A 72,089-nucleotide genomic window follows, 5' to 3' on the forward strand; every position below is an offset into this window, starting at 1 on the left:
CCATTCACTGTTTTCAAAATATCATCATTGCATCATTCACTTTATTCTTTTTTTGGAAAGTTAGTATGGTATCGTCTTTATTTAAAATGGCATCAATCTATATTATTAACAATTTTAATATTAATATTCTATTTTACTTATTGGAAGTTGAGTTTTATCTCCATTCCATTTTTTTTGTTTTTCTGAGAACGGCTAGAGACATATTGCCGAAATATACAATTAGTTGTCTTCTACCTTTCACTGTCTTCAAAATATACTTATTGCATCATTCGCTTTATCCTTTTTCTTGTGGAAACTTAGTGCCTTTATTTAAAAGGCACTAAGTTTAATTTATTTAAAATCGCCTTTATTAACTATTTATTAACTAATAATATATATATTCCTTTACTAACTATCGTCTTTATTTAAAATGGCATCAATCCAGAAAAGCACCATCATCGCTTTCTTCTAGTTTTCAAAACGCTATCTATATTTATCCAGGAATATTTTTGGCAACAGATTTATTGTATTCATATACTACTTATATAGAAAATATTCACTAGGAATTGCTTTTATCTTTAATGGGGAAGGCATCTCAAAGAAAGCATGCCAATTCAGTTTCTGACTACGAGGATCATTTTCATACAATAAATGAAAAGCCAGTAGACGACATATCAATTGACTAATTTTACAAGCCCCATACATTAACGCTTCTTACAGCATGCTTATCTGTACTTATTTAGGTACTCTTCTTTTACTAGGTAAGTTTGGTTGAATGCTCCTATTTTGGTAAAATTGTAGATGAGGGGCCTTAATGAATGCACACATGATTCCATTAATGACAGAAACAAGGTGAACATACTACTTGATGCTGCTTTTTTTTGCAAACTTTTAGTTTTCTATAGGCCTAGTCTATAATTTAGTGAACACAAAAGAAGCATCTAGTGAATGTTATAATTGATGTCTTTTTAATTCTCCATACAGATTCAGGGTAAAATTCTAGTTAATTGACTTCTTGCTATCTCTGAAAGGGTTTAGGTTAGGAAAATGAAACTTTCAGGGATGAATCTACAGACTAAATTAGGTCCTATGTCCTGGGAAGGTATATTGAAGCAACTACCTCCGCTCCTTCTCCCTCTAGAGGGCCCTGACCTTTGTTGACCTCTAAAAATATATGTGTTATAAAAGTAAAACCTTGCAAAATAGATCTTCTGCTTAATTGAAGTACAACAAAATTGTTTTCAGCTTCATAACTTCACTCAATTCCATTTTATAAGGTTTTAAAGATGTGCAAATACATTTCCTGAATTTTGAAAAAAAATATTGATATGGCTCAAAATTCTACTCAAATAACAGGAATTGCATTTTCAGAACTAAATGCAGAGAAAAAGCAACTAGTAACTGAAAATTAAGGTAAAATTTTGTTCTGTCAAAATTTCAATAGGTATAGACCTGTCATGTAGACAAATTTCAGGACCCTCCAGAGGGAGAAGGAATAGAGGGGGGTACTTTAAAATACCTTCTCAGGACATTCTTTAGCCTGTATACCCATCCCTAAAATTTTCATTTTCCTAAACTAAACCCTTTCCAAGATAGCAAGAAGTCAATTAGGCTAACTAGAATTTTACCCAGATTCAGGTAAATATTTAGTTTCATCACAAGTTGTCTAAAGTGCATATTACTGCATTTAGCAAGATTCTAATGATTACATATTGTTTCTTTGTCATTATTAGAGAAGCATATCCATTTCTTGTTGACCCTCCTCTTTCTTGGGGAAAACTAAAAATGTGTAAAGTAAGCTTGCTTACAGCTAACTTTCCTACCTATAGAATAAAACAGATTAGTCCATGAGCCCTGCAGGCAGCAGGGCATGGTCTGTATTCTATATTTATTCAACAAAGAGTGATAAAACTAAAACTAAAATAAAAACAACCTCAAAAAGGGTTTCTTAAATAGCCTAAGTATAGAATACAGACCTCATCCCACTGCCCACAGGGCTCATGGACTAATATGTTTCACTCTCTAGGTAATGTTATCTATAATCAAGCCCACTTTATGCATTTTTAGCTTACCCCATAGAGGAGGGGGGTCAACCAGAAATGGATGCACTCCTAGAATTAGCATTTCTAAGTACTACAATATGAAACCTATCCTGCTTTGCAGCATAGTCTATCCTGCTTTGCAGCATAGTTTCCAGTTTAGACAGCTTGTGATGAAACTAAACTTTTACCTAGATTCAATAATTTATTTCAAAGGGAATTTTGCAAAATTCTAGTTTAGCTATCTTGGAAAGGGATTAGGTTAAGGAAATGAAACTTTCAGGGATGTGTCTACAGACTAAAGCATGGATAGATATTTTGCTGTTCATATTATTCAATTACAAATAAAGCTAACACACTATTAGATGCCATTCTTTATGCTCTTTCTGGATAGAATAATTGCCTCTTCTGTAAATTCAAATTTAGCCCTTTATGAACCCTTGAAAATGACCAAAAATGTTCTAGCTGTTGGGTGTAAAAAAGCTTTAAGATGTTGGTTTTAAACTTACTATTTGATTATAAAACTATTTGTTTAAAGTTAAATAATTTAAAAGCATCGATTTATCACAATTAAGTTGGATAAAAAGTTCAAAATAATTTCTCTGTTTTTTTAGCTACCTTTTTTCTTGTATTGTCTTTGATATTTTTCAATATATAGGCTTGGTGAAACTACTGTTTTTAAGCTGCCTAACAGAATAAGAAGAAAACATGGCAGATTTGTTTAGATTTTTTTTTTATTCAGCTTAATCTTGACAGGTCAATTTTGATAAATGATACAACTTTCACAAAACAGATTTACAATTAAATAGTAAGCTTAAAACAAATGTTATAACCCATTTTTAGGGCTATATCCAAAAAATATAGTATGATGCAATTATTTTCAAGGGTCCTAAAAGGGAAAGAAAAGTGACTATCAAAGGGCAAGAAAAGTGACTATCATATTCAGAAAGAGCATAAAAAACAGTACAGTGGTATTTCACTTTATCCTTGAGTCAATAATAAAAATAGCAAAATATTTACCAAAGTGTGTCCTTGGAAGGTGTTTTGAAGTGTGTTTGAAGGTTTTAATGGAATATTATCTCCACTCAAATCCTAGTGTACACAATTATTTAGTTTGGGATGGGGGTCAGTGGTGTGACTCTGTAAGCTCAGCGAGAGTCCACCTCTGATGATCTTTTAAAATCTTTGTGTTTGTCCTCAAAAGGACAAACGATCTTTGTGAAAATTACACCAGCTACCTTGATATCTCAAATTGTTTTCAGTCCCCTTGGTAAAACCTGTCTAAGTCGAAGAAAAAACATGCATAAGTCAAGATAATTTTGTGGTTATACTTTACCTCTGTTATTTGAAGTGACTCAAAAATTACCTCTATAACTCAAACTGCAGTAGATAAGTCATCATCTTATTTTCTCTTTACCTCTGTATCTTGACATTTTTCCAACAGACCTCTGTTAGTCAAAACCCCAGTAGCCTATACAGGTTGCATTGTGTAAGCTTTGATATGTATTAATTTTTTTTAACATATTTTTGTATCAAATTCTGTTAAGATTCTGTTCCCTAGCAAAATAAATGTATTATTGTGGTTATATTTTGCCTCTGTACCTTGAGGTGACCCGAAAATTACCAATATAGCTCAAAATTCAGTAGATAAGTCATCATCTACTTTTCTCTTTACCTCTGCAAGTAAAAGTTTGTCTCTGTATCTCTGCAAGTAAAAGTTTGTCTGTATCTTGAAGTTTTTTTTGATCAGACCTCTGATAGTCAGTACCCTGTATGCTGGTTGCAACATGTAAACAACCTTAATATGTAGAATGACCTGTATAATTTGAACTATACATAAGTCAAACTGTACAGAACTCAAAGAATTTTGAGCTAGCAAGAGTCAACTGTATTAGAACACTCTATTCCAGAGGTTTCAAGCCCCATATCTTTAAAATTGTGAAATTTTGCACTGTTCCCAGGAATTATCACAGAGCCCATTTATTTATTTGTCTTTATTGGTTTTATTTGTTTTTATTTTAATCTATATTTGTTTATTGGGTTTTCCCCTGGGGTGATGAACCAGTGATCTTAAAAAAAGGAAAAGGTTGATTTGAGTGAAACTTAAAAAATCTACTGTCCTTTTTCAGTTTTTAAAGAAGATGGTGCCACAGTTAAGTAGAGTTTTGTGCTATTTTATTTTGCAAAGCAACAATTTTGCCTCAAATAGGAAGAACAAGCTATGAGACGAAAATTCTGATACCGCCAATTGATTCAAAACTATTGAAAGATTAAATGTATTAAGCTTCCCTCTTTCAGAGGCAGTCATACTGTTCATGGTAACAAACTGTAATTAAGGAGCCACATGGCTCAATAGTAACCAAAGCTCTTAAAAACGGAATTTTGATACCAATAGATACATGAAAAGAATTGAATTTTGATGCTGATTTCAAATACTTAAGTTTTGTCAAGTCTAGTCTGTAAACCCAAGAAAATTTGTATTATTCTCGAAAAAAGAGGGAAAAAACCCCCTAAAAGTCATAGAATGTTAATGCAAATCACACCGTCAGATTCAACATATTTAATAACCATAACTGTAGAGGTTTCAAGCTCCTATATGCAAAAATGTGGAATTTTGTATTTTTTTGCCAGAAGAAAGATTGCCAGATGCATGTTCATCTGTTTGTAGGGGTACGTGGGAGGACGTTTTCATGGAGAAAGGGAATTTTCCATGAATGGGTGCTGGATTTCCCGGCATTATTTAAAAAACGATCAGAGATTAAATAAAAAACAAGTTTTTTCAACTGAAAGTAAAGAGCAGCATTAAAACTTAAAACGAACAGAAATTATTACGTATATGAAGGGGTTCGCCCCCTCACCAACACCTTGCTCTTTACGCTAAAGTTTTTTTATTACTTTCAAAAGAGCTGCTTATTCTAATTACACGGCCATTGTGATTCAGGGGCTATTCTTAAAGAATCAGAACAAAATTTGAACTTCACCATAAACAGCAGGGTACTGACGGGGGGGGGGGGGGTGAATCCCTCCATACATTATAATTTTGTTTGTTTTAAGTTTTAACGTTGCTCCTTACTTTAAGTTGAAAAAACTTGTTTGTTTTTATGGCACTTGGTATTAACCAAGTGACATAGCAATTGCAAATTCTGTTGGTCTGTCCTGGTTTTGCTACTTTAGGCACTTCCAGGTTAGCTGGGACAATGAAATTTGGCAGGCGTATCATGGACCGGACCAGATTAAATTAAAGATAGTCGTTTTTCCGATTTGACCACCTGGGGGGGGAGTGGGGGAGGCCAGTTAATTTGGAAATAATAGAAAAAATAATGTATTTTTAACTTATGAATGGGTATGGGATCTTAATGAAATTTTATGTTTGTAAGGATATCGTGTCTCTGAGCTCTTATTTTAAATCCCGACCAGATCTGATGACATTGGGGGGAGTTGGATGGGAGAACCTAAAATCTCGGAAAATGCTTAGAGTGGAGGGATTGGGATGAAACTTTGTGGGAAAAATAAGCAGAAGTCCTAGATACATGATTGACATAACCGGAATGGATCTGCTCTGTTTAGGGGAGTTAGGGGGGGGGGGGTTAATTCTGAAAAATTAGAAAAAACGAGGTATTTTTAACTTACAAAGGAGTGGTCAGATCTTAATGAAATTTTAAGTTTGGAAGGATATCGTGTCTCAGAGCTCTTATTTTAAATTCCGACTGGATCTGGTGACATTGAGGGGGGGTGGCTAAAGTCAGAGTGGAGGGATAGGGATGAAACTTGGTGAGAAAAATAAGCACAAGTCCTAGATACATGATTGACATAACCGGAAAGGATCTGCTCTCTTCGGGGGAGTGGGGGGAGAGGAGGGTTAATTTTGAAAAATAAAAAAAGAGGTATTTTTACCTTACGAAGGAGTGATTGGATCTTAATGAAATTTATGTTTGGAAGGATATCATGTCTCATATTGCATATTTTAAATCATGACCGGATGCAGTGAAGGGGAAGTAGGGGCAGAACATAAAATCTTGGAAAACGCTTAGAGTGGAGGGATCAGGATGAAACTTGGTGGAAAATAAGCACAAGTCCTAGATACGGGATTGAAATAACCGGAACGGATCTGCTCTCTTTGGGAGAGTTGGGGGGGAGGGTTAAATCTAAAAAAAATAGAAAAATTAGGTATGTTTAACTTACAAAAGAGTGATCGTATCTTAATGAAATTTCATATTTAGAACGACCTCGAAACTCAGATCTCTTATTTGCAATCCCGACCGGATACAGTGTCATTAGGGCGGTGGGGGGGTGGCTGGAAACCTTTAAAAACGCTTAAAGCGGAGAGATCAGGATGAAACTTGGTGCAAAGAATAAGCACAAGTCCAAGATAGGTGACTGGCATAACCGGAGCGGATCCGCTCGCTTTAGTGGAGTTGGGGGGGAAGTAATTCAGAAAAATTAGAAAAAATGAAGTACTTGTAACTTACGAATGGGTGATCAGATCTTAATGAAATTTGATATTTAGAAGGATCTTGTGCTTTAGAACTTTAATTTTAAATCCCGACCAGATTCGGGGACATCGAAGGGAGTTGGAGGGGAAAACTAGAATTCTTGGAAAATGTGAAAATCGAGGTATCTTACGAATGGGTAATCTGATCTTAATGACGCTCGATATATAGAAGAATCTTATGTCCCAGAAGCTCCACTTTCAATTCGAATCGGATCCGGGGACATAGAGGGTTAGAGGGGGGAAACAAAATCTTGGAAACCGGAAATCTTGGAAAACACTTGGAGTGGAGAAATTGGGATGAAACTTGATGGATAGTATAAGCACAAGTCATAGATACGAAATTGACATAATTGGTGAGGATCCATTCTCTTTGGGGGAACCGGGGGTTGTTAATTTGGAAAAATTGGAAAAATTGAGGTATTTTCAAACAGTTCGTGGTAACAAACTGTAGTAAGGAGCGACCCGGCTCAATAGTAAACGAAACTCTAAAAAACGGATTTTTGATACTAAAATATACATCAAAAGAATCAAATTTTCATGATGATTTTAAATATATAAGTTTCATCAAATTTAGTCTTTGTCATCAAAAGTTACGAGCCTGAAAAAATTTGCCTTATTTTAGAAAATAGGGGCAAACACCCCCTAAAAGTCACAGAATCTTAACGAAAATCACACCATCGCATTTGACGTATCAGAGAACCCTATAGCAAAATTTTCAAGGTCCTATCTACAACAATGTGGAATTTCGTATTTTTTGCAAGAAGACAAATCACGGGTGCGTGTTTATTTGCTTGTTTTTTTTTTTTTCTTTTCCCCTGGGGTCATCGTATCGACCAAGTGGTCCTAGAATGTTGCAAGAGGGCTCATTCTAACGGAAATGAAAATTTCTAGTGCCCTTTTTAAGTGACCAAAAAAATTGGAGGGCACCTAGGCCCCCTCCCACGCTCATTTTTTCTCCAAAGTCAACAGATCAAAATTTTGAGATAGCTATTTTGTTCCGCATAGTCAAAAACCATAATAACTATGTCTTTGGAAATGACTTACTCCCCTACAGTCCCTGGGGGAGGGGCTGCGAGTTACAAACTTCGATCAGTGTTTACATATAATAATGGTTATTGGGAAGTGTACAGTCGTTTTCAGGGGATTTTTTTTGGTTTGGGGGTGGGGTTGAGGAGAGGGGCTATTTGGGAGGATCTTTCCTTGGATAAATATGTCATGGGGGAACAGAAATTCAATGAAAAGGGCGCAGGATTTTCTAAAATTACAAAAAAAAAACAATGAAAAAATTGACATGGAAAAGTTTTTTTCAGTTGAGAGTAAAGAGTAGCATTGAAACTTAAAACGAACAGAGATTATTACGCATATGAGGGGTTCTAAAAATACTTTAGCATAAAGAGCGAGGTATCTAGGAGGAGATAAATACCTCGCTCTTTATACTATGGTATTTTTAGTAATTTTAACTACTTACTCTAAGGCCTTTCTGATTCAGGGGTCATTCTTAAAGAATTGGGACAAAACTTACGATTTAGTGTAAAGAACTTCAGAAATTACTAAAAAAACTAGTTTTTTTAACTGAAAGTAAGGAGCGACATTAAAACTTAAAACGAACAGAAATTATTTCGTATATTAAATGGGTTGTCCCCTCCGCAATCCCTCGCTCTTTACGCTAAAGTTTGACTCTTTGCCACAATTCTGCTTTTTAAAACAATTAAAAGCTTTAGCGTAAAAAGTGAGGGATTGCGGAGGGGACAACTCATTTCATATACAGAGTAATTTCTGTTCGTTTTAAGTTTTAATGTCGCTCCTTACTTTCAGTTAAAAAAACTGTTTTTTTTTTTAGTAATTAATTTAAGAACGGGTGACCGGATCTTAATGAAATTTGATATTTAGAAGGAACTCATGTCTCAGATTTCTTATTTCAAATCACGACCAGATCTGTTGACATTGGGGGGGGGGGTTGAGGGGGAAACCGGAAATCTTGGAAAACGCTCATAAATGTCATAGATACGTGATTGACGTAACCGGACTGGATCCGCTCTCTTTGGGGAGGTTAGGTGGTGGGGTTCAGTGCTTTGGCGAGTTTGGTGCTTCCTGACGTGCTAGGACGATGAAAATTAGTAGGCGTGTCAGAGAGCTGCGCAAATTGACTTGATAAAGTCGTTTGCCCTGATTCGACCATCTGGGGGGCTGAAGGGAGAGGAAAATTAGAAAAATTGAGGTATTTGTAACTTACGAACGGGTGATCAGATCTTAATGAATTTTGATATTTTGAAGGACCTTGTTCTTTAGAACTCTCATTTTAAATCCCGACCAGATTCTGGGACATTGAAGGGAGTTGGAGGGGAAAAGAAGAATTCTTGGAAAACATGAAAATCAAGGTATCTTACGAATGGGTGATCTGATCTTAATGAAGGTCGATATATAGAATAATCTTATGTCCCAGAAACTCCACTTTCAATTCGAATCGACACCCGGGGACATACAGGGTTGGAGAGGGAAAAATCTTGGAAACCGGAAATCTTGGAAAACGCTTGGAGTGTAGAGATCGGGATCAAAGTTGATGGATAGTATAAGCACAAGTCATAGATACGAGATTGACATAATTGGTACGGATCCGTTCTCTTTGGGGGAGCTGGGGGTTGTTAATTTGAAAAAATTGAGGCATTTTTAACTTAAGAACGGGTGACCGGATCTTAATGAGATTTGATATTTAGAAGGAACTTATGTCTTGGATTTCTCATTTCAAATCACGACCAGATCTGTTGACATTGGGGGGAGTTGGAAGGGGAAACCGGAAACCTTGGAAAACGCTCATAAATGTCCTAGATACGTGATTGACGTAATCGGACTGGATCCGCGCTCCTTGGGGGAGTTAGGGGGTGGGGTTCAGTAATTTAGCGGTGTTGGTGCTTCTTGACGTGCTAGGACGATGAAAATTGGTAGGCGTATCAGGGAGCTGCACAGATTGACTTGATAAAGTTGTTTTCCACGATTCGACCATCTGGGGCGCTGAAGGGAGAAGAAAAATTAGAAAAATTGAGGCATTTTTAACATAGAGTGGGGGATCGGATCTTAAAGAATTTTCATATTTTGAAGGACCTTGTGACTCAGAGCTCTTATTTTAAATCCTGGCCGGCATTAAGCCTCTGATTTTCTTTTAAAGCAATGTATTGATTCTTATAATTTTGCTAGAGGTCATACCATATGAGCTCTTGGCTCTCGGCTCTTCTGACCTCGTCACAAGTGCCGTATGAGCTCTTAGCTCTTGTTTTAATTTAATGTCTTACAGTGGTACATTCACTCGAAAAGAATCTTATTACAAAGAATCATCAACAAAATCAATCAACAAAAAGTCATATAAAATCTATATGAAATAAGCGGCTAAAATGGAGTAGCCTATAGACATTTATTTTAAGCTTTATTTTGCTCAGTTGATTCATTTAAGACTTGATAAAAACGTTTATAGTCATGTATAATTGCACATAAACTATTTTGGAGGATTTTCGATGGATCTTGGTGTAGATAGAGGGGTGTTTGTGTGGACCTGAGGACTTACAATGTGTATTTTGATGTTCTATCTTTCCATAAGCCTTCAGATAAATTTATAAGGTGTTTTTTAATTGGTCGTAATTGACACTTTTTCCTTTTACAAAATTGATAGAGAATAAACAAATTTAATTTAAGCAAAGCAGCAGAAGAAGACAAAAGATAAAAAATTAATCAATAAAAAAAGAAAAAAATTTCGACTCCATGTCCAGGAGCCTTTTTCAGCAGAAAAAAATTGAAGGAAAAAGAAACCATAACTCATCCAAAGAAAACAAAGATCAGCACAATAAAAAAAAATTGAACAACAACAAAAACAAATAAATAAATACAATTCACATTTAAACAATTCCAGAATTGTAAATACTGTAATTGTCTGACTAATCACCGAAAAAACAAATGAATGTCACTAGTGCAGCAGACATTTCTCCTCTTTATAGTCAGGCAATTACAGTATTTGCAGTTCTCAAAGTGTTTTAAATATCTCACGTTTGTTTTCCTTTGATTTCTTTTTTCTATTATAAAGGTTCCCGGGCTAGGAGTCGAAATTTCCGTTCTTTATATTGTTTAATTTTTTTTTAGTTTTTTTTTTTCTCGTTCCACTGCTTTATTTAAGTTAAACCCGTTTACTCCCTATCAGTTTTGTAAGAGGAAAAACACTGTGGTCTATAAAATAATTCGTTTTTTCCTCAGGTTATAATTTTGCCCCCGACCAAGAAAAAATCTGGTGGTTCTCTTGAATAGACTTTATCTCTTAGACGGGTGAGCCATATATTAGTAAAGCCAGTCTTTTCAAATAGTTAGTGTTGGTGAAACAGCCTAAACTTTTCAACAAATATTCGTGACCAGAGACCAGAGGAATGCTTCCAGATAAGCTTTAAGACTAAAAGTTTTAGCTGGGCCTGGAAAGTAAACTCAGGCTGCTGTCGCACAGTGTGTCTTGTCTGCTTGTGTTCAAGCAAAACTCAAATTATTATACCCTCGGATTTGCAGCCAAGCATTTCACTGTTTTCTTTTTTATTGAATTATTAGACCTTACAAAAGAACGCATGCAGCCCAATTACTAATGACGGTTTATTAAGACCGATCAATTAGGACAATGGAAGTATGACTAATTTTCAAATAACTTGCTTTTTCCTTTGATATTCGCGATTATTTTCCTTAGGCTGCCCTTTTATTCTTTCAATGGACATTCGTAAATAGACTTTTATACTGCTAAGGTACGATTTGTGGCGGATTACCCACTTTAAATCGCAGAGATGATGTTATAATTACCCTTTAAAGCACAGGCGGATTACCCACTTTAAGTCGCAGAAATGATATTACAATTACCCTTTATATGACAACCTTTACATTAAAACCCTTCAGCAATAAACAGGTTTCTCAAAGAGAATAAATAAGCCCAGTCCTTTCAGAGTATACACCAGATGTATATGCAACAGTCTTTACGGCAAGTATTTTTTCAATGTTTTTATTTTTTTGAACTTTATTTGCTGAAATTTTGTAGATTTCTTTTTAATTTAACTTATTATGTTTTCTCCCTTGATTGCAAATTCCGTAAATCTATAGATACAGTTTGAATTCTAGTTTTCATTGGAGAACAAGATTTTCTACAAGTTTTCTTTCCAGATCAATTATTTAAATTTAACCTATTTTTATCAAATATCAGAGACAACTCTCTAGCATTGTCTATAGTAAACAAGAGCTAAGAGCTCATATGACACTTGTGACGAGGCAAGAAGAGCTAAGAGCCAAGAGATCATATGGTATGAGCTCTAGCAAAATTCTATGAATCAATAGATTGATTTAAAAGGAAAATAAGAGGCTTAATGCCGGTCAGGATTTAAAATAAGAGCTCTGAGCCACGATATCCTTCTAAATACCTCTCCCTTTAGCCCGCCAGATGGTTGAATCTGGGAAAACAACTTTATCAAGTCAATTTGTGCAGCTCCCTGACACGCCATCCATTTTCATCGTCCTAGCACGTCCAGAAGCACCAAACTCGCCAAATCACTGAACACCTCCCCCCCCCCCAGCTCAACCAAAGAGAGTGAATCCAGAACGGTTCCGTCAATAACGTATCAAGGACATTTGCATATTCTATTCACCAAGCTTCATCCCGATTCCAAGTGTTTTCAAAGATTTCCCCCTCCAACTCCCCCCAATGTCAAAAGATCTAGTCGGGATTTGAAATAAAAGCTTTGAGACATGAATTCCTTCTAAATATCAGATTTCATTAAGTTCCGATCTCCTATTCGTGAGATAAAAATACCCCAATTTTCACGTTTTCCAAGAATTCCGGTTTCCCCCTCCAACTCCCATCTAAGTAACAGTATCTGGTCGGAATTTAATATTAGAGCTTTAAAGCGCAAGACCCTTCTAAATATCAAATTTCATTAACATCTGGTCACCCTTTATTAAGTTACAAATACCTCAATTTTCAAAATTAGCCCTCCCCCCCCCCAACTCCACCATGGACAGTAGATCTGGTCTGATTATGTCAGTCACGTGTCTTAGACAGGTTTTTATTCTTCCCATCCAGTTTCATCCTGATGTCACCGCTTTAAGTATTTTCTAAGATTTCCGGTTCCCCTCAACTGCCCCCCCCCCCCAATTACGCTGGATCCAGTTAAGATTTAAAATAAGAGATCTGAGTCACTTCTAAATATGAAGTTTCACGAAGTTCCGATCACTCCTTCGTAAGTTAAAAATACGTCATTTTTCCAATTTTTCAGAATTAACTCCCCCCCCCCCCAATAGAGCGGATCCGTTCCAATTATGTAAATCACGTATCTAAGACTTCTGCTTATTTTTCCCACCAAGTTTCATCCCGATCCCTCCAATCTAAGCGTTTTCCATGATTTTAGGTTCCCCCACTCCAAACTCCCCCCAATGTCACCAGATCCGGTCAGGACTTAAAATAAGAGCTTTGAGACACGATATCCTTCTAAATATTAAATTTCACTGAGATCCGATCACCCGTTCGTAAGTTAAAAATACCTAATTTTTTTCGAATTTTTCAGAATTAACCCCTCCCCCCTCAACTACACCAAAGAGAGCGGATCCATTCCAGTTATGTCAATCATGTATCTAAGACTTTTGCTTCTTCTTCCCACCAAGTTTCATCCTGATCCCTCCACTCTGTCTTCCAAGTTTCAGGTTCCCCCTTCCCAACTCTCCCCCCCCCCCCCGATGTCACCAGATCTGTTCAGGATTTAAAGTAAGAGCTCTGAGACACGATATCCTTCCAAATTTCATTGAGATCCGATCACCCGTTCTTTTGTTATAAATACCTCATTTTATCTAATTTTTCGGAATAATCCTTCTAAATATCAAATTTCATTGAGATCCGATCACCCGTTCGTAAGTTAAAAATACTTCAATTTTTTTTATTTTTTCCGAGTTAACGGGCCCTCCACCCCCCCCCCCAGATGGTCAAATCGGGAAAACGGCTATTTCTAATTTAATCTGGTCCGGTCCCTGATACGCCTGCCAAATGTCATCGGCCTAGCTTACCTGGAAGTGCCTAAAGTATAAAAACCGGGACTGACAGACCGACAGAATTTGCGATTGTTATATGTCACTTGGTTAATACCAAGTGCCATAAAAACCAAAAGGGTTCAAGGTATTATTTGTTTATTTTTCAAGAATCACTTCATACGGAAAACTTGGTCGTAAAAACTTTGGAGGTGACTCATTCGATTAGAAATCAAAAGTTCCCTTCTTAAGAGTCGAAAGGGATCGGAGGGCATCCAGCCCCCATCCCACGCCCTCATTAGCTGCCCTTCCCCTAGAGACATCTGATACAAAATTTGAGTTAGTCATTTTGGTCAAAATAGTTCAAAGCTGAAATAACTATGCCTCTAGGGATAATATGACCCCCCAACATCCCTGGGACAAGGACTGTAAGTTATGCGTTTAATATAGGATTTTTTTAATTGGGAAAAGGGGGGATATTTGATCCTGGGTCTGAAAAAAGGCTTAAGTTATCAAGGGAAAACTCATTAAATTTTAAGGAGGAGGGGGAGTGATGGACAGAATCAAAATGTAATTTGTGCATGCTGGTTCTCAAAAGGGCGTATCAGCAATATCCAATGAACGGCTTTGGATATTAAGTAAAAGTTAGAATTTTGAAAGATGATTAGAGGGCACACAGTCCCCCAGATACTTTTTAGATGTCCCCTCAGCACTTAAAGGAATTTCAAAGTCGTTTTGTTCAAATTAGACCAAATGTCTAATAACTAGACATAACTTCTAATAACTTCCTCCAGGGATGCCATGCCCTGCAGAGCCCCCGGGGCAAGGATTGGAAACTCTGTAATTCGCCCATTGATTACATGAAGGATTTATCACTGGAAAAATGGGGAATGTTTGATCCTTGGTGTGTCAGAAAATGCTTATAGTATTAAGGTAAGACTTCACGGAATGTTAAAGGGGATGTTGAATTAAATCAAATGACACTGGGCATTCATTTGATCAAAGGGGCGCATCTGCAGCATCTTAAGGAACGGCTAAGGATTTGAATTTGGGGATCTGGCCTATTTCCTTAGAAAATCTCGCCTCACTTGGAAAACCCCTCGGAAATTTTCTTTGCAGAAAATCTTACATCACCCCCCAGTTAAAATTAAGCAGCCACAAAGCATGACAAATAAAAATAATGAAGAAAAAAAAGGAATTTTGGAATAACCTACCTATATTAAAAAAAAATAACAAAAAAACAGGCAGAATATGCTGTATAGTATGTGGTGTAAGGGGTAAGCTAGAAACAGCGCACCTAGGATATTATAAGAAGTGACTTGGGATAAATAATCTTACAAATAGTTTGATAGCTAGAGGTGATTCAGGTTTGTTTTCTTTCAGAAGTCGTAGGCTAGCTAATATGGTTAGGCTTTGGGAAAACGGTTTAAGAATGTCTAGGATGTGGGGGATGAAGGTGGCTTATTTAGAAATGTTGAAGTGTGGCCGAGGTAAGGTGTGGCCCTACCGAGTTAAGAGTATATTAGATCACTGTGTATTAAGTCATCTGTGGAGGGAATGGTCTAGAGCTTGAGAATAGGAGGGACCAAGTAAGTGGATTAGTTGAAAGGACTTTACAGGGCCAGGAAATACAGACATGACAGGCCTGGCAATCGGAAGATATTTGAGGTAAAGTTACATTTTTTAAAGATGAGCTTAAACAGTAAGGAAATAAAGTTGCTAATCGAATTGGTGCTGATAGTTTGCCACTGGGTCAAAGAGGAAAGTTTATTGGGAGGGAAAGGTCAATGGATGGTCTTTATTTTTGTACTATGTGTGGAAGTTTGAATGAAAGTGTATATCACTGGATTTGTGATTATGAAGATCTGAATGATTGGAGAATTGAAGTGTTTGGTAGGATGGATTTTTATTTTTAGTGTTTTGCGAGAGTGTGTGCGGCTTACTCTGTCGCGTGATGGATCATGGGCGCTCAACAGTCCCCCTCCTTGATGCGGCCATGCAAATATCTCAGGAACGGTAAGGGTATTAAGTCAAAATTTTTAAGACAGTATTGAGGGGAGTGTCGAAATAAATCAAAATATATTGTATGCATCCAGTTTGTCAAAAGAGCGTATGTTAAATATCTCAAAGGCGGCTAGAATATAAAGTCTAGACTTCTAGGGAATGCTGAAAGGGATGTTGAACTAAATCAAAACAGATCATATTCATCAAGGTTGTTGACATGATACTTTTCCAAACCACTACCTAGCGAACGCCTACGCCAAAGTCACGAATTAAAGAGTTTCAAGAGTCAATAAAGAGAGCAGAGAGATGCATCTAATATTTATTTGCTCTCTTATTCCATTTTTATTCAAATGTAATGTTTTCAACATTCTAACCGAAGGATTCTTTCGATTATACTATCTGCAAATTATTGTTGAATGGGAAATCATAGTTCAAGAACCATTCCAACTAGAACGAATATTTTTTTTAAGCCGAAAACCTGAAAACTGGAGAAATATTTTGTATTTTAGGCCATAGGAAAACTTTGACAATAAACAACAAACATAAATTAGTAAAAAAAAGAACTTTGCGAAAATTAAAAGAAATCAAAGAAAATTAATGAGCCAGATTAAACTTAAGATGAGCACAAATAAAATCCTTCAATAATTGAAACTTAAAATAACTAGAAATTATTATCAAAGAATAAATGAAACGAGCAAAAATTAAGATAAATAATCAAACGTAAAGATAACAGATACTGATATAGATGAATAAATAAATCTTGAAACCAGTAAGAATATAGTTGAATGCTCAAGTCAATCTAAAAAAGAACAAAAATTACTGAAACAGGAGTTTGCTTACTGCCCCTCCCTCCGCTAACTGCAAAACTTCTAAAGCCTATTGGGTCATTTGCACCTTACTGAAAACACAATATACTATAAAAGTATTTTTGTATTTATAATATTGAAAAAAAACCCGTAGTTGAATTAAATCTTGAACTGCCTGGATTTTCAAGAATTAAATATTAATATGTTAAATATTCAGTTTATTTTCATTAGTTCTTTCCAGTTATCTTGATTATTATAGTGACTTGTTTTTATTTTTCGTCGATTTCTTAAAAAATTAAAGCACATTGTTCAAAATACATATAGTTGTATCATTTTTTTTATTTGTTTGTCTCATTATTTGTCTTTTTGTCTCAAATGGGTCAAAAGAAATTCCAGTACTTTTTTAAACCGTGTTTTTTTATGATAAATCTGCTAATTCGAGTAATAAATGTTCATTAAGACTTATGTTCCCTATGTTAGCTACTGGTGTAGCTGTGGGTGTTTTGTTTCTGTAGCTGTGTAGCTGTGTAGCTGTGTGGTGTAGCTGTGGTTTTTTTTCGGTTCTTCTGTGCTTTTACATCAGTGAAAGACGAAAAATTCAAGCTAAACCATAAAATTTGAATTAGAAATGGAATAGTTGTGGGAAAAGTCAAGTCATGGTCAATTGTATAAAAAGCCAAGACAGATAGTCCAATTAAGTGGGCATCAAGTCAAGGTTAACTCCAAAGATAAGATTCATTTCTATCCAGTATTATGATTTTAGTGAATCTTTCTGATGGTTTAATTAATCCATGTATAAATGAAAGTATGAATTAAACGTTAGACAATTATTATTGATTTTTAAGTAATTCTTCCCGAAAGCTTTCTGTCCTCTCCAAGTCTTTTAATATCCATGATTTTCTCTACAATTTCTTTTTTTCCTTTTATTTTGATTTTTTGGGGTGAGGATGAGGATAGGGCTTTTTCTCTCCTGAGAAATTCCTGCACACTTGACTGTTTCCGTTTGCCATTCTTTTTTTGGTTTGGTACTCTCCATACTTCAGGAAGTGGCACGTTTTCTGTCTAAGTACTTTAACTATTGAGGCTTGTTTCTTTTTTTTATATTTCCTTATTTTTTTTTTTTTTTGACATTTTTTTATATATATTTTTTATATTTTCTATATTTTTTTTTCTAGAGATGACGAAGCCGATTTAAGAGATAACATATGGGCTGGTATGAAATGTGTCCTCTTCATATTCTTAATAATATCAGCACTGGCCTTCCCAAATGGGCCGTTTACGTGACCTCACCCTGTCATTTGGAGAATGGTGTTTGCTTAAGTGTTCTCTATCTCCTATCTTTGTGCTTCATTCTATTCCAAAGTTATTCCACTGTCAGAAATATACTTGAGTGGCTTGATCCAGAATTGGAAGGATTCAGGATAGATATGGACAAGGTAGTTTTGTTTCTTTATTGGTGGCTATCAATTATTAGATGTGTCTATTGAGCTTATTTTGATGTTTTCAGCCTATTCATATCTGTGCTGAAAGATTCAGGATAGATCTGGACAAGGAAGTTTTGTTTCTTTATTAGTGGTTGTTAATTATCAGGTGAGCCTGTTGAGCCTATTTTGATATATTTAACCTATTCAGGTCTATTCTGATAGATATGGACAAGGTAATTTTATTTCTTTATGGGCTGTCAATTATCAGAGGAGGCTGTTTTGATATGTTGAGCCTAGTCAGATCTATTCTGAAAGATTCAGAATAGATTTGAATAAGGTGGTTTTGTTTCTTTATTTGCTGGTGTCATTTATAAGGCCAGGATATTCAAACAAATAACATGCTTATTAAGAAGACTTCATCGTACATAATGTGAAAAACCAAATTGATAGGTGATTTAGGGACAGTATATTGCAGAACTGAAAACGGATAGAAAAAAAAGAAGCATGCCATTAGATTGTCTGTTCAATTCTCTGTTCTTACGTAATGGTCATTTAAAAAGAAATACCTTCTTTCATTAATAATTCAAATTTTTCAGTCACTTTAAAATAATAGATGATATAATAATACTAACTGAAAGTTAAAAAATTAAGTAATTAAAAAGAAATTAAAATAATAGACAACAAGAAAAAAAATGTTATACGCAGGAAAAAGCCTCCGGCCTTTTTTTTAGTAGAGACTTGTAAAGAACGATTACGTTCCTATCAAGGGCGTATTCATGGAAGGGGCTAGTGGGTTTGAGTTCTCTCCCCCTGAAATGTTTGTCTGACTCGTAAAAAAGGAATAAAAATCCATACGTAAAAAAATTGATTCCTTTTTTAAGCTTTTTGTACCCCTCCCCCCCCCCCCGAAAAAAAAATCCTGGATATGGCCATGGTTGCCATCACTGTTTCCCAAGACACCCTTCAAAGTATTCTTAATAGATCTTCTCCTCTCCTTGTAAATAAATAAATAACTTTATTCCTCACGCCTCTCAATACAAAATTTCTATACAACTGACACCTTTTTAAAAGAAAAATGTTATGGCAGGGCGAAGAGCGGATCGACTGCGGCATGATTTCCATTTAAAGTCGTCCTACGTTAAAAGTCTCGAGATATGGTATGTTTATGTTTAGGCTATTGGAGAAGGCTTCCAGTGATTTCATCTTTTCGACTGGGAATGGTAGTTTGTTCCAGATCCTGATGACCCGGGGTATGAACGAATGTTGTCCGCCTTTCATGTTGGTGTATGTTGTCTTTGCAACTGACGCCGTTATATAGTTCGTCTATAACATCATTTATGGTTGTAACATATGATTATGACGCCATTCATCATCTTGTATATGAAGGAATGCATTTGGTGAAAGTTACTTCATCTAATCGAATTTATTTATCTCTTTATGGAAAGGTATCTCTCCTCTTAAGAGAGGAGTTCTATCTGATGTCTAGAGACACGCCTATCTTCAAAAGCCTTATCATCTCCTTAGAGATAATCTCTCACCATAGGAGAGCCTCGTCCAAACAGAAGAGACTCTAGAAGTCGAAGACTGCTGAAACCGATGCGGTAACTACGAACGTATGTGTTTCTACCAAACATTTCTTGAATACACTGACTCTTCTTTACAATCAGAGGAATCAGAGACTTCTTTAAAATCTGATATTTTGAAAACAAAAGGAAAAATGTTGGTTCACCCCTCCTTAATGCAATGATTTCGAAAATTTGACAAAATTATCATAAATTTAACGCGTCAATCGTTTTGTCTGCTCCTGTGAAGCCCCTTTTCTCAGTTGAAAGTGCCTGTTTTACCTGCAAGAGAAACAAACTTAGGGATAATAGAATTGGAAGAGGATTAGTGTTGAAAGTGAAACAGGATATTGTATGTTGTTTCATGAGTGAAACGAATTGTTATGGTATGTATGTTCATAATTCTTACTTTTCTATCAAAAAGGTATTGCCTTATTGAAACTCAGATGCTTACCCTAGTCAAAATCGTTTCTATAGTATCTTTTACACGTTTTAGTTCTGGTGTATGTATTTGGGTATTTAAGTGCGTATTTTAGTATTTAAATACAAAAAAATGTTTAGTCGCGTATATGGAAATACTATTTAAGTATATTTACTACCAAGTATTTTGTATTTGTATTTATATACTTTTTAAAAGTAACCTGTTAGCCTACTTCAGAAGGAAAAACCTGCTAATGAACACCTAGTGGATTTTTTTTGATCGCAGGGGGGGGGGGGAACTTGTATCATGTATTATACATATCTTGTACCAGACCTAGTCCAAGGGAAGTTTATTATTTTTACTTCTGAATCTCTGCCTGTTGTCTCTGGCCAACCCTCCTACAGTTGATGCTGGTTTTTATTTTCAAATTATTTTCTTTTACCTTTATCTTACCCTGTTATGATAATTCAACCCCTTAAAAACAAGCAAAAAAGAATCAAAGTGATAAAAATGTAAAAATAAATAGTATAGGCTGTTCTAAATCATATATTCGTCCTGTGTTTTGGAATACGTGTTTAATATTCAAAATCTCCTTTTTTCCTCCTTCTTATTATTTATCATGTTTTCCCCAAGGCTTCTCAATTTTCATGCGGGAAATTTTACAAGGAGGGTGGTATATTATCTGGGGGATCTTTTATGGGGAAGATTTTCCCTCTAGGAAGACATTAGAGACATTAGCCAAAAAAAAGGTCAATAGAATCAAAAATTGAGACATAATTTATTTGAACACGAGCACAGAAAAAAAGAAAAGAATTATAGGACAAAGGAAAAAACTAAAAAAAAAAAAAAACTAAAGTGGGAACTGCAAAGCTTTGTTGTTTGTGGCTAATATTTTAACCTGGACAAACAGTGTAAACCACTACTACTAACAGCTTACTGCAGCACCAAGCCGACTAAGGCCAACGTAGTAATGCACGCTCCTCCAACCCAGTCTAATCAAAGTCTTCCTATTTACACACACCCAAGAAGTTCCAATTTTCCTTAAATCTATCTTTAGGACCTCCTCCCACCCATTCGGGGCCTACCTGCTTTTTGTTTGCCCCTAGACGGTTGCTCGGTAAGGACGATCTTGGGCAATCTGTCATCCTTCATACGCAGAATGTGTAGTAGTCATCTCAACCTTTCTCTCATTATAGTCCTAGAAAACGGTATTGAGCCATGTTTTTTGTACAGCTTACTGTTTGAGATAGGGTCAGTCAGTCAGGTCAGCAATCCGTAGTAATTTCCCTGGGAAACTTTTTGCAAATTTTACTTCGCTTTTTTAAGTGCAAAAATTGAATAAAATAGACCAGATAATGTACTATGCTCATTCCCACTCAGTAAATTTGGTTCTTTGTGTAATTGCTGCTCATTTTCCAGGAATATGGAGTCAATTGTTCTGACATTAATCTATCTAAGCTTTGGGGCCACATGGACGTTTTTGCATTTTCGCATTTCTTTGGATGGCTTATGAAGGCGCTTATAGTCCGTCATTATGGAATACTATGGACTATTAGTGTAATGTGGGAAATCACAGAAGTAAGTATATACTCTATATTGCAGCTTCTATTGATCAACTAATGTTTATTTCTGATCGTGAATTTAAAAACTGCTCACTGTTGTTCTGTTTTTTTTTTTTTTTTTTTCTTTTTATCTTGTTTTTTTTTGTAGTGGCCACTTAATGAGTGTATTAGCTGTTACTTATCCCCCCTTCTGTTCCCAAATGTTCAGTATAAAACAATAACAAGTAAAATAACAGGGAATTTACCTAAAACAGAGAAATTTGTTTAAACCTTAAGAATGTTTTGGCTCTATACACAAGAGCCGTCCTCAACAAACTACATATATAAATAAAATAAAACATATCTCTACAATGTTTGTTTAAAATTGAAAGAAAAAGTATATTAAAACAGTCCCAGAATCATTACTTCAACGAAGCGTAACCAGGACTGATAATAAAACCATACAAAACTAAGTGAATTGAGGTACAAATCAAGAACATGTTTTAATGTTATTCTCGCCTTTTTAGCAGGTAACCTAAAAAGAGTTTTTGGAACAATTTCATCGGTATTGGCTGTTTGGTTTTTAACATTATTTGTTATTTATCATTTTTAATTAAATTCGTGCATAAAGCATTGAGTGAATACTCCCACATATACTTATTTAAAAGAATATCATTGTTTAGCTAAGTTTAATGTCAATGGCCTCTCACGCAACTTATTTCATTCCCAAGTAATTTCTAATGAGGGAGGTGTCATCAAAAAGTATTTCATGGCTGGGGTTTTCAAAATAAAGGCTGCTTAGAGCAGAATTAAAAGAATTATGAGTAACGTTAGAATTTAAAGCCATGGTTTTATCATCTTTATGCTGTTGCAGGCGTTTCCCTAAATTTTGATGGGTTCTACCCATATAGTAATCGCCACAGTCACATGGTATTTGATAAACCTCTTTCCAGCGATTAACTAAAGTTTTATCTTTGTCAGAGTTTTGGAAGTTTTGCAGAGTTTTATTTTATTTATATACGTAGCTGTAGCCCTTCCCTTGGGACTTTCGGGGGTCATTTCACCCCCTGAGGCATGTTTATTGGGCCTTTCAATAAGGATGAACCAAACGGTTATCTCAAAATTTCATTTGGATCTCTTTGGAGGAAAAAGGGCATTGGAAGGGGGCTTGTTGCCCTTCACTCTGTTTGGTCATGTAAAGGCCGCCTAAACTATTAATTTTTGTTCGAATCACCCTCCCCCCCCCCCTGCGATCTTCTAAAACCATTGGTTCGACCGGATCATTCTTGAGCGAAACAAAAAACAAACAACACACATCCGTGATATTTAAATAGTGACAAAGACTGCGCTACCGAAGACCAAAGGCCACCACGAACACCAAACTGACCAGTGACAAAAAGTAAGAACCGTGTAAGCAACAAGGTATGCTTTGCGCAAACACTCTGATTTTAAAAGAAAATATAGTAAATAAAATAAATGTAATATATATAAAATTAAACATAGCAAATGTATAGTAAATATAAAATATATAGCAAATATAGTAAAATATAGTAAATATAAAATTAAATAAATCTAGTAAAAAAAATACAAAAGACTAGAACTGGAAAGACAAAAAACTTTAAACAATGTACACATAAAAAGTAAAAAAAAAAATCCCAAACACCAGAGAAATAAAAGAGAATAAAAGTGAAACATACGAAATACAAGCATTCCATTGGGTTATGTTATACAAAATAAGAGATTAAGTAATCTCAATTGCCACATTACGTTTCTGTCTTGCAAGAACAAAATAAATTATTTTTTCTAACTAAGGCAGTGTCAAGCAAATCAACTAATGCAAAGGTTTCGGCTTCAATTACTATCCTCTGTACAGTAAAAAAAAGAGGCTAAACGGAAACCGTAAAAAATGACTTACAATTGCTTTTTATAATTACTCACGGGAAAAAAAGAAGTCATTTGTCATGAAATAAAATTTTTCGTGCTTTTTTTCTAGATTTCATTCAATGTAAAACATGCGTTATTCCTTAGAAAGTTAAGGAGACATCATTTTTACCACTTTATTTTAATTATAGAATATACTACTGATAAACTCCTTGTTTTTCCAGCCAAAAGTCAGTCAACCAGTAGTTTTTCTATGAAAGTAACATATATTTTCAAATGTTGTTTTGCTGTGTGGGCTAGATAACCCAATTTTGAAATAAAATAGTTTCAATGGACACTTTTAGTGATTTTGCCTCCTTAATGACGCCAATTTTAATGATTTGGATGAGGATAAAGGATACTTTCAGGTTTTTTGGCAAAAAAATAAAATGAGATTTTACGAATTTTTCCTTAGAATGAAGTTTCAACAAAATCATAAAATCTAATCAGGAATGGCTCTGCCAAAGATGTTTTTCCATGACATTTGGCTAAAAAAATGGGATTCAGGAAAAAAAACAAATTAATAAGAAGCAGAAACACATTTTAAATCACAATTATTGCTTACAGTTCTTACAGTATAGTATGCCCTATTTTCATTAATAATAGAGGGGAAAACTAAAACCAAAGCAATGTTTGTAGAATATTTGCCGAAGTTACAAGAGACCCTTCGACATTGCACACTACAGGTCTGTTTTAAAAGGTGGCCTACGTTTAAACCCCCAAAAATCCCCCGTGGAGAATAGCTCATGCGGAAAATAACCCTGCGGAAAATACTCCCTTGGAAATACCACCTGGAGAATACCTCTACCCACCACGGAAAATAACTCTTGCGGAAAATACCCCACTAATCTGGGAAACACCCCCGCGGAAACCAGCCCTCCCCCTCGAAAAATAACCCTAGAAAATATCACCCGTGGAAAATACAGCCTGTGAAAAATAACCCCTCAGAAAGATCCCTTGGTAAAATATCCCCCAGAAAATACCATCCCCACGCGGCGGGTTGGTCTCCAATCCCTTTGATTGAAAAAGGATTAGGACTCTCAATTTCTGTTCTAATGAGAACACTCCCTAGTTTCTATGACCATGAGGTGGAGGTATAGATAAGGAAGGGCAGTCCCCCTCCTATACGAAATAAATTCTGCTTATTTTGGGGCTTACTGTTACTCTTTTGCTTTCATAATAACAGCATAGAACAGAAACTTCCCCGGTGGGGGTGTTTTAAGTGAAACGAACTTTCCACGGAGAAATATTTCCGTAGGAGGAAAGAATTTTTCATGGAGGTGGGGGAATGGAATTCCCAGTATTATTTGAAAACGATCAGAAACTAAATCTAAAAACAAGCTTTTTCAACTGAGAGTAGGGAGCAATATCAAAATTTAAAACGAATAGAAATTATTATGTAGAGAAAAGGGGTTGCCCCCTCCTCAAGACTCCTCTTTACGCTATAGTTTTACCTTGTTGTCTTAGTTCTTTAAGAATAGAGCGAGGTCTTGAGGAGGAGGCAAACCTTTCGTACACGTAATATTTTCTATTCGTCTTAAGTTTTGATGTTGCTCCTAACTTTCAGTTGAAAAACTTGTTTTTGTTTTTTTACTTGATTGCTTACAGATAGTATTTGTTAATGAGTTTGATGCTTTTTTTTTTTTTTTTTTTTTTTTTTTTTTTTTTTTTTTTTTTTTTTTTTTTTTTTGTGCTGTTGCATTGGTGATTTCTCTTTTCATGATATGGAACAAATTTTTAAAAAAAGAGGAAAAAGCTCCACCTACTCAAAAATGAGTAGAAATAAATTCAAATAATTTTCCAAGCGAAAAACTACCACGAAATCACTATCAATAAACAAATAAAACCCAAAACTAACAGAAATTACAATAAATAAATGAGTCAGACTCAAAACAAGCAAAAATTAACAGTAGTAGGGCTGACAACCCCCAAGGTGTCTCAAGACCGGAACATAATTTACACTTTACTGAAAACAAAACATATTTTAAATGTTTTCACTTTTTTTAATTTTAATAAATAAAGAAGTGTTAAGACTATAAGGAATAAATACCAGAATGTATATATTAAACTTACAATACATGGTCATTTTTTTATTTTTATTTTTTTAGTAAAGTAAAAATTATGTTCTAGTCTTGAGAAGGCGTGGTGTTGTCAGCCATAATCCTTTTAATTTTTGCTTGTTTTGAGTTTTACTAGGTTATCTGTTGTAATTTCTGTTCGTTTCGGGTTTCATTTATTTATTAATGGGAATTTGTGGTAATCTTACACTTGGAAGATAAGAAAACAAGCTTTTAGAATTTGATAACGTTTTAGTCCATACAAACTTAAACAATAAGAATGTGTTGGCTCCCAAAGCCAACTACCCTTTCAAAGGAAAGCTAAATCTTCTTAGACTTTTTGCTACCATTTTCTGTTTTGTGCAATACATAGCAAAAAAAATCTTCCTATTTTTACAAGAGAAGGTAGTAGGAAGAGCGTCAGGCTTGTCAATGACTTGAGACATGAAAGTTACCTTTTTCATTTCCATTTAATTTTCTATCATCTAATTTGGATATATCTTGTGCGGACCAAGAAGAAGGACGACTTTTAGATAACCTGAAAAACATATTTAAAATAAATTTGGGGAAGGAATTATTTCAGGAAATTCGGAAACATTTTTTTCAGGAAAATTCCCTATGTCTGTCTTGAAAAAAATCCCCACTGTCTTGAAAAAACTTTCCCTATTGTTTCTACTTTGTGTTTGTTTAAAATTCCCTATGTAACCCCAATATAACACAATTTAGAAAATCCTGAATGTATAAGACAGTTCAAATTTGTAAATTCATTTGCTGCTAAAAAAAAAACTCAGTTTTCAATAAAATTTAGCTTGGCATACATTTTACATTCTAAGTCAGACCATTTTTTAATCAAAGTTTGTAGGAATGACTTATTTTGTGATTTTTTTTTAGCCAAATTATTAGTTTGCTGGACTATAGTACAATTTAGTGGACTTCTTGTTGTTTTTGGCTTGTTTCCTTTCAAGCCAGTGTCAGTGGTCATAGTTCACAGTAATGTACAGTGGGGGCGCATTTTTCCAAACCCCTGGAAGCGGGGACATACTTGTCGTTTTTTTAGTTCTTTCAATAAAAATTCTCAAAAAGGTGTTTTTCTCAATCTAGGAAGGGGAGCGAAAAATCTTGAGGGGGTAGACCACCCACCTCCCTCATTTGACGCTACTGGTCAGCGATATTTTGAATGAAACTAGTAGCAGAAAAATACGTCTTAATCAGATCCCAGAGGACAATACCACAGAAAATAAATAATCAGCTCAAGAAATCGCTTAAACCCGAAAGGAATCCTGAAAAGAAGATGGAAAATAGATCAGTTGAAAACTCAGTTGACACTCGAGAAAAAAGAACACCTACCAATACCTATTGAAACTATAAAGCTGTTTATAATATCTAAACAACAAGAAAGATTTTCGCATTTAAGCAAAGAATTGCCCATTTGACCATCTCAAAGTTTTTAGTACTGATTGATAGGGCCGTATCCTGGATTTTGTGAGGCCTTGAACGAAATATATGTTGTAAAATAGGGTTTTGACTAGCTGAAAATATTTCCATATTTTTACGCAAATATTTTAAGCTTTGTTTGTTTTCACGAATAAAACGACATTTACGCTTTAGTTAAGGCGGCGTATTTTTTTCTTAATTTAGTAGTTTTACTTTACTACTTATATAGAAAAAAAATGAAAAAATCAAAATGCTGAATTTTACGCACAAATCGCCGAGGCCTTTAAGGGATAGTACGTACATGCTGGTCGACATGGTCTCACCGATGTTTGAAAGTTCCCCCCTTAACTGGATATCCAAGCGGCACCTATTTGTCATAAGAATTCGAATTTATTTTCCCCAAAATAAGATGTTTACTTAGGTTTTACCCAGGTCCCTTTTGAGCGTTTTATAATCCCTTAGCTATTGCTAAGAAACAAAATTAGGCGTAATGAACAAGAGACATAATGTTATATCCTAGCCTGTCCCATTCACTTCTATTTTAATCACAGAGTAATGTTTTAAGTCAATGAGGAATTTATGGAAAGATATCTATTAGCTTCCTGATGACAAACATCTGATGAAAACCCAGGAGAATGACTTATGTATAAGCAATTCGAGCACGGTTTAAATTTTTGTGTAAAATTGAGAGGCTGCGTGAAGTTAAACAGGAAATATTTTTACCTCACGCCATATGTGTTATATTATAATTATAATATAACATATAATTATAAAAATATATATATAAATATAAAAATATATATATAAATATAATACATAAATATAATACATAAATATAATCTAGTGTTTATGCTGTGGTTTCATCCTGTGTGAGAAACAATAAACAGGGCCAGATTTACCGACATACCCGGTATGTTACCTTCTTGATAAAATTTTGAACATTAATGTGGCGACAATCACCAAAGTATGGATTGCAGAGAACAACGCAGAATCAAACAGTTCGTGGTAGAACTGTAAACAAGGAACGAATAGTACCCGAAACTCTAAAAAACGGAATTTCAATATGAATAGACACATTAGAAGAATCAGCTCATTATATTGATTTCAAATATACAAGATTTCTCAAGTTTAATGTTACTCATCAAAATTGTGAGCCAGAGAAAATTTACCTGATTTTTGAAAGGAGGGAGACCCCTGAAATTAATGGAGGTGTTCTCATACCATTAGATTCAGTGTACCAGAGAACCCAATTGTAGGAGTTTCAAGCTCCTATGTGCAAAAATGGGGGATTTCCCTATTTTTGCCAGTAGACAGATCATGGATGCATATTTATATATTTTTTTAGTAGTTTTTCCCCATCGAAGTAATGGTCCTAGAAGATCGAGAGAGGGTGCATTTTGAACGTAAATTAAAAATTCTAGTGCTCTTTTTAAGTGACCAAAAAGATTGGAGGGCAACTGGGACCCCTCCCATGCCCACTTTTTCACCAAAATCTTATGATCAAAATTTTGAATAATTATGTTTTGTGTGTAAATGACCCCCCACCTAGCCTGTGGGGAGAAGTCTGAAAGTTATGAAATTCGCCTATTGTTTACGTATAGCGTTTGTTATTGTGAAGTATACAGACTTTTTTGGGGCTTATGGGCTTTTGCCTGGGGTGGGTGTCTGTAGGGCGAATATTCCTGGGGAAGGGAAATTTTTTGGGGTTGAACATTCCAGAGAAAATGTTACACTTGGGGGATTTGACAAAATCACAATATGAAATTCTTTCTAATTGTCTTACATTCTCTTTGCAAAATTTTTCATGTGGAGATGTTCCTGGGAAATTCTCCAGGGGCTTTTCCCGCGTGTTGTGATTTCCGGGAAATATTTTCTACGGAAGAGGGCATTTATGGAGAGATCAAGAAACAAATTAGAGATTAAAGTGTTATTCAAATGACAGAATGCCAAGGAGAATTTTTCAGGCTGAATCTCCCGCAAGCAATTTTACTGGGAGGGGAATTTTCAGCGAGGATGGAACTGTCAGGAGGAAATTTGACAGGGGTATTTCAAGTTGGATAAAATTACCACGGAGAAGCATTCTGCGAGGGGGGAGTTTTTTCGTAAGGGGGGCGTATTTTTCACAAGGGGTGAGCCAGATATGCCTGTATTATTTGGAAAACGAACAGAGATGATTCCGTATATGAAGGATTGCCCCTCGTCCGGACCTACCTCTTTACGCTAAAGTTTGACTGTTTCTCCCAATTTTTAAGAGCGTCTACTGAAATAGGCGGTTTGTTTAATTAGAATTCAAAGCTTTTTTAAAAGTTCTAACAGCTTTAGCTTAAAGAGCAAGGTATTGAGGAGGGAGCAACCCTTCATATACAGAATCAATCAGCCAACATTAATACACAATTTGTTTTTCAATGTATGATGAGCCCTATTCGAACCTGTATTAGTTGAAAAACGTTCAGACTTGAAATTAAAAAAAGTTGTTTTAACTGAAAGCACGTAGTGACATTAAAACCTAAAACCAACAAAAACTATTCCATATATGAAGGGGGCTGTCCCTTGGCTTAGCGCCACGCTCTTCACACTAAAGTTTTTATTGTTTTAAAATTTGTTTGACAAAGAGCTAAGCTTTGACATAAAGAGTGAGGCGTTGTGAAGTGGACAGCCCCTTTAACATACGTAATAATTTCTGTTCGTTTTAAGTTTAATTTCGTTCCTTACTTTCAGTTATAAAGAGTAAACAAATACAAAGTAGAAACAATAGGGAAAATCTTTTCAAGACAGTGGAAATCAGTTCTGTGAATATTTCGGCCCTATGTCCAAGGGCCATCTTCAGCACAATACGAGAACAAGAGAGAAAATATGTATATATAAATAAACTTATATTAAATTGTGAGAATTAAAACTAAATAATGTTATTTAAAAACTTTTTTAAAAACAGCCCTAGCATCCTTACTTCAACGAAGTTCAACCAGGACTGACAAAAAGAATGAAGTGAGAATATAAACTCATTCAAACTAAAGAGAACAAAGTGATTAAATGCAATTTCTCAGAGCCAACCTTGCTTTTTTAGCAGCCTGTCTCAAAGGCCTTTTCGTAGCTGGTTCAGTACTATTATAAATCGGTTTAGTAAAATATTTTGTTAGATCGTTTTTACTTAAATTTTAGTATAAAGAATAGTGATTATTTACTAAATTTAGTGATAGATTTAGTCCCTGTTCAAAGAAATATTATTATTTATTTTGAGATTAATTTCGATTGATTCTCGAACCACCTATTTTATCCCCAAATTTTGAATCTATTTGAATCGATTGATTCACTGATGAGTGAAGATTTTTCAAAAAGTATCGTTTGGGACGGATTATTAAATATATGCCAACCTAAAGCAGAATCAAAGGAGTTGTTGGAACTATTTGAAATTAATGCCTTGTCTATGTCTTTTTTATGCTGTTGTAACCGTTTTTCAAGATTCTGATGGGTCCTGCCAACATAGTAGTTTCCACAATCACAGGGTATTTGATAGACCCATCTTTGGCGAGTAACTGGGGTCTTATCTTTAACAGAATTTAAGAAATTAATGATTTTAGAATTATTAGTAAAAACTACGTACAGATTATTTTTTGTACAAATATTTTTTAATTTTGTTTTGATCTTTGGGATATACGGAAAATAGACAATATTTGAGGGCTTATCAGTAGCCTCACATTGTGAAATATCTTCTTCGATTTTACAAGAATGTCTTTTTATTCTACGGTTAACTATTTTATTGACAAAAGGAATGGGGTATCCATTACCAAAAAAAATTATCTCTGATAAAGTTTATTTCTGCATTTATTCAAAATGATGGACTTCAAAGAAGGGGGACTTAGCTTTGCCGCACTTCGAAGGATATCCCCTTTGGCCAAATCGTATTGTAAATGTTATTAGGTCAAAAGAATCTATACTTAAATTTACCGTTTTTTGCTACAGATCTCATGATTTTCATGTATTGATAGCTGCGAATCTTGTATCTTTTGAAGATAACTATGCCAATGCTAAAGCGAACACAGAAGTGTGTGAATCATGCCTTTCGAGAAAACGGGGGCAGTCCAGACATTTACCTTGAATTTGTCAGGAAAAGAAATCGAAAAGTATCGAGTAAAATAGCTACTGTTTAAACCGATGCCTTGGCTACCCACACTCAACTTCTTTCCACACAAACTGAGATAGACAAGATTCGTGCTGAGATTGTTAAAGCCATCGAAAAAAAGCTCAAGAAAATTTGCTGAATCAGCCAGCCCAAAACAACAAAACTTCTTCCAAAGAGTACAACATTTCTTAGGCGGTATGAGAATTCAGATTCAGTCTCTGGAACGTAGATTTCAGATTTTTGAGCAAAAAATTGATGATTTGGAACAGGAGAAGCTTCTTGATTCGTTGTTCGTTAGTATATACCTAACTAAAGTGAAGAAATTGGTACTAGAAGGTGTTAGAGATCGATTTGGTGCTAAGAACCTATGGATTTATCGTGGCTGCATTTAAATAAGACCAAAGTGACTTAAATCCCGTACAAATCAGATCACTTACGGACACCTTCTAAATTTTTCGGTCGGTTTTGTTTGTTAGTTGTGTATTTTTTTTTCTCAGTTTCTTTTCCTTTTTCGTTCTGTATTCAGTTTTTGTTTCTTTCGTCTTTCATTTGTTTCATTTATTTTTGTGTTTTTATTCCCTTCTTTGCTATGTTGAAAGTCAGTTTTATTTTCCTTTGTGATGTTGAATGATGTTCAATCTTTAGCAAGATTTATGAATATTCCTTTTCGTATTGGGGACCATTTGGATGCCCAAATTGGTCGTAATGATTTACCTGTTGCAAATTTTAAACCTCTCCGTTTGAATTCGCATATTAGACGATTTGAAATAGGAAGGGGTATTTCGCTTTGGCTTTGTTCTAGGAATTACCATTAAATTACTTGACATTTTCATTTGCTCCAGTTGATTGAAGAATTTTCTTTTAAATTTGCTGTTGTAGGCACTTATGAAACATTTGTAAATTCTGACCAATATCTCTCGGCTTATTTTTTTTTCCAGGTTATGATTCTGAAGAAAGGAACCGAACATCTATGAACCTTGGTGTATTGGGATTTTTAATGAAGAAAACTCAAATTATGTAATTAGAGATGAAGATAGAAAGTTTTTCTCTTGAAACTGAAGTTGAAAAAAGAATATTTTGGTTAGTATGGTGAATAAGCCCCTCAGTGCTCACCTGGATGAGTTTATTGATGGTTTTAATTGGTTGCTTCGATGTATTTCTTCTAAAGGTTTGGATTTTATATGTATAGGTGATTTTAACTATAGCCTTTTAAATCATAGAGCTGATAATTTTGATTTTTTTAATTATATGATTTCAAATTATCTTTACCCCTTAGCTTGTGTTCCAACCTTTATATCCAAGTCACTCTGCTACTCTGATTGATAATGTTTTCGTTGGTTCTGCTTATTTGAATCATAGTTGCGCAGATATGGTTGTGGACCCCAATTCAGACCGTTTCCCAGTTGTAACTCAGTTAGCTTAAAAAAAATAAACTAGGGCAACGAAAATGATGGTCAGTGCGCTTAAGAAAGAAAACCTGGATATATTTGCAGAGGAACTGAGCTATCTCAGCTGAGAAACTGTGCTGGAAATAATTGAAGATTTTTCCCTTAATTTATGTCTATTTTACAAAAAATTATGTCAGTTTTACAGCTTATTTATGATAAAACGTGACCCTTACAAGCTGTCAGACATCAGAAGAATAAACCACGAAAGCCATGGATAACTGACCAAATAAAAGTGATAGAAATAAAAGAAATCTACTGTACAAATAAGCTTTAAATACTCAGGATCCGAACTGATTTCGAGGAGTTCAGAAAGGCAAGAAACAGAGTAAACTTTCCGTGATGCCATCCTGAAAAGAGGTATTTTAGCGAAAAGTTAAGTGAGCACAAAGGTGATACTAAAACAACGTGGCAAGCTATTAATGAAATCATGGGAATAAAAAATTGCAGTCATTCTCTTTGTATTGATATTAATGGCATGTCTGTAAATGACAATTTTATTGTAGCGAATCATTTTGGTCGTTTTTATTTAAAAATAGGATAATCAATTCATTAGGGTGCTAAAAATTATTAATAAATTTTCTTTCAGATTAATTTGCGGATGATCGAGGGGAAAGATTGGAGTTTCGGTTTAAAAAATGTGCAAGTGTAGACGTTATAAAAATTACTTAGAAAATTAATGAAATTCTGCTAGAAGTGCTGCTGTAAATCTAAGGACACTTAAAGCCATAGTGATGTATCTACTTCCTTTCTTGCTTCACATTATTACCGGATTCCTGACAACAAGAACCTTCTCAGATGCCTTGAAACAACCTAAATTAATACTTCTGTTCAAAGGAGGTTTGAAGTCAGATATGATTAACCGGAGACCAATCTCAATATTGGCTTTGTTCTCCAAAATACTTGAGAAAGTGGTCCGTCAATGCCTTTATGCTCATCCTACGAAGCATGACCTATTAAGGGTTTCGGAGAAACCACTCTACTAGTCATGCTGCTATTCACCTCGTTGATTCGTAAGTAATTGTATAGAAAGGGGCGAAATTACCCCAACAGTATTCTTTGATTGAAAAAAGCTTTTGATACAGTTTGATCAGTATTAATTCGAAGTCCATGGTGTTAAGACCTTTTACTTTAAACCTATCATCAGGTGGCAAAGGGGTACAGGGTCGTTACAGTAAATACACTGAAAATAACGAATTCATAATTGCATTGTCAATAATAAGGCTGACGAACAAAATCAACCTTTCTCTGATATTAAATTATTCTTGAAGCGTTAACACAAGCTAAAATAATATGATTATTTCTTTGTAGTTATAAGGATAAACTATTATGAAACTGTAAAGATTGAACTGCATTAAGTACGTCACTCGAACGAATACCGATTTACCTGTATATGGCTTAGTGCCAAGTGAACAAAGGATTTACTGTGAAATTAAACAGTTCGTGGTAACGAACTGTAGTAAGGAGCGACCCGGCTCAATAGTAACCAAAAGTCTAAAAAATGGAATTTTGGTACCAATAGCTACATCAAAAGAATCGCATTTTAATGCTGATTTTAAATATATAAGTTTCATCAAGTTTTTACCCATCAAAAGTTATGAGCCTGAGAAAATTTGCGTTATTTTAGAAAATAGGGGGAAACGCCCCCTGAAAGTCATAGAATCTTAACGAAAATCACACCATCAGATTCAGAGTATCAGAGAACCCTACTGTAGAAGTTTCAAGCTCCTATCTACAAAAATGTGGAATTTTATATTTTTTGCCAGAAGGCAGATCACGGATGCGTGTTTTTGTTTTTTTGTTGTTTTTTTTTTCCAGGGGTGATCGTATCGACCCAGTTGTCCTAGAATGTTGCGAGAGGGCTCATTCTAACGGAAACGAAAAGTTCTAGTGCCCTTTTTAAGTGACCAAAAAAATTGGAGGGCACCTAGGCCCCCTCCCACGCTAAGTATTTTCCCAAAGTCAACGGATCAAAATTCTGAGATAGCCAACTTATTAAGCGTAGTAAAAAAATCTTATAACTATGTCTTTGGGGACGAGTTACTCCCCCACAGTCCCCGTGGGAGGGGTTACAAGTTCAAAACTTTGACCAGTGCTTACATATAGTAATGGTTATTGGGAAGTGTACAGGCGTTTTGAGGAGGATTATTTGGTTGGAGGCAAGGGTTGAGAAGAGGGGGATATGCTGGGGGAACTTTCCATCGAGGAATTTGTCATGGGGGAAGAAATTTTCCATGAAGGGAGCGCAGGATTTACTAGCATTACTTAAAAAAAAACAATGAAAAAGTTTTTTTCATCTGGAAGTAAGCAGTAGCATTAAAACTTAAAATGAACAGAAATTATTACGCATATGAGGGGCTCACCTCCTCCTAATACCTCACTCTTTACGCTAAAGTATTTTTAGTAATGTCAACTATTTATTCTACGGCTTTTGTGATTCAGGGGTCATTCTTAGTGAATTGGGACAAAATTTAAGCTTTAGTGTAAAGAGCGAGGTACTGACGAGGGGGCGAACCCCCTCATATATGTAATAAAAACGCTAATAAAAAAGCTAATTTATAAGTTACGTATATCTTTTACTTATAAAAAGATTCGTTAAAAATTAAAAGTTCTAGTTGCCTTTTTAATTAACCGAAAATCGGAGGGCAACTAGGCTTCCCCCCCCCCCGCTCTTTTTTTCTCAAAATCATTCGATCAAAATTATGAGAAAGCCATTTAGCCAAAAAAATAAATATACAAATTTCGTTTTAATTATTCCTATGTGGAGATGCAAAATCAAAACATGCATTGATTCAAAAACGTTGAGAAATTAAATAAAAAAAACAAGTTTTTTAAATGAAAGTAAGGAGCGACATTAAAACTTAAAACGAACAGAAATTACTCCGTATATGAAAGGGGCTTTTCCTTCTCAACGCCCCGCTCTTTGTAATGTAGAGTTAAGTAGAGTTAATGTAGAGTTAAGAGAAAGAGTCAAACTTTAGCGTAAAGAGCGGGGCGTTGAGAAGGAAAAGCCGCTTTCATATACGGAGTAATTTCTGTTCGTTTTAAGTTTTAATGTCGCTCCTTACTTTCATTTAAAAAACTTGTTTTTTTTATTTAATTTTTTGAAAAGACTGGCTTTGCTTTTTTGTTTAATTACTGGATGCAATGCTGTTTTGGATGTAAGAAAATGGTAGAGAAAAACGTTGCAGGCCTCCACACTTCACTGGGCCACCCTACAAGAGCGATGATTGCCAACGTCATCCGTGTGCTTGCCCACTATATAATGTCACTTGTCTCATTTGTTGTTTTTTCTTTCTTTTTTCTCCTGCTCGCATTAATGATGCCGTCATACATGCAATTCGATTTAGCACAGACGAAATTCACAGGCCTGTGGCCTGTACGAATTTTATAAATTACAAAAAATGATAGAAAGCGAATAAACTATTTGATCTTCTGCTACAGGGATCATAACGAGCAAATTGTTTCTGAGGGCAATCTTGTATCGTATGGAAATAATGTTGAAGAAGCTTCTACTAAAACTGCGAAGAATGTTAAACTCGCATTTGATGAACTTGAGGGTTTTTCCGAGATTTACAGGTCAATTTCAAAGGAATTTTCTGCACTAAGAGTATCCGATGAAGCTGCTGCATTACCTGGTTCACAGTCTGCTTTATTTACGTGAATATCTGCTACAGAACGGGAGTTAGACAAAAGTAGAAAATCTATTGTTTCAGAGATATCTCGTCCTGTTTCTGCAAAGTGTGACGCAAGAGTGCATTCTGGCCTTAAAGACTCTGCTGATCATAATTAGATCATAATTAATCAGTTATACAATTCTTTGTCACTGGAGTTCAATCCCATCTTAGACCGTGTTGGACAAGAGCTTAAAGTGTGTAGAATTCAATCCCTTAATCTGGAGAATCGAATAGAAAAATTCGAGGTCCAGCTTGACGATATAAATCAAGAAAACATATTGGACAGTTTTGTTTTCAACGTTCTGAAACAAAAGCCAGGAGTTGACCTTAAAACGACTTTGCTCAACGTCTTATCGACACAGACGGGTGTTACTGGTATGTCATCTGGCGAATTATCAAGTGTTATCCGGGTATAAATTAGTGGGACTCGTACTGCTAGTGACAAAGTTGCCCCAGTACTATTGCAATTTGCTAGCAAATAAGTTGCTCGAAAAGTTTTCTCACAGAAGTCTAGACTAGCTGGTTCGGGCATCTTTGTGTCGAAATCCCTTACAAAGGGACGTGGTGATTTATTAAATGCTGCAAGGGATCGGTTCGGTGTCAAATATGTATGTACTGACCGCGGTAACATACTTGGGAAGTCACCAGGTGAACCGTCTGCCCGGAAAATATGATCCCTTTGTGAATGCATTTGAAATATTATTTTTGTTGTTTTTGCCGTTTTTTCTTTGTTTCTCCTGTATTGCTTTTTTCTTTTTTTCTTTTATTTGCTTTTTTCTTACTAATTTTTCACTATTTTTGTTATTTTCATTATTATTCTCAAGAATTGTTTATTTTCAGTCCTGCATTTTCTTTCTTATTTTTTTTCTTTTCATTTAGAGAGATTTGTTTGGTTCGTCTATTTTTCGCTATTTTTGTTCTTTTCTTAAAAATTGTTGATTCACAGTCTTGCATATTTTTTTTTTTTGTCTTTACTTATTATATGTTCTTGTCAATTTTTATGCATTGGTGCTATTTATTTTTGGTTCGTGTCTTCTTTCTTAAATTTTTGCTGGAAAATTTGTTGGCATCACCTAGCCCTAACACTGAATCAACGATTATCTCCAAGCTATCATGGTGGATTGAGACAAAGGTGAGTACTTGTTTGAACTGGCTTGCAATAACACATTAAGTGTATCTAACCATTCCGGTAGTTTTCCTGTCATGGGTCGTCTTCAGCTTCTGGAAAATGAAGCGTTAGATTTAGAAGAGGTATTGAATATGGGAAGTGGGATTATGCGGCACGGCGATTATTTAGAGGCTATTGGCAAAAATGAGACTAAATATAGAAGTAGATTGTTTGAAGACCGAGCTGGGGTCGGTCAGCTCTCAGTTACACAGTTTAATATTCAAGGCCTTTGTCCGCCCATTGATGAATTTAAATTCCCTTTTTGTGAATCGCATTCATCCCCTAATTAATTGGATTGTGTGAAACATTTTAATTGATATTGATGATTCATTGGTTGATATTGAACGGTTAAATAGGTCAAAAATGTCAAAATGAGGTTTTGCATATTACATTGCTAATGGTTGTACATATTCAGTTCGTAAAGATCCTTCTGTTAATTTTGAAGGAGCATTTGAGTCGCTTTGAATTGCATTACTAATTAATCAGAAAACCATTCTACTTGCAGAGGTCTATCCCCCCCCCCCCCCTAATGGACCCTTTAGTTCTTTCCTTGATATTCTTACGGTGTATTCGAAAATGTTCATAGTCTGAATTTGGATATTATATTTATGGGTGATTTCAATATTAATTTATTGGATAAAAACTCATCAATATCGATTGATTTTTTATCTGCTATCACTTCTTTTAGTTTGTTGCATTCTATTTTGATCCCAACACGTATCACTAAGTCGTCTGATACTTTAATTGATAACATATATTCCTCTTTTTTTCACAATACTGCCGTAATTGTTTCGGATATGTTAGACCATTTTCCGGTATGCTCTAAGTTCGATGTGTTGATTACCCGTCCTTCTAAATCATTTATTCAAAGGCAGCATTTCCTCGCAAAGGAAGAGCAGCTCTCGAACCTTAGGTCGAATCTACCGGAAGCATCGTGGGAATTTGTGGATGATTTTAATATGCCTATAAACGATGTGTTTGAAAATTTTTATGGGGTGATCAAGGACACTTTCGTTGAGGTATTTCTACGTGACCAGAAGAAAATGATTCAAAGAGGTCAGCCCCATTGTGTCCGTGGATGACTCATGGATTAGTAAAGAGTGATAAGCGAAAAGCTTATGTTTGGAAAGTTTACAAGAATCATCCTTCACCTCAGCAATATCGTCAAGAGTATCGAAATATAAATATAATCGAAATATAGTATCGAAATATATTTATGTCAGCAACACATAGGATTAAAAGAGATTATTATCGTAGAAAATTTTCAGAGTGCGGGAAAGATATAAAAAAACATGGATGATTATAAATTCCGATGTTAAGCCTGGTCATTCGCCTCCATCATTACCAACGAAGCTCAAGCTAGACAGAAAGGATATTGATAAAAAATAAGAAATAAAGCGGGAATTTACATCGTATTTTGCTTCAATTGGTAGTTTGACCGCTAATTCTGTATCTGAATCAAGTTATAGTTGTGCTTTTACTAGATATTTGGGTCCTTCTTGCTAAAAATCTTTTTGTGCCTGAACAAGTAAGTGAAACAGAAAATTCTCGGATTAGTTTCTAATTTAAAGAGATCATCTTCTTCAGAACCTGGTTTAGTACCCACACGAGTAGTAACGTCTATTATTCCAGCGACAGTGACTCCGCTAGCAAAATTAATTAATAGGTCGTTTGAACGTCAAGTTTTCCCTAAGTCACTGAAGTCTGCGCATATAATCTTCATCCACAAAGGTGGTAGCAAGAGTGATCCTTAAAATTTCTGGCCTATTTCCCTCCTTTTTACATTTCCAAAGATTTTTGAAAAAATATTCCATTCTCGTTTGGCAGATTTCTTTGTAGCGAAGAAATTTTTTCATGAGCACCAGTTTGGGTTTCGTCCGAGGAATTCTATAGATGTGTGTTGTGGTCAAGCAACTGCTTCAAAACAAAGCTACACGATTTATTGGGAGATACTTGGAAAAGGTCAATGACACTGAGGCATGTTATAATAAACTTAAAGTGCTTAATGTCATACAGCTTTGTGACTACCAATTAGGAATATTTTTGTATCAGTGTTGAGAATTGTATCAGTCCTGAGGTGTTTCAGGATTTTTACAAAGAAAATAAATCACTTCATAGTTATATACCCGCAACACTAATAATCTAGTCACTGAATACAGAAGTGGAACTAGAGCAGGTTTTTCTGTCAGATATCTAGGTCCTAAGGTTTGGAATTCTCTTCCAGAGGGGTAGAGGAGCACCTTGGTTTATTTAAGAGAAAAATGAAATTTTCTTTTGGGCTTTGGTTCATATATGATTTTTGTTTTGTTGTTTTCTTTTCTTTTTTTCATTATTAGAGATTGGTCATAATTTGGTTATTTATTTCCTTTTTTGTCCTTTTGGTTGTTAAGAGTTATGTTTATTATATATGTGATCACCCAGTATCAAGTGCTTTTATGTCTTTCTTTGGGAAGCCACTTGATATTAATGTTATGTGTTATATCATATTGTAATAAAATGAATTGAATTGAATTAATCTTTACTATTGTAGTTACAAGTGCCGAAGAGCAAAATAAAATACACATAAAGGCAAAAGACTGTACAAAATTCATACTCTGTATGGTAATTTAATATAAATTTTTTTTGTTTAAGCGGTGTTTTGCATTTGAAAGGTAAGGGGTGAATTTTCTACTTCGTGTATTTAATAAAAGACAAATTATTTTATGGTAGTAGCAAAGTTGCACTGGGAGTGGTATCCGTTTTTTCTCTTATACTGATTAATTTACTTCTTCCTTCCCTTTTTCCCTTTCCTTTTTCTAACCAAAAATACAACAGAATTTGAAAGTTTTTATATATCTCTTTTATTAGAAAGACTTGAACCTCTCTTTAAAATTTCATCACTCTTTTGTAACTGCATACCCTAGCTTTCTTTTCATTGTCACTCTCTGTTTCATTTCCTTTATTGCTGAAGAACTAATCATCATTCCGAGGACTTTCACACTTTAATTTTTAATTATTTACATTAGGAAGAATTGATATCATTTCACTGGCATGAGCATGCTGGACAAGTGGTTTAACAAAACAAGGCTTTCTTGTCCTTAAAATTCTTGGCGGTATTCCCGAACTTGCTGGAACCAAATTTCTTAGCATATCTCAAACTAATCACAAACAGTTATTCGTATCCACGAAATAGGCCGTAAAACGATAATAAGTCAAAATGAAAACATGGATCAATCTTCTGATGAAAGAAAACTATGTTATAATTTGTCAAAAAGCAGGAATTTAAATAAGTATCAAGAAATATATCTGCATCATGACTGTATTTTGATCTAATTAATTAGATCTAAAAATGAATGCAACATTTATCTACGGAAGGGTGAGACTCATCTAAATTTAAAGGGATTTGAATGTTCTAAAAGAGAAAGTCAGTAAATTTTGCAGAATTATCTAAGTCAAAGACACTTAGGGCCACATTAAAGGTCCCCTCAACTATAAAGTTGAGTCACAGCTTAGAACAAGAGCTAAGAGCTCATATGGCACTTGTGACGAGGCAAGAAGAGCTAAGAGCCAAGAGATCATATGGTATGAGCTCTAATAAAATTCTGTGAATCAATAGATTGATTTAAAAAGGAAAATAAGAGGCTTAATGCTGGTCAGGATTTTAAATAAGAGCTCTGAGTCACGATGTCCTTCTAAATATCAAAATTCATTAAGATCCGATCACCCACTCGTAAGTTAGAAATACCTATTTTTTTCTAATTTTTCCTCTCCCTTTAGCCCCCTGATGGTCGAATCTGGGAAAACGACTTTATCAAGTCAAATGGTGCAGCTCCCTGACACGCCTACCAATTTTCATCGTCCTAGCACGTCCAGAAGCAAAACTCGCCAAATCACTGAACCCCTCCCCCAACTCCCCCAAAGAGAGTGAATCCAGTACGGTTCTGTCAATTACTTATCAAGGACATTTGATTATTCTATCCATCAAGCTTCATCTCGATTCCTCCACTCCAAGTGTTTTTCAAGATTTCCCCCTCCAACTCCCCCCAATGTCAAAAAATCTGGTCGGGATTTGAAATAAGAGCTCTGAAACATAAATTCCTTCTAAATATCAAATTTCATTAAGATCCGATCACCTATTCGTAAGATAAAAAAAACCATTTTCACGTTTTCCAAGAATTCCGGTTTCCCCCTCCAACTCCCCCAAATGTCAAAAGTACTGGTCGGAATTCAAAATTAGAGGTTTAAAGCACAAGATCCTTCTAAATATCAAACTTCATTAAGATCTGGTCACCTTTTCGTAAGTTACAAATACCTCAATTTTCAAAATTACCCCCCCCCCCCAACTCCACCGAAGAGAGCAGATCCGGTCCAGTTATGTCAGTCACGTATCTTGGACAGGTTTCTATTCTTCCCATCCAGTTTCATCCTGATCTCCCCGCTTTAAGTATTTTCTAAGATTTCCGATCCCCCCAACTGCCCCCATCCTCGAATTACGCTTCATCCGGTTGAGATTTAAAATAAGAGATCTGAGTTACGAGGTCCTTCTAAATATGAAGTTTCATGAAGATCCGATCACTCCTTTGTAAGTTAAAAATACGTCATTTTTTCTTGTTTTTCAGAATTAACCCCCCCCCCCCCAATAGAGCGGATCCATTCCAATTATGTAAATAACGTATCTAAGACTTCTGCTTATTTTTACCACCACGTTTCATCCCGGTCCCTCCAATCTAGGCGTTTTCCATGATTTTAGGTTCCCCCACCCCAAACTCCCCCCAATATCACCAGATCCTATAGGGATTTAAAATAAGAGCTTTGAGACACGATATCCTTCTAAATATCAAATTTCAATGAGATTCGATCACCCGTTCGTAAGTTAAAAATACCTCATTTTTCAGAATTACCCCCCCCCCAACTACCCCAAAGAGAGCGGTTCCGTTCCGGTTATGTCAATCATGTATCTAGGACTTGTGCTTATTTTCCCACCAAGCTTCATCCCGATCCCTCCACTCTAAGTGTTTTCCAGGTTTTAGATTTCGCCCTTCCAACTCCCCCCCCCCCCCCAATGTCGCCAATATCTGGTCAGGATTTAAAATAAGAGCTCTGAGACACGATATCTTTCTAAATGTCAAATTTCATTGAGATCTAATCACCCATTCGTAAGTTAAATATACCTCATTTTTTCTAATTTTTAGAATTAATCCCCCCCAACTACCCTTAAGAGAGCGGATCCGTTCCGATTATGTCAATCATGTATCTAGGACTTTTTTTTATTTTTCCCACCAGGTTTCATCCCGATCCCTCCACTCAAAGTGTATTCCAAGTTTTAGGTTTCCCCCTCCCAACTCCCCCAATGTTACCAGATCCGGTCGGGAGTTAAAATAAGAGCTCTGAGACACGATGTCCTTCTATATATCAAATTTCATTGAGATCCAATCACCCATTCGTAAGTTAAAAATATCTCGTTGTTCTAATTTTTCAGAATTAACCCACCCCCAACTACCCCAAAGAGAGCGGATCCGTTCCGGTTATGTCAATCATGTATCTAGGACTTGTGCTTATTTTTCCTATCAAGTTTCATCCCGATCCCTCCACTCTAAGTATTTTCCAAGATTTTAGGTTTCCCCCCTCACAACTCCCCCCAATGTCACCAGATCCGGTCGGGATTTAAAATAACAGCCTTGAGACATGATATCCTTCCAAACATCAACTTTCATTAAGTTCTTCCAGGTAAGCTAGAACGATGAAATTTGGCAGGCGTATCAGGGACCGTACCAAATTAAATTAGAAATAGTCGTTTTCCCGATTTGACCATCTGGGAGGAGTGGGGGGCCCGTTAATTTGGAAAACAATAGAAAAATTCAAGTATTGTTAACTTACGAACGGTTGATCAGAATTGGTTTTATCATCTTTATGCTGTTGCAGGCGTTTCCCTAAATTTTGATGGGTTCTACCCATATAGTAATCGCCACAGTCACATGGTATTTGATAAACCTCTTTCCAGCGATTAACTAAAGTTTTATCTTTGTCAGAGTTTTGGAAGTTTTGCAGAGTTTTATTTTATTTATATACGTAGCTGTAGCCCTTCCCTTGGGACTTTCGGGGGTCATTTCACCCCCTGAGGCATGTTTATTGGGCCTTTCAATAAGGATGAACCAAACGGTTATCTCAAAATTTCATTTGGATCTCTTTGGAGGAAAAAGGGCATTGGAAGGGGGCTTGTTGCCCTTCACTCTGTTTGGTCATGTAAAGGCCGCCTAAACTATTAATTTTTGTTCGAATCACCCTTCCCCCCCCCTGCGATCTTCTAAAACCATTGGTTCGACCGGATCATTCTTGAGCGAAACAAACAACACACATCCGTGATATTTAAATAGTGACAAAGACTGCGCTACCGAAGACCAAAGGCCACCACGAACACTAAACTGACCAGTGACAAAAAGTAAGAACCGTGTAAGCAACAAGGTATGCTTTGCGCAAACACTCTGATTTTAAAAGAAAATATTTTTTTTATTGATGAATAAAAGCAAAAGGATTTTGGGTTGCTCTTCATATTCTGGACAAAATTTTGCTAGGAATTCTAAAAATGTCTATATTATAGAACTACAAATGGTTGGGTACGGGTACTAGTATTTTAAAAAATGTGAACAATTTTTGGGGGGTGAAGCTGTTCCGTCGTATCTACTGTTACAACCTTTGATATAGACGAATAATGATCAAACACTTCGTTGTAGGAATTTTTGTGTGTGTGTTATATTTTGATTTAATAGCTTGTTTGTTATCATTTATGCATTTTGAGCTAGTATATTAGCTAATATAGTTCCAATTTGTTGTAAAAAAAAAAAAAAAAAAAGGAGATGAAGAATCCCTGACAAGATTTGTTTCCAGTTGCGATTCCCTTGGTTCTGAAACTTTTATTGAGGTGTCTTCACGGCCTGAAATTTTAATGAGATCAAAAAAGAGATCACACTAAGTATATAACACACACTTTCAAACTAAGAAACAATACAACCATTTTTTTTTCAAACATTCTTTGTCGCTGATGAGCTTCCTTCGGTCAACAAATCAAAATTTAGTATCTATTTGTCCTTTCCGTCCAATATTCCCTCACAGTTTCAGCTAGGTCGCTTAAGGCGTTAATCTATACCATTAACCGTATATGAACTATTGAAGACCTCTCATTCTGATATCCTGGATGGAGATAGTGTCATTTGATTTAGCTCAACATCACCTTCAATATTTACAGAAAGTTTCAAATATCTTAGCCGTTCCTGCCGTATTGCAGATGAACCATTTAGACACCCTGGATGCATACAGTTCACCGATTTAGTTCAATATCCCCATCGGCATTCCCTCAAGACAGAGTTTTTTTATTTAGTTTAATATTTCTCTCAACTTTCGGTTAAAGTTCCCACTTAATACTCTTAAATGTTCCCGAGTTATTGCATATATGCCATATTGACAATCATAATGCACTTAATGTCTCCTGAATTAGTTCAATATACCTCTCGATATTCACTCGAAATTTTTACTTAATACTGTTAGGTGTTCCTGAAATATTATAAATGCGCCCTTTTTTTACTTTTATGTTCACAGTTGCTTTTGACTTTGTTGTACAATGTTTGTTTATTCCCTGAAAGTTTCTACTGTGGTCCATGGAACTTCCTGAGATACTGTCAATATGTCTTTTTGGCAACCTTGATGCACATAGTGTGTTTTGATTTTGATCAGTACCATCTGTACAATTATCTGAAAGTCGCCTTAATACCCTAATAAGTTGCTGAGATGTTTTTGATATGCCCTTTTTTCAACCTGAATACAGGTAGTATCTTATCGTTGAATTCAATTTGCTCTCTGATCATTCCTTGAAAGTTAAACTTGATATCAAAAGCTGTTCGTGACATGTTGCGGATACTGTCTTTTGACAATTTGTTCGGGATCTATCTCAACATGCACCGAATTTTCTCTATCTTGTACCGACGGAGTACAAGATAGAGAAAATTAAAATAAATACATAACTATTTTTATCAAAACAATTTATGAAGAGCACTTACTATACACGAACAACTATTGTATACTTTCAACTTTAAGCATCCCCTTTTAAGAATGGGATGCCATGAAGGAAAAGTGATATTGTGGTTATGTTTCAAAAACAGTTTCGACAGACCTATTTTGGGCCCACCATTTTATATTTGCGGATTAATGCTAAACTTAAAAAAATGTAGCTAGGACTTTTTTATATATAGAGTGAACCTGATAAAAGTAGGAAAGGGGATCTTGCTTGTCCAAAAACCCCAATGCCAAGGTTTACTGTATCTATATGCTTACTAATGGCGAAGTAATAATAATCATAAAATGACTAAAATGATTCATTCTTTCGAATATATTGACCATCGGGTAAAGAATAATTTCAATTGAAAATATATTGCGTATTCATTGAAGAGGCAATGCTACTAGTTGTTTTGGGAGTTAAATGAGGGTTGCCCAGCTCATATTAACGGCCTTTTCTGTTTCTTTTTCTGCTGGATTTCTTCATTCAATTTAGTCTGTTTGGTTTAAGATTGTTAACTTAGAGGATTCGACTTATGCCCGCTCTGGTCTCTAAAATTGTATCTTTTCTTTCGCGAAAATGCATCCTTTTCATGCATTAAATTTTTAAATCAATTAACAGTGTATACAGTACTTTTGCGTTGACGATAGCTTCTGGTCTATGGATGAGCATCCTAACCCCAAAGGTTTTTTGGGGTTAGCATGCTTCAAAACCACAAGGGTGGAAGTAGGTTCAATAAGGTCAATTTTGGCCCAAGATTTGTTGCCTTTGAATGCTTTTGCTTCATCGGCCTCCTTGGTAGTCGGGTTAATTTTAGATATTCGTTATTCTTTTATTCTTCATCATTTATTCTTTTTATTTGTCTATTCTTTATTAGACGCTAGTTATTCTTTTTTTTTGAACTTCAAGATTTTCATTTTTTTTCTGTTTTCTTTCAGGTCTATTAACTGTTATCCAGTGATTTGAGTTATAGATGGTGCTTAAACACAATCACAGGACAACAGTATACACTACTTTGGATTCAAATACAATCACATGCAGTTTCTCTATTCGCAATGCTCCAGTTTATTCAGAATGCTCCATTACTAAAGGAAGATTTGGCTTAATGTTCGCTTCACAAACACCCAGTATCAGTACCTTTTTTGTTTTTTACCATGAATAAAATTAAATCTAATGCATTGTGGGAATCTTCTCTTCTAAACTAGAGCCGTCCAATAGAAAAACTACAAATAAAGTCTTACTATCACATAGGGTGTGCCATTGCTACCGAAAGCACCGCCCAACCTTCTCCCTCAGAATGTGTACGCGTACCAGCTTACATCTTGGTCTTGTGGGATAAAGACCAACTACAGATCAAATTGGAACCTTTAGATTTGTCCTACGATAAAACTAAACATTCAACCCATACCTGGTTAACGAGGGAGGCCTGGCCATAGCTGTAATTAAAGTATTGAAAAGCTTAATTTAATGATGCTCCTTGTAACGAGGAGCCAAATTTCTTTAGAATATTTAAGGCTTAAAGCAATTTGTTGACAATTTTCTGTTTCAGTCTATCTTCACCCTATTAGGTTTTTGGGAGTACTTCATGATTTTATTGTGGGGGGTCACTACAATGAGACAATTGAAGTCTCTACAGTGTATGTATTTTAAAAAAGTAGTCGGCTTGAAAGCAGTTTGGCTCTCAAAGGTGACCTGGGTTTACCAAAATTGTGTCATAAGAGCATTATCAAGATGATCAAATTTTTGTTACAGATATTACATTTGCCTGATAATCGTCTAGTGAAGGCGGCTCACAATAACTTGTTGAAATATTCTAAAAAGGCGAGGTGGCCAAAACAGATTAAAGCCACGCTGGAAGAAGCTGGCTTCTCATGGGCATGGAATAATGACCAGGGTCCCCATTGCAAACCTAATGATTTCCTTGGCGTGTTGGATTTGGTTCTTTACCACTAGGAGATTAAAGTAGCTTATGATTTTATAACCAGATTAAAGTAATGTATTGAGAGGAGTTTTAGTTAATACTGAACCTACCGTGGAGCGTGCTAAGGTGTTGGTTGTAGGTGTTTGCAAATTTTATGCCATAGCCTAGGGCCCACTTGGGTTCTTTTGATGAAAATGGTCCAGGAGGCTGATCTGCTTGCGCCCTTTGTTGGGAATATGGGAGAGACGTAGAGTATTTTATGAGTAATTATAAAAGTTTGGAGAATTTACGGAATTGCTTTTTTTTTGGGGGGGGGGGATAGGGTGCATCATGGCTCCCATTTATCTTGAAGATTTTTTATAGAGAGCTAATTATTATTGTGGAAAGTTTTGTAAAGAATGATTTAGAGGGGTTACCCCTCCTCAATACCCTGCTCTTTACGCCGAAGTTTGACTTTTTGCTCCCAATTACTTAAGAATGACTCCTGAAACACAAGATCTGTTTAATTAGAACAATTAGCTTTTTAAAAATTCAAAAACTTTAGCATAAATAGCGAGGGAGTGAGGTGGGGTGACCCCTCGTAAACGTAGCAATTTCTGTTCGTTTTAAGTTGGAATGTTACTCCTTGATTTCAGGTTAAAGGAAAAATTGTTTTTAATTTTATTGTTTTTAAGTCTGCATGCCTCAATGACGATTTGAAGACATTTATATCGCAAGGCCATTGGTGAAATTTTAGGCGCCTGATAAAATAAATTCTAAGATTTGAGTCATATGTGTAATTGCTGAGAATATCTTGTTTTCATAAGAAAGTATTAAGCAGAGCCAGCCTTTGGGGGTGGCAAGTGGTATAACCCCACTAGGCCTGCTCATAATACCCCATTGACGCCATTGCTCCAAAAACCCCACTGGGGGCCCGCGCTAACAAACGTGTTACGAATTATAATCACAAATTGATTTTGTGACTTCACGAGGGGTCTCACAGAAATACAGTATAATCTAAGGCTGGAGTATCCAAATATGCCATCCTTTTTTATGGCACTTGGTATTAACCAAGTGACATATAGCGATGTCCCGGTTTTGCTACTTTAGGCACTTCCAGGTAAGCTAGGACGATAAAATTTGGCGGGCGTATCAGGGACCGGACCAGATTAAATTATAAATAGTCGTTCTACCGATTTGACCATCTGGGGGGGGGGGGGAGTTGGGATCCGGCTAATTCGGAAAAATAGAAAAAAATGAAGTATTTTTAACTTAACGAACAGGTTATGGGATCTTAATGAAATTTGATATTTGGAAGGATATCGTGTCTCAGAGCTCTTATTTTAAATCCTGACCAGATCCAGTGACATTGGAGGGGGGCCTAAAATCTTGGAAAACCCATAGAGTGGAGGCATCGGGATGAAATTTGGTGGGGAAAATAAGCACAAGTCCTAAATACGTTATTAACATAATCGGAACGGATCTGCTCTGTTTGAGGGAGTTGGAGGGGGGGAGTTAATTCTGAAAAATGAGGTATTTTTAACTTACAAAGCAGTGATCGGATCTTTATGAAATTTGAAGTTTAGAAGGATATCGTGTCTCAGACCTCTTATATTAAATCCCCAACGGATTTGGATAAGTTTGGGGGAGGGGCGGAACCTAAAATCTCTGAAAATGCTTAGAGTGGAGGGATCGGGATGAAACTTGGTGGTAAAAATAAGCACAAGTCTTAGATACGGGATTCACATAACTGGAACGGATCTGCTCTTTTTAGGGGAGTTGGAGGGGGGACCGGATTTATTCTAAAAAATTAGAAAAAATGAGGTATTTTAAACTTACGAAAGAGGGATCGTATTTTAATGAAATTTCATATTTAGAAGGACCTCGAAACTCAGATCTCTTATTTTAGATCCCGATCGGATCCAGTGTCATTAGGGGGGGGGGTCTTGGAAAACACTAAAAGTGGAGAGATCAGGATTAAACTTGGTGGAAAGAATAAGCACAAGTCAAAGATAGATGACTGACATAGCCCGACCGAATCCGCTCTCTTTGGTAGAGTTGGGGGGGGAGGAGTAAAACGGAAAAATTAGAAAAAATGAGGTATATGTAACTTTCGAACGGGTGATTAGATCTTAATGAAGTTTGATATCTAAAAAGATTTTGTGCTTTAGAACTCTTGTTTCAAATCCCGACCAGATCTGGTGACATTGAAGGGAGTTGGAGGGGAAGCCGGAACTCTTGGAAAACTTGAAAATAAAGGTATTTTACGAATGGGTGATCGGATCTTAGTGAAACTTAATATATAGAAGAATATTATGTGTCAGATGCTCCATTTTCAATTCGAATCGGATCCGGGGACATAGAGGGTTGGAGGGGGAAAACAGAAATCTTGGAAAACGTTTAGAGTGGAGAGATGTGGACGAAACTTGATGGGAAGAATAAGATAGATACGAGAACGACATAATTGGTATGGATCCGTTCTCTTTGGGGGAGCTGTGGGTTGTTAATTTGGGAAAATTGAGGTATTTTTAACTTAAGAACAGGTGACCGGATCTTAATGAAATTTGACATTTAGAAGGAACTCATTTCTCAGAGCTCTTATTTCAAATCCAAACCAGATCTATTGACATTGGTGCTTCTGGACGTGCTTGGACGATGAAAGTTGGTAAGCGTGTAAGGGATCTGTACAAATTGACTTGAAAGAGTTGTTTTCCCTGATTCAACCATCTGGGGGGCTGAAGGGAGAAGAAAAGTTAGAAAATTGAGGTATTTTTAACTTACGAGTGGGTGATCGGATCTGCATTAATTTTGATATTTAGAAGGACCTCGTGACTCAGAGCTCTTATTTTAAATCCCGACCGGGATTAAGCCTCTGATTTTCCTTTTAAAGCAATCTATTGATTCTTAGAATTTTGCTAGACCTCATACCATATGAGCTCTTGGCCCTTCCGACCTTGTCACAAGTGCCATCTAAGCTCTTGTTCAATCATCGAAACAAGCGTCAATTATTAACGCCTTTGTTATATTACCCCCTTCCTCTCCCAAGATTTTGCTTATTGATGCCCATGTCATATTGAGCCCCTCCCCTTAAGATTTTTTCTAATATCTTCCCTTGACGGAGAAAACTAAGCACAGCTTGGACGTGGCTCATTTGTTCACTTTTCCTTTTATCTAGCTCGTTTTGCACTTCACTATTTTTAATCGGTATTTTTTTTCATTTAATAATCATATTGCTATTTATCATATTTATTCCTATATATTCCTATTTCAATTAACTCGTTACGGCCCAAGGCAGGTCAAAATAGGTCTTTGAGAAAGATCATGGCAGGAAAGAGGGGAGAACTTTGAGCTAGGACTTCGCTACCCAGAACTTTTTTTTTTTTTTTTTTTTTTTTTTTTTTTTTGTAGTGCAACATTGTAATATTGTAAGTGCTAGTTTTTATTTTTGTAGTGTAACATTTCAGTGCGAATGTATGCCTCCAGGCATGTGTACTGGTTTGTCATATCTATCTATGTAATTGTTGTAAATAAAAAATTAGCTATCTAGTTGTGTGCTAAAGTTATAGATATTCAGATTTAATTAAACTTACATCATTGAAAAAAAATTTTAGTATTGAATGAAGCTGAATTTTTTTTTCGAAGTTCAAGAAAGGGCAGTCCCTAAAAATACTCTAGTATACCTGCTAGAAAAAAATAATAATAATTCGCTCAAAATTAGTCTCATTGTATAATTTCACATCTTTAGAGGTTTTCTACTGTGCTAACTTCCTTGATTGAAATATTCGCCGACATAGGATGTAAATTATTTTACAAACGGAGAGAAATTAAAAAGAAGTTTAAGAAAAACTTCTGGAAGAAGTTATCGGTCCTAGAAGTAAGTTGTTGTTTTTTGGGGTTTGAAGCGTTCTAACAACAGGTCATATGCGTCCGTATCACTCAATTATTCTAAGCCTTATGTAATCACTAACTTACTTGGGTGTCAATTTGGTCAATATTCACTGAACTTGATCATATATTACTTATCTTGCTATTGGTAGGGGGTTATTTACCTGCAGTAAGTAGAAGTATTAACGTTTGACGTTTCCTCTTCTTTTTCTTCCAGTTTTAATGGTTCCGTTTTAAAGTTTGCTTGTTATATTTCTTTGTCAATAATCCTTTTTTTAGGTGACGCTGGTCGTCAACGTGGATTTATAGATTCTCATTATAAAGCTTTAAAACGAATGCAAGATATACTTGGCTTCGAATATAGATTTCAAGTTTTGGCTTTTCCTTGTAATCAGTTTGGTGAACAGGAGCGAGGTACCAACTATGACATCAAGAATTTTCTGTATGAAAATTATCGTGTTGAATCTCCTGTGTTTTCGAAGATAGATGTCATTGGTGATAATTCGCATCCGGCGTTTAGAAACCTTGTTGGTAAGTAATTAGAATAAGAAAATTGAACTGTTCATTGTAAAATGATAGCATATCTGTAAAATTAATGGGATGATGCCTAAAATTGTTCCTTTTTTTCTTCGATCAAACAGCCCTGATTCTGATCCATAGGGTCAAACTGAGTTTGCTTCGTTATTTGTATGTTTTATATAGTGAAAAAAGGAATCACCAATACAACAGCACAAACACAGAAACAAACACACACTACACAACCGAACATAAAAAATATAAATTATTAAAAATAATGATAAATATAAAATAATAAATAACAAATAATATATAGTGAATAATAAATATGCACTTAGATAGAGTGTTGTGATATTTCTCCTCTAATTACTCTAAATTCTTGGGTATTTTAACTATACCACTTTATTTTTAGTCTAAAAATCTTGAATGTTTCTATTTAATTGCTGGTTTAATCCTTTCCTCATGCTTCGTCAGAGCATGATGCTTCGTCATGCTTCGTCAACTTTTATTTTTTTTTTTTTTGTTATCTATTTTAATGTTTTAATAGCATTTACAAATACTGTCAGTCGTAGTTGAAGCAATGAATGGCTGAAATGCGGAAATCATCCTCCATATCAAAGTAAGGATTCAGCGAATTAAAAGTTAGCGAGAGAGAAATCAATGTAGGTAAGGGAATCGGTCGAACTTTGGGGAAAGAGATAGGAAAGAAGAGGAGACTGAGAAATAGGAGGAAATGATGGGCAGACTGAGAAACGGAAGAGTATCATAAGACTAGGCTAGTTTAGGTGAACGACCTCATTTGCTGAATGGAATTTCACAATAAGATAGATTTTACAACGATCAAACCGCTACCCTTAGAATCAAACCGCTACCGCTACCCTTAGAAAACCGCTACCCTTACAACTATCAAACTGGTTACCCTTAGAATGACAAGAAATAGCTACCCGAGTAGGACATTATATAGTTGTTGATATAACCGTCAAGAATTAGCTACTTTATAGCATAACTTCAAATTCAATTTTTATGAACTCACTATAGATGGCCCAAGATAGATGTGTTAAGATACAAAAAAGCGATGTTTTTGCACAAAATTTGTTTTTTGCCTCTTCCTTGGAATTTGTTTGTTGAGTAAATTCATTACAAATTTGATTTCGAAAGCACGACTGCTGAAAGAAAGGGGTCTTTGTATTGGTATAGTAAGCTTCTCTTATTTCTTTCTTTACTTTTCTTTCTTTACTCTACTTATTTTCTTACTTCTTACGTTTATTTACTTATTTCTTTCTTTATTTTAAAGACTAAACTTTCTTTGCTTAAACTGTTTGGCTTTCTTATTTGGAATAATTAGTTCTGTCAATTTATAATTTACTTGGTTCTAACTTAGAGTTTGACTCCATGTTATTTAAATTTAATTTTTTTTTTTAAATTCCCTTAAAGATACTTCAGAGATACAGTACCTTCTGATGTATGCCCAGTGGACGCGCTCACGATGATAAGGGGTGAAGTGGCGTCATGTACTATAGTTGTCTGTACCAGGCCAAGTCCATGGGAATTAATTACTAGCACTTCTTAGTCCCAGCCTGTTACCTTTGTGCACTTCTATCACAAGAATTTTTTCGGTTTGGGCTTTGCCGCGGGATAATACGCCTAGCACCATATATATAGGCCAACTAAATCTTATTCTTCTGTTTCTCTATTTATTGGAGTACTTGAATATTTTGCTGTTCATATCAAGGAGGCACACTCGTGCCTCTATAAAGAGGCGACCCACGACAATGTTAAGCGATCTTCGGTTCCAGTGGTCGCAGAGGGATGGGGAGGGATGCATTTCGTAGCCCGAGCTCCAACTAAGAAACCTGCCAAATTTCACCCCCCTCCAACTTTTCCTTCATGGAGAAAATCTGGCCGAAAGTTTCGACCCGTCAACCCCAGCCCCCCTTTAACGTTGTCTGATCGGGCTGAAATTCACAAGTTAAGGTCCCCTAGGGCCCAGGAGCTTATCCGCGAAATTTCAGCTCGATCCGATAACTCCTTCCCTTTTTTTCCAGAAACCACGCATAGCCACTTAAAATTCATTTTCTTTTTTTTCCTAGACGCCTACAGGTCACAGCCGACATCGGATCTGGGTGTACGAAGACTCATTCGATGCAGAATTCTCCGAGGAATTTTCCTGGAAAGTTTCGTAGGAAAATCTTAACCCCCCGAAAGTTTCGACCCCCCAACCTTACCCCCCCCCTTTTAACGTTGTCCGATCGGGCTGAAATTCACAAGTTAAGGTCCCCTACGGCCCAGGAGCTTATCCGCGAAATTTCAGCTCGATCCGATAACTCCTTCCCTGTTTTCCAGAAACCACGCATTAGCTACTTAATTAACGCATTTCTCTCCATAAGAGCCCATGTTAATTTGAAATTTTTAAAAGTTAAGAAGTTACATTTACACACATGCAAGTGATTAGCTCAGTCGGTAGAGCGTGGGACTTTTAATCCTCGGGTCAAGGGTTCAAGTCCCTTACGGGCGGATTTTTTTTTAATAACATCAAAATAGAAGTGTATAATTTTGATAACACCTGGACAGCTTATCAATTGAGAGATAACAGAATATTAGCTTCTTATGAGCAAAAGAAACATTTCGGTCATTCTATCTATTTTTTTTTCTATTTTATACAATGATTTAAAAGTGGGGGGGGGCGGCAGCCACCCAAGTTCCTCTCCTAATTCCTGTACGAGGAGTACAGGAATTATTAAATTACATCCACCATGGATTGTAGAAAAACGTACAGAAATAATATGAAAAAAACTTCGTTTTCTTAAAGAGTTAAAGAGGCTGCGTCCCAAAGTCGAACCTTAAAACGTACAGGAATTAGAAGAGACAGTTGGGGGGCTGCCGCCCCCCAAACCCCCAGCTTTTAAAGACTCTTTTGTACAGGTTTTTTGTTTTTTTTGCTAACCCCCCGCTCTTGGCTTCGGAAAGGCCCTCTTTTAATTAACAAAAAATTGAAATGAATGAATAATGGAATAGCTTCGAAAAATGTTAAACACAAGAGGACAGGAAAACCATTGCGCCGAAACTAGTAATTAGTAACAATGAAGTCCCCCCACAAAAAAAAACCTGTACAAAAGTCTTTAAAAGCTGGGGGTTTGGGGGGCGGCAGCCCCCCAACTGCCTCTTCTAATTCCTGTACGTTTTAAGGTTCGACTTTGGGACGCAGCCTCTTTAACTCTTTAAGAAAACGAAGTTTTTTTCGTATTATAACAAATTTAAGCCAAAGCAATTGGTAGTGTAAAAATAGCTTGTTTGACATACTCTCTCTCTTACCTATGCCTGATTGAGAATGCAACAAAGTGCAGCAACTAGCTTTTCAGAAATATAAGATAAAAGTTCTGCAAGTCTCGTCTCCAAACAATAGCACAAAGAACTGATCTGAATGAACTAGCATCTGAATGGTGGCTAACCTCAATACTTGAGCATGAAACATGAGAAATACAATATTTTTATGATAAGGCTGCCTTTTTGAAGACTGTGTTCTATGGGGCTATAGGGACGAAACATTGTTTTTTTTGTATTTATTGATTTTGGGACGTGCATAATATATGCATGAATTAATTTTATGAATAAAAAACAGACAGAAACTAAATTGTTATAAAGAAAAGTATTGCAACAAAATGTGAAGACTGACATTCAAACTTAAAACAAGCATAAGTTAATTCGTATAAGAAGTCAAACTTAAAATGAACTGAAATTTCTGCGAATGAAGAACTGAAACCAAACATTTACACCAAACGAGGAGCTGTTTTGAATAGTTTCATTTTTTAATTGTAAGTTGTGTAAAGAAATACAACTTTCTTGAAAATATATTACTATAATGTAATAATACTAGCAAATTACTTTGTATAGTCTACCATTGTACCAATTTTGATTAGTTTTCATCTCTTTTTTCCTATTAAATCTATTCCATCCACTTTTATAGAAGATATATTAGCTAAGTAAAGCTTTCAGTTTGACAAATTTCGGTAAAGCGCAAATGACAGTCTAGACCTTGGGGTGGGAAGGGTACCAACAGCGCACCCATTTATGGTAATTTGTGTTTGTTGTAAGTTGGACTTCAATTATTACTTAGTTTCTGTTCGCTCTAAGTTTTACTGCTGCCCGTTTCATTCTGTTTATTTATTTTTTTCATCCGTAGAAACACCAACTTGTTCAAGAGCCTGTAGGAAAAAAGATTTAGTTTTTTGTACTAACTCTAAATATGTATATGATTCAAATATCGGATTAAGATTGCTGTTAGATGTGAAAATAATTTACATCTTTTCAGTAAAGTGCAAATGACAGTCTAGACTTTTAGGTGGAGAGGCTACCAACAGCGCACCCCCATTTATGGTAATTTTTGTTCGTCTTAAGTTGGACTTTATTTATGGCTTAGTTTCTGTTCGCTCTAAGATTCAGTGCCGCCATTTCTATTCGGTTCAATTTTTTTCATCCCTAGAAACACCAACTTGTGTAAGAGCTTATAGGAGAAATTATTTTGTTTTTGTATTGACTCCAAATATGTGTTTGATTCAAATATCGGATTAAGATTGGAGTTAGATGTGAAAATAATTTACATGTTTTCAGTAACAGAATAGAAACTTAGATCTTTATGAGAATTTGAGAAACACAATAAAAACCTCACTAACCTTAATATATTTGCAGTTCATCAAAAAAGGATTCTTCATTTACCATGCCCACACGGACAAATTCACCCACAGTCTTAAAATTCTCAAAGTTTCTACTTGAAAATTTTTCAAGCCAATTGGACAGGCTTATTTTTTCTCTCCAACGCTTGTTGTATAAGAAGTTAAACAAGAAGCTATACAAATAAAAACATTAGTCCATCCCCTTATTCCTGGTACCGTTAAGATATAAATAAAAAAAGAACACCAAGGCATGGGTACGTTTTATAAATGAATCCTGTTTTCCTGGTAACGTAAAGATATAAATAAAAAAAGAACGTCAATATGGCTTGAGTACATCTTATAAATGAATCCCAATGTCCTGGTAACATTAAGATATAAATGAAAAAAGCACGTCAAGATAGCTTGGGTATGTTTTGTAAATGAATCCTGTTTTCCTGGTAACGTAAGGATATAAATGAAAAAAAGAACGTCAATATGGCTTGAGTACATCTTATAATGTATCCCATTGTCCTAGTAACATTAAGATATAAATGAAAAAAGCACGTCAAGATAGCTTGGGTACGTTTTATAAATGAATCCCGTTTCCCTGGTAACGTTAAGATATAAATGAAAAAAGAAGGTCAAGAATGCTTGGGTACGTTTTATAAATGAAGAATTACATGCAACCAAAAGTTCTGCTTTTTGTTAATCCAGCTGGAGCAAAACGCAAAGGAAGATGCCCTTGAAGGCCTCTAGTAGGAAGAGATAATAAGTAAAGATTTCGCGAGAATACCATGGGAGTGAACTAAGATCGAAACTGAATGGAGTTGGTTATTGCAGCGATATGTTCAAATGTATTGGCCTTGGGCAACTTTTGCCGTGCTGAGTTGTTAGTAGTAGTAGTAGAATATAAAAATCTTTATCTTACGACTACATTCGTTAGAAATGGTAACCGATCATTTCTAATATTAACTTCCGTTTTTATTCTAGCCAAATCATCTATACATCCGGAATGGAATTTCTACAAATATTTGGATAATCCTGAAGGGAGGGTGATCAAAGCTTGGAGCACTAAAGTAACAATTGATGAGATATTCAGCGACGTTAAACGTGCTGTAGAAGAAGCAGGAAAAGACAATACTACGAAATTTCAAATCAAAGAAGAAGTTTTTAGTGAAGAAAGAAATAGAAGTAGTGACGAAGTTCTATTGAATGCTGAAGAAGATTCAAAAATTCCTAAGCCTGTAGTAGTCAATGAAAGTGTAAAGGATGAATTATAATTTCATAGGATAGTTCTTTCATAATTTCTGGGCTGTAGTTCTGTCGTGTCTTCAGTATCAAAATTTCCTTGAAGTATTTTTATTTCTATTGTTTTCAAAAGTAACTTAACTTTTTCAGTGTTAGTAAAAATTGATATTCGGTGACAATACCTGTAAATATAAAGTTTGTGGCTTTAAAACGGATTACTTTATGGACTTTTCTGCTATATATTGAAATTTCGGTCTTCTGCTTAAGAAAATTAATAAAAAACTCGTAAAATTTTACGAATTTTACGAAAAGCCGAAATGGCTTTTCATGGTGCTTAAAATTTAATTAATAGTTAAGTAAAGAGGTAATAAGTCAAAGAAGTTTGTTACCTTCTATTTTATTCTTCGTGAGTTGACGAAAACAAAGCAAAGAGAAATTTACGCGAAATTTTTTCTTTTTATTATGTTTGATTAAATATTGCATGAAATGCCTATGGTCTTAGATCTGTTATTAGCTCTATTTTTTAATATCTTCTATTTAAGATATAACCTACCTTAAAGGTGATGGTCTATGATGTTATATTTCTGGTTCCGTTATTATTAATTTTTTTTTACCTTGTATTTGGAATTTCGTAATAAAATGGTGTTAGATACAGTTATAACTAATATATAGATAGATAATTTTTTTTTTAATCTGAAGATTCGTAGCAAAAAATCGACATCTTGAAAACGTAATGGACTGAAAGACAAAATAAAATAAAGGACAAATTGAACGCTCAAAGAAAAATCGTAAACAGTATCAGGGGTTATGCCTTAAGTTGCCCACTGTTTGAATTTTTCATATAACAAGGGCTTTATTAACAATTTCTCCTATCACATTTGCGGGATTTTCCAAAAAAATCATAAGTCATGTTTACCTATAAATCAATCTAAATGGTGCTAAATGCTAAATGATGCTAAGATCAATCAGACCAATTGGCACATTCACATGTATTTTTTTAATAGCATTGTAGAAAAGGTTTAGATAATAAGACGTTAGAAATCTTTTTTCCAAGAAATATCAGGACCTCAAGTTTTTGAGATGTAGTTGGGGCTTGAGCAAAAATTTTATAGCATGGATTTGTTCTTCCTCCATTCAAATCTAATGACTCCAATATGATGTATTATAAGCTGAAAATTGGAGCTATTATACTTAATGCTGATATTTTGATTGGGGTATCTACCATTCTTCTCTTTGAAGAAATTGCATTCTGACTTCTGAAAACTCTCACCATGTTTTCTTTGGTTGTAATCCCGTTGATCATTGACCAAGATTCTAAAAGACTGAACATTTTTAGCCATCAACTGAAATTCCGTATATTATTTGGTCAACTGTTCCCTATCTTCTCGTTTGGAAGTAACACTGCATAGTTCAGTGATAAAAATCCTAAAGAAACGTTGTTATTACTAGCATCATAGTTTTCATGTAGATATTACTTAAACCTAATAGGGAGCATATGTCCGCGTTATTCCAAAAGTAAGGTGTCCAAAATCTTGTGATCAACTCCGGCCTATATCAATAACTCCGAACCTTTCTAAAGTTGCAGAAACGTTTATTTACCGCAAACTTATGTCACAGGTCTCCGCACATCTAGACCCGTATCAGTATGGATGCTTAAGAGGCAGCAGCACAACTGTTTATTTAGTACGGATGTACCATCTCATTGTCGAGTGGCTCGACCGAGGAAGTGCTATAGTCGACATTCTCCTCGTAGACTACCGAAAGCCTTTTCATCTTATTCGCCATTCCGTTGCTATCACAAATCTACGCACCATGGGTGCGCAAAAACACATTCTCCTTTTAGTGATCAATTTTTTACAAGCCCGCTATCAGTGCGTTTACAGTCTTTTCCCAGGAGATACCGACTCCAAATGGGTCGAGCTTACATGCGGAGCCCCACAAGGTACTAAGCTCGCTAGTCTACTGTTTTTGGCAGTGATAAATTTCATCCTTTCCTGCTATGAAGAAAGATTTAAGTATGTAGACGACTTGTCAGTCCTACTGAAGTACATTGTTGAGAAGTCTGAGGCTGTCCCCCAATTCTGTAACGAAATAATCAACAACTTCAAAGATGAATGTACTGCGAACAGCCTCCAAATCAACGAAGGAAAGACTAAAATCCTTCGCTTTAATCCCCTGAAGAGAGACTTTGTGTGCCCTCCTCCTCCTTATCCTAGTGAATCTTCGGCAGTAGTGCTTGGTGTCAAGTTTAGCATCGACTGCTCTTTCAGCCTCCATGTCGATACAATTATCAAAAAGGCAAATAGTGCGATGCGGACACTTATACTAATGCGTCGATTTGGTTTTTCAGTGACACAACTAAGGATAGCCTATCTTACTTACATTCGACCAATTTTAGAGTATGCATGTCCCGTATGGGGCCCACAAGTCAATAACACTATTTACCTAAGTGACCACCTTGAGTCAATACAAAAAAGAGCAGTCAAAGTAATATTGTGCGATGCTTTTACCGAATATAAGTTAGCATTATCCACTTTACAAATTCCCTCTCTTCAAGAGCGTCGTCTCAGTTTGATCCTTGAATTTGGCCAATATCTTCTCAGAAGTGATAAATACAGATCGATACTACCACCAGTTTTAGTGAAACATCGAAGTACTAGGTTGAAGAAATTTTACAGATTAGCAGCACCTCCTTCACGCACAAATCGTTTTTCCAACTCATTCAGCCCTTTCTTTGTATCAAAGTATAACAATTGTTGATTTTAAACTATTTGTCTTCTGATTTTTTTTGTTGTTTGATTTAATCCTTTTTTCTTTTTTGTAAGCACAAGCGCCATTTAGTTTTATGACTACGAGAGATTGTGCAAATAAAACCTATTCTATTCTATTAGAATGTGTGCAAGAAGGTGAGAGAAAAAAAAGAGGTGAAATCGACAACACGCTCAGAGTCTTTCTTATTCATGTTTAAATACTTTATTGAAGAAGACATTAGATCTTATTCTATCTTTTTTATTTTCATAAAATATATGAAAATTAGTTTTTCTTTTTAGCGCAATCAGAGGCGATGCTATGGCATTGCTTATAGCAAAGGCCATACGGCTCTAATGTTTCATTATTTTTTTCCCAAAGGCATTTCATATGGAAGGGGTCATCGCATAAACTTCAGCAGGGACTCATTCGGATTGAATCAGAAGTTCTTGTGGCCTTTTCAAGAGTCAAAAGAGATCGGAGGGCTACTAGCCACCCCCAACGCCCTTTTCTCCCCAAATGCATCGTATAAAATTTTTTAGATATCCATCTTGTTAAAAATTGTTAAAAGATCATTCAACAAAAACTCCTGGGTCGACACAAACCTCAGGGCCTGGGGGTGTGTTTTTTTTAAGTTATGTCCTGGAGGCATATATGGTTCTTATAGAACGGATGCTCGTATAAACCTCAGAGAGGGCTCATTTCATTGGAAATTGAAAGTTCCAATTCACTTTTTAAGAGTCAAATGAGATCAGAGGGCGACTAGCCCTCCCACGCTCTTCTTTCCCAAATACATCGGATAAGAATTTTGAGATAGCCATTTTTTAAAGTTGTTTGAAGATCCTATAACAAAAACTTCAGGGTCTGCACAACCCATATGGCCTGGGGGCAGGCGTTGTAAGTTATATCCTGGGAGCATATATGTTGTTATAAAAGGAATGCTCCAATAAACTTAAGAGGGCTCATTGATTGGAAATTGAAATTTCTATTTCACTTTTAAAGAGTCAAAAGAGATCATCTGGCAACTAGCCCCTCCCCCTCTCCCAAGCCCTTTTTCCCCAAACCCATCCGACAAAAATTTTGAGATAACTATTTTGTTAAAAATAGTCGAAACATCAGATAATAATACTCAGGGTCGGCACAACTCCCCAGGGTCCGGGAGTGAGCTTTATAAGTTATTCTCTGGGGGCATATATGGTTCTTAAAGAAGGGATGCTCGTATAAACATTATAGAGGGCTCATTTGATTGGAAAGTCAAAGCTCTAGTTCACTTTTAAAGAGTCAAAAGAGACCAAAGAACAACAAACCTACCCCCATCACGTCCTTTTTTAAACCCATGTGGTCAAAATTTTGAGTCAGCCATTTTGTTAAAAATAGCTCGAAAATGCAATAATGAAAACTCCGGAGTCGACACGAACCCCTAGAGCACTGGAGCAACAGTTATAAGCTATGTTCTTAGGCCATATAAGGTTTTTATATAGGAGGGAGGGGGTCTTAGGGACTTCAGAGGTGACTCATTGAAAGTTCTAGTTACATTTTTATGAGTCAAAAGGGATCAGAAGGTATCTAACCCCTCCCCAAACATACCCTCTTTTCCGCAAATGTATCGGAACAAAATTTTGACATTGCCAGTTTGTTCAAAAGAGGCCAACGATCAGATAAAAAAAATATTCAGGGTCAACATAACCTCCCCCCTCTCTAGATCCTGGGCAAGAGTTGTAATTTATGCCGTGGGGTCATATAAAGTCTTATGGAATACGTGGTCGTATACACCTCGGGGGAGCTCAAATGATTAGGAATAGAAAGTTCTAATTCCCTTTTTAAGAGTCAAAAGTGATCTGGTTTCCAATAACCCCTCCTCGCCTCCTCCATCAGCCCTCTTTTCCCCAAAAGGGTCCGATTAAATTTCATTATAGCCATTTTGTTAAAAATTTACCAAAGATCGTCAAATACTACAGGGATAACACAGCCCACCAGAACCTTCGGGTAAGTGTTGTAAATTGAATTAACTTCGGAGATGGCATATTCGATTGTAATTTGAAATTTCTAGTCAAAAGTGATCAGAGGGCAACTACCCCCTCCCTCCCCCGGAAGGCCCCTTTTCCCCAAATGTATCTGATCCAAATTTTTAGATATCCATTTTGTTCAAAATAGTTTAAAGATCAAATAACAAAAGCTCAGGGGTCAACATAGCCCGGGGGAAGTGTTGTAAGTTATGCCCCCCGGAGGAAGGGGGCAGATAAGGTTTTTGTAAGGGGTGATCGTATAAACATGAGAGGTGGCTTATTTGATTGCAAATTGAAATCTCTATTTAACTTTTTAAGAGTCATAAAAAATGATGTTGGACACATATCCCCCCCCCCTTCACCCTCTTTTCCCCAAAATGCACCCTCTCAGAATTTTGAGATAACCATTTTGTTTGAAATGTTTCAACGATCAGATAACAAAACTTCGAAGTTCACATACCCTTGCCCCCAAAAGCCCGTGGGAAGAGTTGTAACTTATGCCCCAGGGCATATAAAGTGTTTACAGAAAAGGTCGTATTAACTTCGAAGGGAACTCAAATGATTAGAAATAGCAGTTTAAATAGGAAGCTCTAGATCAATTTTTAAAATTCAAGAGTAATCAGACTGTATGCAACCCCCCCCCCCCACTTCCTTTTTTTCTAAATGCTTTCTATCAAAATTTTCAGTTAGCTAATTGCTATGCTCACGGGTTTGATAGTCCGAAATACAAGAGCTGAATGAACATTATTCACATTTGTTTATTTTATTGCATTTTAGTGATTTTTTAGTGTCGACTGAAGTCCCATAGTTTTGGGTACTTCGGACAAACAATAATGTCATAAATATTAGCCATGGAACTATAAGAATCAGGATACGAGGTTTGTCAAAAAATGTAATTTTTTCTAATATTGAATGTGCTTCGACCTGGTTTTTCGGTTATTTTAAAGTGTTTGGAGGTTATATGCTATTGTATATACCCTTAGCTCTTCTAAAACATTTCTCTTGTGACCTCTTGACAACCATCCTGCACACAGTGTGCTTTCATTTTATTTTACACCCCCTCAACATTTTCAATTTCAACATAATATTCTTTGCCTTTTTGGAGACTCAGGATCAAACATGCCCTATTTTCCCAACAAACAACCCTTTATATAAACAATTGACGAATTATATAGCTTAAAATACTTACCCCAGGGGGTCTGGGGGTTACGTCATCCCTGGAGATATAGTTATTAGACTTTTCGACTATTTTGAACGAGATATTCCAAAATTTTGATCAAATGTCTTTGGAGGAAGGGCTGCTAAAAAAAGAATGTTAGGGAGATCGATTGCCCTCCGACCACTTTTTAACATCCTCCTCAACATTACAATCAAATAAGCCTTTTCCAAATATAGGCAACACTAGTGCATTCATTACGACAAACAGCCAACTCGTTTTGTGAATCTTATTTAAAGGTCTTCAATTTTTCCTTATTTTTGATTAACTTATATATTCTTTATATATTGAAGGTACGTCCTTCTGAAAACCAGCACGTAAACAGTGTGTTTTAATGTGTTCGGTGTCATTTTTCAAAGTTGTGGGGGGCTATGTCATCCCCATATTATTAGTCGTTGAAGCTTATGACTATCTTATGACTAAGCTTATGACTAACAAAATGTCTATTACTAAATAATATAAAATATTTTTGAAAGAAAGGCAGCTATAAAGGTCCTTAGAGAGGGCTGGTGGCCCTCCAGCCACTTTTCAACATCCTCTTCAACATGTCCTTTAAGTTTCAACTTAATACCGAAGTGAATGGTAGTGCCTTTTGATTTAGCATAACAAACCATTCAACATCCTCCATAATTTAAGCTTTATACCCTTAGCCTTTTTGGATACACCCAGAATCAAATATTTCTCCTTCTCCTAATGATAAATTCTGTGCGTTAACAATGGGCAAATTCAATAATTTAAATCCTGTCCCGGGGATTTGGGAGGGGGGCATTGCATCTCTGGAAGTATAACTATTAGACCTTCTGACCAGTATGAGCAAACCGACGCTCCCAAAATTTTGATCAGTGTTGAGGAGAGGGGGCACTTAAAATTGCCAAAGGGTGGGGCTGGGTAGTTGTCCTCTAATCACATAAGAAAATTCACTCTTAATTGAAATGGTAGGAAAACAATTTACATTTGAGTGGCCTAGTAAAAAAGGTTTGAATTGTTCTTGGACTAAAGAAATTAGCATATCTTCAGTTTCCTGATTCCACATTTCCAAATCCTTTTATAAGTTTTCTCTGGAATTCTTTTCATATTGGTTATCTTTATGAACTTTTCGAAAAAGTTAACTAAAGTTTAACTCTAATGCTTGCCCACGTAAAGGTTTTTGGAAGGTTAACGAAGCAACTTTTCGAGCTTTGCGGATAACTTTCCAAACTTTACGAACGCCATCTGAGCCATCTTTAAAGCTTTTTCTTATCCCTTTCATTTTAATCATTTAAAAACAGCAACATAAACAGCAACTTTTAAAAGAAATATCGCTTAATTGGGGGGTCGGGTCGGTGGGCATTATCTGTTTCAATCATTTGTAAGTTGAACGTTTGTATCCTCTTGTAATTTAGATTTTAGTATTTCTTGTAAGGGAAATCATTAGATGGCTAATTTAAATGGTTGTAAATAGACAACTGTGGTGTCACTAAAGCCAACTGTTATTTAGAAAATGACTTTAAAACTTAGTTGGATGTTAGTATATAAGTACTCCTGCTCTAAATAAACACCACACTGTATTGTAAAATGATTTATTAATTCATTCCTTGATGTCCATTAATTCAAGAATGGCTAATAAGTTGTCAGAATGTTAGTGTTTTTCTCTGAGTAGGTCCAACTGTAAACTAGAAGCAAGAATAGGAAGCTTACCATTACAATAGCTTTTCTAAAATTTGTATTGGGTTCCTTATGTTAGCTTCATAGTTTTATCCTGAAGGGAGAGTTGGGAATGTATGCAGGATTTTTGTACAAAGTTACCTGTACAGAAGTTGAATGGATGGGCGTATTGCTCAGAAATAGGTTTTACCTTATTTTACCCTTTCCCATACGAAAATTTTTAAGACAATGACCCTAAAAATCAGTTTAGTTATTTCAGACAGTTATTTCACTTGGTGAATCTTGCAATCTCTTGTATACTAGGCCCTATTGAAAAGAGAAGGATTTATTGATTTAACTCATAATATGCCACTAAAATAATGCTATCTCCCTAAAAAAGCCAAGTCTTTCCACAGCAGAGGTAGAGAAAACAAAATCCTTAAATCAAAAAGAATACTTGGCCACTGACATAACTAATCTAATCACACTAAACAATAAATATCAAAAAAATCATTAATTTACTTTGCCTCCAGGAACATCATATCAACATAACCCAACAGTAAATATATTAATCAATCACACCTCATATTCTACAAAAAGCAGTTACTTAATGATTTTTCTAAATATATGGGGGTCTCCAATAATTTTATATCACTAGTTAAACTATTCTATTTCTAATATATTCTCTGATGCCAACCTGCCTTTTTTACTAGCTTAGGTAAGCTTATTACCACCTATCATTATTGTTCTATTTCTGTACTATTTACCCATTATTTTTTTTTTTTTTTACTTCTTTGGAAGTTTGAGTTGTTTATTAAGCAGTTCAAATCTTCTATGGTTAAACAAAATTTCATGATATAACATTTTATGCTATCCCAAATGAAGCAGCATAACCAATTGTTCTGATAGGCTCATCAACTATCATTGTCTGACTGATAATGTGTCTTCACACAGTAAAAAAATATGAGTAAGGAATTTCACAAAGACTTAAAGTGTAAATAATGGTCCTCAAATGGGGTAAAAAAAAAAATAACAAATGAATCACAAAAGTTGAAATACCCATTATATTCTATCCTAGTTGCTTAATTAATGACCATCATCGCAGTGATATATCTAAGGATAAGAAATGTGATATCTTATATGTGGGTAGGGATGCATCAGTTTATTTTGTGGTGGACAGTGGGTTATTCCATGTCAAGTCCACCAGGTTATGACAGCCACCTCTTTAGATTTTGATGAAACTTGGCACAATTGTTGCAATTGCAATCCTATTGATAAATACCAAATTTTATTTCTCTATCTCTTATAGTTTTTTTTTTCTATAAATTTTTTTATTTTCTTAATTTAATGCAATTTTGGCCTTGGATTTTGCATCTTGCAATGTAACTTGTAGCTTAAAAAAATATTATCTTGAAAACTATTTTAGATATCACCATGAAACTTTGCATAATATTTGATCAAAATATTTAAAATCAAGAAAAAATACATTCACTAACCTTGCTCAACTCCAAAAAATAATAAAAATACCATAACCAGAATATATTTTTTATTTGTAAACCATTGCTGGGATTTACTAAAATTGCAATATCTCAGGTCTCAGACCTGGTAAAGTGTTAAATTTTTTTTACATACTCCTAGATACATAGGCTAACATATGAACAAAAAAGATTTATGGCTTTTTCACACATATAGTTAATATTCCAAAAAGTAGAATATTATTAAGAAATTATAAATTTGTGGTTTACTTACTTGTAATAAATGTGAAATAAAATAAAAACTGAAGTCTAAGAATCAATATCTTTTACAGCAATTATTAGTTCTGCTTGTTATATTTTTTCCACTTCATCCAACACTCTTCTGTTTTTCTGATACACTCTTTTTTGAAGTAGTCTATTCTGCCAGTGCTACTTGATTAAAGTGCTTGATCAACTGTACTGACTGATAATGTGCTCCAAAGGTATTTTAGCATTAATTTTATATAATTATTTATAAATAATATTTATAATAATATTAATAATATTTATAAATAAATTATTTATAATTTATATTATTTATAATTATATTTTTTATATAATTTTATAATTTGTATATAATTTTAATTTTAGCATTTTCTTCTTCATGAAACACAGTTTTAACAAGTCCAAAGTACCACTTTCCATTGTAGTTTGCAGCCACATAATGGTTTAAAGATGGTTGAATGCAGACCCAATCCATAGCAGAATAAAAAAACATTAGAGTAGGATTAGGACTATCACTAGTCCTCCTTATTTCAATTTGATTTGTATTTAGTGGTTTGAAATAATTGAAAAATTTTAAAACCATCATTTAAAAATTGTGACGCTAACTCCAATCTAAAAGCTTCAGCATTTTTTTGTCAATAAAGTGAAAGTTTATTTTTTCAATGTTGACTTTACAGAAATCATAAACTGCAGTTGCTGTCTTGATTTGATTTTCATCTGAAAGTTGATGGCTGGCTAATTCTCTTTATAGGCTAATTCTCTTTAAACTCTAAAAAATGGAATTTTGATACCAATAGCTACATCAAAAGAATCACATTTTAATGCTGATTTTAAATATATTCAAGTTGAGTCCAACTGGATGAATTGTGTTCTAGTGGTAACTTTGGTTCTGTGATAACTCTCTCTGCTTCTGCTCTATTTCAACTCTGGCATGCTAATTGCTTGATTAGGACAGCTAAGCCACCAATGCTAGGCTTGATGTATATATATATATATATATATATAAATAAAGTTTATGTATGAATGAAGTACACATAAGTGTGTTTGTTTCCTGTGACCATACATTAAAACAGCTAAAGAAAAAAAGATTGAAACGTTGGACTTTGGTACAACTATATTGAAACCATGTAAATGGTTACAAACAAACATATATTGAAAAATGTCATAGAAAAGAAGTGTCCTAAGGTGTGAAAATTCCATGAAAGAGAAAGAAGTCCTTGCAAGATGCAAGCAAGGCCATATCCAGAGGCTAGGTCTGCCTCCCCCCCCTGAAATGTTTGTTTGACACATAAAAACGTAAAAATTGAAGATAAAAAAAAAATTTTATTCGTTTTTTGAAGTTTTTGTATATATTGATTATATAATCATGTGCTGGCGATGGCTGTTGTCTGTACCGAGTTGTCTCACCAACCAAAGCGCCGAACTTGGGAACACCGACCATCAATTTCTTGCAGCCAAAATAGGGCTTTGCCTAAAAGCTACTAAAACCAACCAGTCCATTTGGGTGACCTTATCCTGAGGTTTAGCAAAATGCTGCTGTCTAACATCTGGATAACATCATTGGTTCTGTGATAACTCTCCACCTCTATTTCAGTGATAACTTTGGAACTCATTTTGAATGGTGTAAGAATAATTTTCACCGAAATCCATTATTACAATTGCTGTATTCAAAGTCGGATCTTCTTTCAGTTTTTTGAATGTATTAGACTGTGATTTTGTAATATATGAATGTGGGATTAGGTTTTCTACCGATTTACTCAGTAAAGAAATAAAGCTTTCAATGCTGATTGATTGGTTAACCATTTCTGTCCTGTGAGTATTAACCCATTGGCTTATAATTATTTCTTCTTCTGAATCATAATCTTCACTCAATTTCGCTGTTAAATATTCAATCAGGGCATCATCAGACAGACAGTTGTCACAATGGCATAGCATACACTCACTGTTTCCAACATTACAAACCAACATCTTGATCAAATCTTTGTAACTTTCTTCAATTTTTACAACATCTAGTAACAATTTCACATTCTGGTGCATGCTCCATACACATACTGTATCGGTACCTGCTGACCCAGCAAGGACACACCACTTTGGTCTTATACTGCAAAATTTCGGGAATCCTATTTTCAAGTTGGGGCATTCCCTTTTAAAACAAGAGTAAAGCTCTCCCAAATTACTGAGAATAAGTCTTTTTTGCATATAAATATTTTTTCAATGCTCACTTTATCTTTTGCTCTGGGTAAAACTCTTGAATTCTCATCACTTTGGCAAAAGTCTTTCACAAGTTTAACTGTGTTTTTGGAGTGTGTTACCTTTTTTAGGGTCAGGGATACCTAGGATACCTTTTTCTCATTTAAGTTTTCTTGCTTGTTCTACCATATATTCGGTCACCTGATATTCTGTAGCAACTTTTTTCAGGCACCAACGTCAGAATCTGGACTTTTTGGGATCTCCCAACAGACATAAGTTTTTCTTTTAAAAGGCCCACAAGCTTATCAAAATCTTCTGCTTTTTTGATAAAATTTATTTTTTCTTCTGACATTTCAATGTCATAATCTAGAGCTTTGGAGATTTTTTCTTTACTTCTTTTGTTACTTTTTCAACTTTTTTTTTTGTTATGCAATCCCTTACTATGTGATAACAAATTATCAAGTTTAATTAGAGCTAAACCCAAATCATCTAAGGCTGCATTTTTTTGTGAAAGGGAGACATTTCTAGATTCAAATGAATCCAATTCAATCATTAGTTCATCATCAGATTCATTTTAAGTGATTTTAGTTTTTTCTTCACAGAAGTTTTGACATGACTGACATTCAACATTATTTATGAGTAACAAAATTACAGACCAACTTGTCTTTTTGTCTAGGTTAATTAAAAATATTTTTTTCACACAATTGTTTTGAAAAACTTAAAGATACACTTCTTAGTGACTTTTTTATTGGCTTGTTGTGTTTTTTAATGAATCTATGCATACTGTTTGATATTTTTCAAACACATTGAGAAAGTAGTAGCTATGATGGGAACAAACATTTTTAAATTGAATTAAATTGATTCCAGACATTAAATTGAATTAAATTGATTCCTACAAGCTTGAGGATTTGTCATTTTGATTTCCGCTTACCCCATCTTAAAACTTTAATTTACTTTCAAACCAAATGTTTCAAGTTGCATATTCTTTTAGTTGGTCTGTAATTTTGTTACTCATAAATAATGTTGAATGTCAGTCAAATATGTGAAAAAGCCATGTATCTTTTTTGTTTATCTGTTAGCCTATGTATCTAGGAGTATGTAAAAAAAAAATATGAACATTACCAGGTCTGAGACCTGAGATATTTTATATTTAGGGAAATTTTATATTTAGAAGGATTTTGTTCTTCAGAGCTCTTATTTTAAATCCCGGCCAGATCTGGTGACATTGGGGGGAGTTGGAGGGGGAAACCAGAAATCTTGGAAAATGTGAAAATTGAGGTATCTTTATCTTACAAATGGATGTTTGGATCTTAATGAAACTTGATATATAAAAAGATCCCATGTCTCATGTTCTATTTTCAATTATAATGGGATCCAGGGACATAGGGGGCTGGAGGGGGAAAACAGAAATCTAGGATAACGCTTAGAGTGGAGAGATCGGGATGAAACTTGATGAGAAGAATAAGCACAAGTTCTAGTTACGTATATTGACATAACTGAACGGATTCAGTCTCTTGGGGGGAGTTTGGGGGGATATGTTAATTCAGGAAAAATAGAAAAATTGAGGTATTTTCAACTTAAGAACTGGTGACCTGATATTGATGAAATTTTATATTTAGAGGGAACTCATGTCTCAGAGCTCTTATTTTGAATCCCGACTAGATTTGGGCGACACTGGAGGGAATTGAAGAGGGAAACCGAAATCTTGGAAAACGCTTAGATTGGAGAAATCGGGATGAAACGTAATGGATAGAATAAGCAAATGTTATAGATATATTACTAACATAACCGGACTGAATCCGATCTCTTTGGGGGAGCTGGGGGGGGGGTCTAGCGCTTTGGCAAGTTTGGTGCTTCTGGACGGGCTAGGACGATCAAAATTGGTAGGCGTGTCAGGGACCCGTACAAATTGTCTTGATAAAGTTGTTTCTCCCAATTCGACCATCTGGGGGGGGGCTGAAGGGAGGGGTAAAATTTAGAAAAAATGAGGTATTTTAACTTACCAGTGGGTGATGGGATCTTAATGAATTTTGATATTTAAGAGATTGTTGTGTTGTCTCATAGCTCTTATTTTAAATCCTGACCAGCATTAAGCTTCTGATTTTACTTTTAAACCAATCTATTGATTCTTAGAATTTTGATTCTATTGATTCTAGAGCTCATACCATATGAGCTCTTGGCTCTTCTTGCCTCGTCACATGTGTCATATGAGCTCTTAGCTCTTGTTTTTTCAGTAAAGTTAGAATTATGTTCTGCCCTTGAGAAGGTATGGGGTTTGCCAAAGACTTATATTTCCTTTCAAGACCTTTCAACTACACTGCGCAAAATGGCCATCTAAAAATTTTTATCGGATGTGTTTTGGTAAAGATAAATTAATTAAAAAAAATTTTTTCCACAAAAGAAGTTTTTAAAGAAAAGTAAAGAGCTGCATTAAACCCTAAGACAGGCAGATATAAAGCTAAATAGTAATTCAAGTGTTAAACAAACATAAATTACTATCAACAAATTAACGAAACCCAAAATGAACAAGAATTACAATAAATTGTCAAGTCAAACTTATTACGAACAGAAACTACCACAAACAGGAGTAGGTCTAACGCCCCTTATCTCTTCTAAAGACCAGAACACAATTCGCATTTGCTCTAGTTTTTATGGCACTTGGTATTAACCAAGTGACATATAGCGATCGCAAATTCTGTCGGTCTGTCCCGGTTTTGCTACTTTAGGCACTTCCAGGTAATCTAGGACGATGAAATTTGGCAGGCGTATCAGGGACCTGACCAGATTAAATTAGAAATAGTCGTTTTCCCGATTTGACCATCTGGGGGGGGGGTGGCCGGTTAATTCGAAAAAAATAGAAAAACTGAGTTATTTTTAACTTACAAACGGTTGATCTTAATGAAATTTGATGTTTGGAAGGGTATCGTGTCTCAGAGCTCTTATTTTAAATCCCGACTGGATCTGGTGACTTTGGGGGGGGGGAGTTTTTTGGGGGGAACCTGAAATCTTGGAAAACGCTCAGAGTGGAGGGATGGGGATGAAACTTGGTGGGAAAAATATGCAGAAGTCTTAGATACGTGATTGACATAATCGGAATGGATCCGCTCTATTTGGGGGAATTGGCGGGGGGGGGGGAGGTTTAATTCTGAAAAATTAGAAAAATGACATTTTTAACTTACGAAGGAGTAATCGGATCTCCATGAAACTTCATATTTATAAGCACCTCGTAACTCA

General features: G+C 35.3%; 2 protein-coding genes and 1 long non-coding RNA gene across 3 annotated transcripts in view; all 3 read left to right on the forward strand.

The window, feature by feature from the left end:
• The first annotated feature begins 537 nt into the window (after window positions 1–537).
• LOC136040998 (phosphatidylserine synthase-like) lies at window positions 538–31,927 on the forward strand. Its single transcript, XM_065725493.1, has 4 exons — window positions 538–740; window positions 17,516–17,776; window positions 21,167–21,325; window positions 31,758–31,927. Exons 2-4 carry the CDS (start codon window positions 17,546–17,548, stop codon window positions 31,791–31,793), a joined length of 426 nt encoding a protein of 141 aa, XP_065581565.1. The 5' UTR covers window positions 538–740; window positions 17,516–17,545; the 3' UTR covers window positions 31,794–31,927.
• Window positions 31,921–57,987, forward strand: LOC136040997 (glutathione peroxidase 7-like). The gene is made up of 4 exons (XM_065725492.1): window positions 31,921–32,008; window positions 46,074–46,262; window positions 51,200–51,451; window positions 57,076–57,987. The coding sequence occupies exons 2-4, from the start codon at window positions 46,109–46,111 to the stop codon at window positions 57,363–57,365; spliced, it is 696 nt and encodes a 231-aa protein (XP_065581564.1). The 5' UTR covers window positions 31,921–32,008; window positions 46,074–46,108; the 3' UTR covers window positions 57,366–57,987.
• A 6,582-nt stretch (window positions 57,988–64,569) lies between these two features.
• LOC136041059 (uncharacterized) overlaps window positions 64,570–72,089 on the forward strand; it is a 16,354-nt gene continuing 8,834 nt past the window's right edge. Inside the window, exon 1 of the long non-coding RNA XR_010620956.1 lies at window positions 64,570–64,651. This is a non-coding gene — a long non-coding RNA (uncharacterized LOC136041059). The remainder of the gene's footprint in view (window positions 64,652–72,089) is intronic.

This window comes from Artemia franciscana, chromosome 21, assembly GCF_032884065.1.
Source record: "Artemia franciscana chromosome 21, ASM3288406v1, whole genome shotgun sequence".
NCBI classification, from domain to species: Eukaryota; Metazoa; Arthropoda; class Branchiopoda; order Anostraca; family Artemiidae; genus Artemia; species Artemia franciscana.

Excerpts from the sequence above, each read along its gene's own strand:
- LOC136040998 (XM_065725493.1), top strand. The coding sequence starts at position 17,546 with ATGGGCTGGTATGAAATGTGTCCTCTTCATATTCTTAATAATATCAGC. Across the intron at positions 17,777-21,166 it reads TCAGGATAGATATGGACAAG|GAATATGGAGTCAATTGTTC; the intron begins GTAGTTTTGTTT and ends CTCATTTTCCAG. Across the intron at positions 21,326-31,757 it reads TAATGTGGGAAATCACAGAA|GTTATGATTCTGAAGAAAGG; the intron begins GTAAGTATATAC and ends TTTTTTTTCCAG.
- LOC136040997 (XM_065725492.1), top strand. The coding sequence starts at position 46,109 with ATGGTGCTTAAACACAATCACAGGACAACAGTATACACTACTTTGGAT. Across the intron at positions 46,263-51,199 it reads GTTCGCTTCACAAACACCCA|GTGACGCTGGTCGTCAACGT; the intron begins GTATCAGTACCT and ends TCCTTTTTTTAG. Across the intron at positions 51,452-57,075 it reads GGCGTTTAGAAACCTTGTTG|CCAAATCATCTATACATCCG; the intron begins GTAAGTAATTAG and ends TTTTTATTCTAG.